The following is a 57,348-nucleotide window of genomic DNA, read 5'->3' as shown; positions in this document are numbered from 1 at the left end:
TCAGGTACCCGATTCGAGTATCTTTCTTGTTAAGTATGCTTTGACAAAATCTCCCACCAAGCAAACATTCAACAATTCATCGTGAGATAAACGTGAAATGACTGGTTTATGTACGTTACTCGCGATGTAAAACACGAAACATATATGTAGTTGTTGTAGTCTTGTCTATTTGCCATGTAAACATGTGGTGCGGTGTCAGGGCTAGCCATATAATTAAATAATAAACAACCACAGACATCTGTTGGGCCACCTTGGCACACTAACAAACTAAGTCCTCATTTGTGAGGTGTTTCCCCAACAGTTTCAAAGATCGTGACGGTCTCAGCAGGACAGCTAGTCTACCGACGAGTTGGTTTTGCCTAGTGGAACGCATTTGCTGTCTGAGATCTTATGTTTCTTTCTATCATAGTGTGTATCCATGTTATAAATGACTGCAGTGTAATGCACAAACACGGTCCGGTATCTTCCTTACGTTCAACAGAGCGTTCGAAGTAGTATAGAGTTCGTAAGCTATTTACGACAGTTTCAAGGTTGCGGAAAACTGTGGGTCGGGACCAAGGCTTATACAGTAAACTATACTTAATACAAACACGCTCATGACAAAATGATGGATGTTACAATTTTGATCCTGATATTTTAGAGAAACTGCTTATACCGAATAACGGTTATAAGGAACTAAATACCCATGAAGATCCGAGGCAACTAAAGGGGCCAGTTGGTCAGACTCACTGATGTGGTTTGACACATAAATTACCAATTGCATACAACGATGCTCATGATGTTGATCACTCGATTATCTGGTCTGGTCTGTCTGTTTACAAACCGCCGCCATTTAGCTGGAATATTGAGTTAAACGGCCTTAAACAACAAACAATAACAATAATAAAAAACAAAACAAAAACAAAGTAAAGCGGTGGCCTGTCTGTGTTCGTTATAATCTTTTGTATCATGTTTTACACCGGCCTTGCTTCAACATGTGGTGTCGTACTGGTCGTATGTAACTGATCGGTCTGCATCCGCTGTGACATTTTGCAGTTGAAAAGAAGCTGACATACAAATGGTCGATTTCCATTATGCTGTCATGACAGGCAGCTACAGAACAACCACACGCCCACACAACCGAAGCACCGCTGCGTTGTCCATTCTGATTTAGGGGCCGCTTTTGTGTAGCTGCTTCTCTAGAAAGAGAGAGTGAGTTCAATTTTACGCCGCACTCAGCAATATTCCATATATACTGGTCAAAAAAGAAACTTTTTGAAAATAATGAATAACTTTTCTCTGACGATACATCTGTGTATTCGAAATTTGCACGTGTTTGCATTGGCCTCAAGAATTGAAAAGAACCCTTTTAAACCACAGTTCTAACTGTACTTTAAATGCCACGATTGTCAAATTGCAATTTGAACGTGCCGTTGACATGTTGCAAGCGGGAAGATCAGTTACTGACGTCGCAAGAACAGCCGTCGTACTGTGTATGGCTTCTGATCGCCCAAGGTGGGGTCGTCCACGTGTGGTGTCACGAGCAGAAGACCGTCAAATCGTCTACGTCCCCTACGTGACTGATATCTGCCGGCTACACGAACCAGGACTGAGATGTTTAGAGGTCGACTGTCCTCACAGACCATTCGAAATCGGTTGCGGGCTGACAATCTCCATTCTCGGCGTCCATATCGTGGGCCAATATTTACGCCGTTTCATCAACGTCAACGTCTGCTGTTGGCCCAGAGAGAGTGGAATCGAGTCGTCTTTAGCGGTGAATCCAGGTTTAACCTCAGATTCGTGGACGGCAGGCACAGAATCTGGACACGACGTGAACGGTATGCCCAATGTGTACAGGAAGTCGACAAATTCGGGGGCGGAAGTTGCATGGTATGGGGTGCTTACTGTGGGAACAACCGTTCCCGACTTCTGGTCATCCGTGAAAACCCCACAGCTGCTGCTCACCGCGACCAGGTGCTCACCCCTGAACTCGTTCCTTTCATGGCGGCTCATGGCCCAGGTCTACAGTTTCAGCATGATAATGCTAGGCCGCACACCTCGATGTTGACACGAAATTTCCTTCAAACGCTGGAATCAGCGTCGTGGACTGGCCATCGAGGTCTCATGACCTTAATCTAATAGAGCACGTTTGTGATGCACTTGGGAGAAGGTTACGTAAGAACCTCAGAATTTTCAGGAACTTGCCTTGCAAGAGCAATGGTACAGAATCCCGCACCCCGTGTTCACAAGCATCTGACAGTCGACGAGGAGACGGTGTTTGTCAGTGGTGAATGAGCGGGGCGGCCATATGCAATATTGAACTGAGAAATTTCGAATTTTTATTCTTGTGACTTGACAATCTGTATACCCATGTTATCGAACGGCGGTGTATCCTAATGGAACTGATAGTGGCACTGTCAGTGTATCGAGTACATCACACAGATCTCAGCAATGAAATAACAACAATTTAACCATCTTACCATATCTTGTTCTTTCATAGTGCCCTGAAGAAAGAATGCGAAGTTTCCTTTTTGACTCAGTAGTTGAAACATTGCTGAATGCAGTGTTAAACAATAAACAAATATATATTTCACCAGCAACCTATGCTTGCTATTAAAGGCGACTATGCTTGTCGTAAGAGGTGACAAACTGGATCGGGTGGTCAGACTCGCTGACTTGGTTGACACATGTTATCGGTTCCCAATTGCACAGATCGATCGATGCTCATGCAGTTGATCACAAGATTGTATGGTCCAGACTCGATTATTTGCAGATCGCCGCCATAGAGCTCTAATATTTCTGAGGGGGACGTAAAACTAAACTCACTCATTCACAAGCAACTCGCTCGATACTCGAATTACCGAGTATTTGGTGTATGTTAGTTTCAAATCTGGAGGTTTGATTGGGGATGTAACATGTGTGGCAGTGAAAGTAAAAACAGACATCAGGCATGCCACATACCTCGACCCAATAACTGGAGCGAGCCACTCAAACTGCCGTGGCGCTTCCCGTAATTACTGCTATCACAGCTACGTTAGCAATCAAATCAGACTGCTCTTTCCAGTGCAGAGCTAACTGCTTTGGAGGGTTAAAAGTAATCCCCACAGGGACACATCATAAACACATTACGACTGGAGAAAACATCACGTTTCAGAAGATATTTGTAGTTCCCATATTTACCATCCACAGGGAGCTGGGCAATGTTGTGTTCATTCAGGAAACGGGACCGTCTGAGTTTCATGTTTGAATCTCCCCCCCCCCCCCCCCCCCCACACACACACACACATACACACACTCCTTCCCCCACCGTGACATTAGTGAGTGATACTGCAGACCAGAGGCTTTCCGTCACTATTCGTGAACTTCATGAAACAGTTTACTCAATGTGGATCGTTGTCGACAGTTCCTATACCTTGGTTGCTTACTGCCATAGGAAATACACGATGTTTTCTCCCTTGGCAAATATCAGTGGTTTGTTTGAATGTTGTACATGGTTTAAAAAGTTGAACCAATAATGGTAAATACGTTCACAACGCTCTTAACGACCAGCATATTTAGGTGATGTCTGACATGCTGCGATTGTAACTGTAAGTAAAACGAGCGGTCCACGTTATAAGTTGTTCACTGGTCACGAGGGGTGCACGGGGTAATGTACCCTGGATGTTTGTTTATGTTACATAAACATAAACAAACATCCAGGGTACATCAACCCATGGGCCCCTCAATGTTATTTTTTAACTGTTTGAAGCGTGGGAATCGGATCGTACACCCAGCTAAAATGTGTGAATAAAATAATTCGAATCTTGCATCTGACTGTTTTTGTCAGGTATTGTCTTGGTAATGTTGCCATACTGTAATAACCTTTCTTAATGTTCCCAGGGACTACATATTGAACGTTTTGTCAAAATTTATTTCTTGGAATGCAAGGCAAATGTTTTCATGGCCATTGCTAGATTTGGCAGACGGCAGAAGAAAAACAAATTTAGGGTTCCCTTCCATATCAATTTGCATTCGCACAAAATCGGTAATTTCCGTGCATCATGCGTCATTCAATGTTATTCGACATAAAGAAGTACTACCACGAAGTACCGAATGAGTTGCCATTGGCAGCGGGGTGCATTGCAATGTACCTCGCTTGTAAGTGGGGTGTATTGCAATGTACCTCGCTTGTAAGTGGGGTGTATTGCAATGTACCTCGCTTGTAAGTGGGGTGTATTGCAAATAATAGAGGAACGCTTAGCCTGTCAGAAATTTGTATGTGAGATAAGACAATACTGTATGAACCTTGTTGTTTGACAAAAAGAAGAAAGGTTATCAACGTAATGTGGCGAAACCTAAAATAGTCACTGCATTTAATATAATGCTCTAATTAATGTGAATATATATCTTTATCGAATCATATTTTAATGTACACAATGCTTAACCGTCCGTTTTTCGCCTCTTACGAGAAGCATAGATGGCTGAAACCAATTCTAATTTGGATCCCACTGCAACCATGTTGCATGGCACCGATATTCCGAAAGCACCATTTCGAAGAAATATTCAATTTTGTAAGAAATTTAAGGTACACACTATAAGGGGTGACAAAATATAATCCGTTTATAAAATCCCTGGAACACTGAGACTGACGTATACACACAGCTATTTATGTGCACAATTCAAGGATCTACTAACTATTTCGCAGTCAGTTATATGCCTCTCGAAGTAGATTATTTCGGAAAGATGGTTCTTTCTGTAAATTCATTTAGTTTTTGTCTGATTCTTTCTGGCAGCAATTGTGAAGATTTCCGCAGAAACTATACCCGCCGTCAGGACAAACTGATGAACAACATCTTCACTGAGGTGGTGTGACGCTTCGATACAGATTCATGTATCAATGTCAAGCAAACGAATCCGTATTGAATCGCATCACCTGAATGAAGAAGATGTTCATTCATAAGTTTCATCCCTTTTTGACGCTCCAACTTCTGACAATGTCACCACCAAAGACGTAATGTGTCGTCGTAAAACAACTGCAATCGAAACCTCGCCATCTGTACAGGTGACCTTCCTCTGTGTGTTGTTGACGCAGGGTTAGACGGAATGTATCTTTTTTTACCTGCTGCGTATCGCCATAATCAAGCACTCCAGTATCACAAGCATTAATGGCAATTACTTGCATGGTTTCAAAGGAAACTGGAACATTTCTTCTTGCAGTGTGGCGGCATGTTCATATATATTGTTGTAGATCAATATCCCCCTCATAGAAGCAGGGAAAATTGACATCGTGATTAATAGTGATTGAGATGTGTCACCTGGTCAAATACTGTCCCTAACACCCAGCTATCTTAGCGTTAAGATAGTCGTATGTTAATTAATAATATGAACATTTGGGCCCAGGTCTGTCCGAATATAATCTGGTAATATTCACGAATGACATGTTGATATTTAAGTAGTGAGGTAACATCAGTCGGAAAGGTGACATGACATTTCCATGTGTTTAGTTTGAACCCTTTATGTACAGTGAGTAACTGATGTCATTGATTAAACACTCTGAACGAGTGAGTGAGATTTTTTACTTTTACATTGTTTTTAACAATATTGCTGTAATATCACGGCTGTGGACAACACAAATGGACTTTACACATTGTATCCATGTAGGGAATAGATCATGCGTCTTCAGCATGACGAGCTGACGCTTTAACCACTAGGCTACCCCACCAGTCTCGTAATGTTTGAACCATATTTGTTATATCGCCGCATGCCAACTTGATGTGGGAGAAGGGCGACATGGGTCAGAGAAAGTTTATGATTAAACATTAATGTTTGCTCTGAAAGGTGTCCTATAAGTACAAACAAGAATATATAGTTACAAAACGAAATAGTGTAATCCACCTCTAAATCCGCCATATTGCAAACTACCGGTGACCAACTAAGCGATTATTCAAACCGGGTCGCTGGAGGAAATTACAGTAAGTAACTATATAATTTCCAAAACGATCAGTGACATCTCATAAAGATGAAGGCCTCCGCCATCCTTGTCACAAGCAAAGCGAACGTCATGGTCACCGACGCAAGAAACATCACCTCTGCCAAAAACACCACGATAATCAGTTTCACGTCACCAGTGGCTGTAATTGTTTGAGACACATAATTTGTTTCCAAACATGGAAAATGTAACCACAGTCAAGGTATTTCTGAAAATAATAATCAATAATCAATATGCAAAATGTTTGCCCTTAAGTTCAAGTGATTACACGGATTTAGTTCCTCTTAATAAGCGTTTGGACAAAACGAAAGATTTTAACTTTGGCTCATATTGCTGAAAGTGGAATCGGCCGTGCTACTGGGTCCTTATTTCCAGTCAGTCTGCCCTTCGTGGCATTTTATGGGGAGAAGGACATATTGCTGCAAAATCTATTTGTCAAATCGACATTTCACATCTGCAGTCACCTGGAAGTAGACGGTTTCACGTGAAAGGCTAACTATGTCTAGGTCCAGGCGTTTTGGGTTTGGTTGTTGACACTCTCAGAACTATATGGTCTGAAAATCGAGTCTGGACCAGACAATCCAGTGATCAACACGTGCATGAGCATCGATCAGCGCAATTGGGAACCGATGGCACGTGTCAACCAAGTCAGCGAGCCTGACCACCCGATCCCGTTACTGGATTCTTACGACAAGGGTGGTTTACTGAAGGCCAGTTCTAACTCGGCTCTTCGTGGGTTAGGGTCCTGTAATGTTTACAGTTTACACTTTTGCGGCGATGTAACGTGACATAACGTGCTGTTCTCATGTTTTCTCTCTATAATTCTTGATTGAAGATGGTCATCAATTCAATTCAGTTTATTGTATTCACGGCATCAGGCCCATATGCAAATGAGTGAGTGAGTTAATATTTAACGTCACATCGGCAATATCTCAGCCAAATGGTGACGTGCATAAGCAAATGAACATAATGTCGTACATATATACATTGGTAATTCAAATTCAACATGTTTGGCATGTACGGTTTACATTTTTCATCCATCTTTTCGTATCTAATAGAAATGGCGTTTTCAAAACTTACAGACGTTTCACACAGTTTCGGTATTACTGTCAGACATATGTTTGCAAAACATTACAGGATTACAATTCTTAATGTATTTCTGTGGAATATATTCTCTAATTTCATTATACATTGTACATTTTAAAATAACACAGAATTCATCTTCTTTAACATTTAAGTTGCGAAATTTGCAAATCCTGTCTTGTTTAGCTATATTATTTCCACGTCCGGTATCTACCTGTAATTGTTATGTATGGCCATCGAAATCGGAAATGTTAGGCATGTTCATCTGATGGACAAGATTACATCGTCCACGGTTACGAACATCAAAGTAAACACTCGCAGACTACTCGGACCAATTCCTTTAAGGAACACAACTGTTTCTACATGGATGAAGACATCACATGGGACAATGCCTATCAATAACCCCTCGATCACACTCGGATCTGACACGTGATCGCGTTGTGATGGAGTCTCTGTACATGGCCTCACAAAGAGGAACACATGTGTTGTATCAGGCCTGGCTTGACGTGGAGACCAATACTCTTATCGATGAGTTAGGGGTTAACATAATTACACGGCGATAGTAAATCAAACGGAAGAAGATAACCGGGTTACACAACGCCAGTGAAGGGTCGATTCCATCTGGCATAGAGAGTACGTGATACTCTCGCACCCATGATCACCAATGTTCTTTCTACACAGATAATCAGTTCCCCTTCCGATAGCAGATACCAGATCTGTTGGTAATAGCGTTATCCGGCATTATCGTGCGGAACACCATCGGCGGCGAGTCATAGTAAATCCAATGGCACTTGCAAATAACTGTACGTGTACGACTTGAATGAAGTGCCATTTGTACAGGGATCACTTCAGTTCTGAGCATGTTCTGTTTGGTACTGGAAGTCTGTCTGCTTAAGCTGTATTTTAATAACTGTACACGTGACGACAAAAACACCACTAACAAAACATGGAGGTTAATTGTCAGTTTTCACAAGACAAAAGTTTAGTATAAAGGACTCGTGGTGTGGGAAGTAGAGAAAATTGGATGTATGGAAATGAAATATTTGATGTCATGGAGAGGACTTGTTGGTGTGATGGTGACGCTCATCCATGAATCAAACACAGCCAAATTTTCGTTAAACAGTGACACAAGATGTTGATAAAAGCGACGAAATCATTTCCACATCGGAACGAAATGTCTGCTAAAAAAAGAGTCGGCTATAAGGTGAGCATGTGGTTCTTTGTTTAATGCCGCACTTAGCAATATTACTGCTCATAACGGCGGTCTGTAAATGACAGAGTCTGGAGTGACCGACATCATGAGATTCGTTCTTTCATCTGTTTGTGAATCACTATAAATAGTGATAACATCAGGTGAGTGTATCTCGCTCAGAAAAGTGTGCCCATGGGGATATCTAATTGTTGTGTAAATGTTTTACGCGAAAATATGACAGAAACTTGTGATCAAACCGATACATAGCAAACTATTCCATAAAAATTCACAAAAATATCTGAAGTGGTAAACCTATACTGGGCCATGTCACACACGTACAGATTCATCTTTTCCGGGAGCCAACGGCGAAACAAGTTAATGATTCGCCTAAACGTCGCCCAAAACCCAGAAAACATTGTCTGACGTAACCCGAAATGCACGTGAAACGCAACTCGTGAGCAACACAGTGGTGAAAAGAAGATGCCACGTTTGAGGCAAATCGAAAGAGAAAAAGCTGTCAGAATGACCTAATTTTAACATGGGGTTAAGCAACTTTCGACTGCACCCGAACAATTGTCATCAGACAAACAGGCAATAGACCTTCGAGGGGTCGATTACGTGTGACAACACCCGGTGAGTGAGTGAGTGAGTGAGTTAATATTTAACGTCACAATGGCAATATTGCAGTCATATCGTGACAAGAACATACTTAAATATATGGATATTATGAAAAAACTGTGGACGAAGGACAGTAAAACAGCTAAAATATCACAGTAAGAATTTAAAACTAGCATGAGAAATTAATACTAATAGCACTATTTGGACAGTACAATATACAACCCGGCTGCAGATCGCCAACAACTGACAACGCCTGGTGATGATCGCCACATCCGAACAATTTATCTGAGAAATCGTTCCAGGCGAGCTCGACGTTGGCGATATGTAATTTTCATCGACGAGAGTGGGTTTTGCTTGTACAATAATGACGACTGAATGACGACACCGCCGTAGGGAGTTCAGGAAGTCCGACTGTTTGGAGCCAGTCACGTGATGGTGAAGGATGGGGGATCTGCGGCGATCTCTAAACGAGACTTGTGATTATGCATGACTACCAGAATGTTCGAATATACAGTGATGAAACTTTGCGGCCAGTTGTTTTGCCATTTAACCAGGAACAACCGCGGGGCATTGTCTACCAACAATATAACGCTAAGCCTAAAAAGCAAGAGTATTTGCATAACGCTAACATCGTCAGTATGTTCTCCCGACATGAATCCGATAGAAAACGTATTGGACAGGGAAGGTCTTCAGTAACCCATGCTTGTCGCAGAAAGGCGACTAACAAGATCGGGCTGTCAGACTCACTGACTTTTTTGGCACATGTCACTGTATCCCAGGCTCGTAGATCCATGTTCATGGTATTGATCACTTATTTGTCTGGTCCAGGTTCAGTTATTTACAGCCGTATAGCTGGAGTATTGCTGAGTGCGCCATGAAACGGAATTCACCCACTCCCTCGTGAACATACTCGTGACTATCATCAGAAGGTGAAAACTGACAATGACCGACTTGGGAAGAAAAGCGATCAAGCTGAAGACCGACGTGAATCCAATTTCTGGTATCTGCGTCTTGATATTGCTAGAATATTGCTAAGAGCGGGGCAAAACTAAAATAACATATTCACAGCAAATTAGTCGATTACCGGGTGGGATGATTTGGTTCCATTTTCTTAGTTTTGAAGATTTTCCTGAGAATACTACCGTCACGAACGGCTGGTGTTGAATAACATCACCAGCGGTTAGCGATTATGTAACAATCGGACAATCAAACTTGTCACGGATTAGGAACCCCGCCACAGATTAGAGACCCGCCAGAAAGAAAGCCCGCGAAATCGGAGTTCAAACGATTCACTGGTTTCTACAGCTGTGCTGCTCTGCGCTCATAACGTATGCGCAGTGAGTAGGTTCGCGGAGCTTGAAACGAGTATGAGGTCGTGAGCAGTAGTCTCATCTTAGTTGTGTACACAAACAAGTAAATAATCTACTCGTTACATAAACAAAGACATGTTGATTGTGATAAACGGACTCTGTCACAGATAAAACTCAGTATCTGGTTTATTGACACCTATATAACTGCCTGCCTGTCTGTTAATGACAATATATAATGGACAACTTCAATCACTGACCAAATGCATTTTGAAATTGACACATATCGGGGTTATAAGCCATAAACGAGAGCCGGCTAAGATTTCGTCACACTTGAGTGCACACCCACCGGCTCTGACTTGGTTCGGAATCGCGGCTGCTTCGTTTCGAGGGAGGTAAACCCACGTACAAAATATTGCACTTTTGATTGAATTTTGTACTTTGTTTTTTCTTAATCAGTAATGCATTTATGTATCATGAATAAGTGATAACTGTGTTTTAATTATGTTTATTTTTTTTGCTTGCATGTGACCTTTAAGTAAAAAAAATAAAAAAAGTCCTAGACGCCTTATGAATTCCGCCCCTGAGTCGTACATATTTATTCTAATATATTGAATGACAATGTGAATGAACTATGAAACGTCTGTGACACAGTGACATCAAGTTGTTGCTTGTACATCAGTTTTTGTGGCATGAGTCATCCGAAACTACCAGCCGCCATTTTGTTTTCAGTGCTCAACAACGTTAGAGTTTCAGTCGATGTCAATCTAAACAAAGACGTATATACGTCTTTGGTCTGTGTAAACTTTGTTGCAATATTATTCGTTACACTTCTATACTGAACCCCAGTGTCGTCAGGAAACCTTTCAGACAAACCAGTGATAACACAGCTTACCAAATCTCGAAAGTTGACATTCGTACTTACTTTTTGAACGTTTGCACCCGGACGATTCCCACTGCTATTTTCCGTGCGATCGCATCCACACATGGAGCTCGCCAGCACAGTAAGCAAAATGTCGATGGCAATGTGGTATTGGTAATATTCAAAGACGTCACCTTGCGGAAATATTGGCTAATGGTAACCATGTCGGCAGAAACCCAAAAGTGTATATATAGAAGGTCAAATGTCTGATGTTTATGTGAATTTTCGTTCGTTGAGAGATCAGTGTCAGTGATCAGGGAATTTTGTTACTCCCACCGAGCCCGTAACAGTAGCTGTTGTGTGATTGGTTAAATCCGCTCGGCGGTGTTGCATTTGAATGTACGGTCCTAGGTTACCTGACGCGACCTCCTAGTGGGGTTTGTAAGATTCAGTACAGGAGTGTAACGAATAATACTGAGAACATGTTTACTTAGACTGAGTCGATGTTTTCATTGCTGTATGTTGTAATTTATGGTTCAGTTGTTATGGCTGGCACAGCAAGAAAGAGCATAATTGCACCGATACATGTGACGATTGTCAATAATGAACCCAAGTTCAAACGAGCCGTAGTTGATTGAACGTGAAGAGCAGAGCTACCAATGCCATCACCCAAATGGGCCGGCTAATGGCCACACGTTAGTTGCCGTCTACGACAAGCATAGATACTTGAAGATCTATTCTAATTTGAATCCTGAAAAGCACCGAAAAGAATGCATCGTAATTATGCTTTTCCAGATTGGCAAAAATATTCATCATCATCCACAAACACATATACTGTGACGCATGCTTACACATACACTGTGACGCATGCTTACACATACACTGTGACGCATGCTTACACATACACTGTGACGCATGCTTACACATACACTGTGACGCATGCTTACACATACACTGTAACGCATGCTTACACATACACTGTGACGCATGCTTACACATACACTGTGACGCATGCTTACACATACACTGTGACGCATGCTTACACATACACTGTGACGCATGCTTACACATACACTGTGACGCATGCTTAAGCCAAAGGCAACTCACCCCTAAACCCAGACAAACAAGTGACTGAGAGCAAGAGCAACAACCCACTTCATTGGGAGACGATGACCAAAAACTGGTAATCGAACCTGACTGATTGTGAGTTGTGGACATGTGATCCTGTGGTTGACTCAGGCGGCTGAAAACTTCTATCCCCAAACAACCGTTCTTGGCTACTATTGGAATGAATGGTTGTATGTATGTTTATTTTACCAATGCGTACAAATGGAAATGTCGACTATGTCTAACCCTGTGTATATAAAGGTCATTCTAATGAGGTTAAGAAACAACAGCTTTTTGTCGTCGCACGATAGAGATACCCTGTAGTTAAAACAAGCAATGTAAGATTCAATATGCATTAAAATAAGATTTGTCATGGATATGATAAGCATACATCACACATTCTTCCAGACTAATGCCAAGCTCAACTGTCACATAGAGTGGATACACTACGGCTATAAGCTGTTTCTAACATTGAGTAACGAGAGGAGTGAGCTAGGAGACGCAGTTCAATTTCGAACATAGGTATAATATGGAAAGGCAATTCGCCCTCTCTCTTTTATTTTGTACTCTCTCACACTCCCTTGCTCAAGCACATTAAGAGATCAAACTCTTGGAATGGCTTTCATGACGAATGGTCTTGGAGAATACGACAAGCCCATGACACCATCCAACGAAGGCATCTGTCCATCCACAGGGACAAATTTGAACCTTTGGATCATGGTGGTCAGGAAGAGGAATAACTCCATCCGGGCCATCGACTCGCCCAGACACACCCTTCGACCTGAAACATTTCAAACATGAGAATTTAAATCTCCCACATGCTTTTTGTCAGGAAATACAAAACCTACTCCCGTTAGTATCTTTCATATATTCCTTTTACTCGACACTGTATGTATATATGTGTGTGTATTTGAAAACCAGATTTATTATGCATGAATGACATTTGGTTGTCATTTGTTGCTGTTTTTCCCCCAGCAACTTAACTCACCCAGAGAGAAGGGAATGAACTCATCCTTCTTTACAATCTTGCCACTGTCGTCAAGGAAACGGTCAGGTCGGAAGTTGTCTGGGTCACCCCACACATCCGGGTCTTGTAGGACGGAGTCAAGCATCACGATGACTTGAACACCTTTTGGAAAGGTGAAGCCCCTGAACTGGATATCGTGGGGAACGGTGTGAGGAAGAGCTGTAGGTGCGATATCAGCTCTTCTCAACACTTCCATAATGGTTGCCTCCATGTAGGGCAGGTTGACCTTGTCCTTCATGGAGGGACGCCTACTCTGGCCGACGTTTTCCTGGATCTCTCGGAAACACCTTTCCTGTATTTCCGGGTTGTGGAGTAAGTAGACCATGGTCCATCGAATTGTAGTAGCCGTGGTTTCTGTCCCGGCCACGAATAGGTCTGCTATAACCCTTTGCAGGTTCTCCACTGAAACAAGTAATCTGTTCGATAATATTTCGACTCCCAACGTGTGTACGAGATGAAATATTGCTAAAAGCGGCAAAACAAAAAACTCACTCACTCACCCTCCCACCAACAGACGGCACCAGGGATAAATTTAATTTCACCCCTTTGATCCAGAAATAAACATAACGAACGTTATCAAATAAAGGTTCTCTAATCTATGTGAAGTGTCTTTTCCCCATCGTTGCACATGGAAACACCATGAGAGATGTGCATGAAGTTGGTGTCTTTCTTTCCTCTGTTACCTCTATAACTACTTACACTCACTCTGTAAAGACATCACCAGTTATACGCGAACTGCATATATACGGTTTGTCTTCCAAGAGCATAACGGATGTCAAAAGGGAGTGACAAAATCGGTATGCTTACAGTCTAAGGTCGTATCTTCTTTGTGTTTTCGAAGTCTCATTTCCTTGACGTAAGCGTGGATGAAGTCGTCCACGTTGTCATCGTCGTGATTCTTCACGTGTTCCTCTACCATAGGGTCCAGTAGCAGTGATTCGACTTTCTTGACATTCGCCATTGTTTTCTTAAACTTGAATAGATCCCCTGGCAGAAAGCGCACAATAGGCAGCACATTCAGCACTGCAGCCGCTCCGACGTTGGCAAAAGTGTCCTCCATGCCCTTTAAAAAAGTAATAAAAAGAGGGTCACTATATTCAAATCGTTTTCCGAAAACAATAGAAGAGATGACATTGGACATGACATCCCACAAGCCTCCCTTGCACGTTTTATAGGCTGCGTTCTCGATGCACTGCTGTTCTCAATGCCGATGGTGGACATACCCGTTATTGAGCTTGTGACATGGTCGTTTGACCCTTGACAGGCTTGTGGACTCGTGACGTCATTGTGATTGACTTTTCAAATGAAATTCTCCCGACTTGTTATGGTCTCATGATCGATCTATTAAAGTTTATATGTACCTTTGACATTGTTATCGTACTTATCAATTGAGATAATACTTTGACAATGCAGTTTCTTCATGGGGAAAAAGTATAATATATTCACACAGAAATAACGCAAGTCAAGTATAAAGAACATATGTATGTAATTTGCAATATTAAATAAAAGAAATACGAACAGGGTCAGACAGACAAAAAACTGAGTCAAGGCATTTCACTGGCTACCAGGACTGATGACATTATTAAGTTTTCGAAAGGTAAAGGGGTTGACAAGAACGGATCTCGCTTGTGTTGACGGGAAATGTGCTGACCCTTGGACGACCGCTCCGAGGAAGGTCATCTATGGTCTGTGTATCAATGTATCGATGCTGGAGACGGTAAATCGTGGTTACGTGCAATATAAATAAATAAATATATAATAAATAAATAACGGGCAACATTTTGGACAGACATCCCTGCTTCCAACCGTCAGATAGCCTGATTTCTTTCAATTTGAGTTAAACGTTAATGAACAACGAGTGACAGACCCAACTTTTGTGCAGTCTTATAACCAGCAGTGGTTACAACAATACGTGCATGCATGATAAACCAGGGTGGGGGTGGGGTTACGGATGGGGGTTTGGGGTTGGGGCTGGGGACGTCTGTGAGGCTGATTTCAATAGCACCACGATGACCATACTTCCGTCTATTAGAGCTGTTTCTATTAGTGATCGGTATTGGCATCGCAAATCTGGACAGGTACTCTTATCTCTAGTACATGACATTTCTTATCAAAGGTCTTTCTCATGCCGGGTACGCGGTGGGTGAGCTGTCAAAGGCGCCAGGCTACTAATCCAGTGAGTTTGAAGTGTCGGGATCGAGTCCACCTGTGACCGGGTGTAGAAACCTTGGAGTCAGCTTTGTGTGCGGTACACAACCCTGTGCACTTAAAAGAACCCACGATTCCGTTGGTAGATAATCAGATGGTGGTCACACAAATACGTGCAAACACCTAGTTGCGGGTATAACAACGTGCAGTAAAGTACCGCGACTATCTGTCCCAAGTCCACCCATCTGTGAATGGGTACCTCGTAAGGATGGGAAAGCCACATTAACTCGGTGCGCATGGTAGGCTGCAAGAGTTGTATGATTCCCAGGAAGTTGAGATTGAAAATTCTTTGCGTCGTTGTGATGGTCATTTAATGATCGAGGGAGGATATCGGCGCTATACAAATATCTAGTAGTGTGTATAGTATAGTATGTCTTAGCTAAGATACATGACGCTCGCTCGCAGGTAAGAATTCCGTCCGTAACCCCGCTTGAAAAGTAGAAATGTAATTCGTTATTAAGATTATTTCAAGGGTTTTAGCGTAAGGTTTAAGGGTTAGGTTTAGTGTTAGGGTTACTTTCATATATTGGGCAATGATAATAAGACGGGAGTTACGGGCCAAAATCTTTCACGCTCACGTACACAAATGCTGTGAACCACCCCTGTCTGCCAAAGGAAATCATTTAAAGCACTTTGTCGATTATTGCGGACGAAAAACGTATATGAATGACTTCTTTGTGTTTATACCTACAAGTGCGTCCTGTTTTCGTTATAAATATCGAGAGGTAAATATTTGCAAGCCATCAAACATCTCTGTCGAACTCTCGCTAAGTGTATATGTTGAGAGACATTTCATCTGAGTGAATATTTAGGACGATTATAAGACTGTAAACCAGCACGGGGGGGGGGGGGGGGGGGGGGGGGGGGGTCCAATGTGGAGCAACTCACATGCAGATGTGTGAAGCAAAACACGTGCTGATATAATAAACGGAAACACTATCGACATGCGACATGGTGCAACGCACGTGGTCAGGTGGTGTGTGAAAATTCAGATCAGAATGCAGTGTGGGGCAACGCACGAGCACGTAATCATGTGGTGTGTGGAAATACAGTGAAAGCTGTCTAAACCGGCACTCATCGGGACTGAAGAAATAGACCGGTTTAGACAGCATGCTGGGTTGTGGAGCTGGTGATAAATGTACAAGCTACGGGTGGAACTGAGACTTTATCCTGATGTTGACAACATGTCGGATTGGACAGATGCCGGTTTTGGCAGCTTCCACTTTACTGGTGAAAATGTGATATGGGGCAGCGGACGTACTCCTAACGATGTTGGAATTACAGGTGGGGATGTGATTTGGAAATGATATTTTTATCGTTTGACGGACGAATGAAATTGAAATTACTTTCTCCTAGCGTAGGGGAATGCAACAAAGGGTGTAATTCAAGCGTAGATGGCGCCTAATAAGAGTATATATAAGGCGTATGGTATTTGAATTATCATCCTCGCTTGTTTTCTAAATGTTTCAGGCCCGTCGTCAGATGATCAGTTCGTTGCTGTGGCAGAGGCTCGTCGCAGCCGGCCATGATTAGTGCCGAAGAGGCTTGTCGCCATTTGAGAGGATTGTCGCCTGTTTGAGAGGTTTGTCGCCATTTTGAAAGGGTTGTCGATGTCTGCCATGCTTGGTGCAGACTGAGAGGCTTGTCGCTGTTTGCTTGGCATATACAGCGCTGCGTGAGAGGCTTGTCGTCAGTGTTTGAAAAGCTTGCAGAACACAGGTGAAGATCCCAGAAGATCATATGGTCATGCTGTACTGTAGGAAATCATGACACCTACCTTTTCCTCTAGCCATGAAGTCATTTAGTGTAGTGTGAGGCCTGTCAGAAAAGACGTCGGCATTCTTGACAATGGCTTCTCTCAGAGTGCTGTAGCCGTTGAGGACGATGACTGGTTTGTTGAACAGGTACACACTGAAGATGTCTCCATATTGTTGCCTGAGTTTCCTGAACGTGACCCTGGGATCAGAGCCCATGGAGAGGGCATTCCCAAAAAACGGGAGGAGAGTGGGTCCTGGAGGGAGTCCTGTGGGTCGCCTTGTCAGCAGCCATAACAAAATTAGCACAGCCACACACAGAAACACAGTTGTAGGACTGAAGGCGAATATATCCACCATTGTTGTCTGCTGCCCTCTTCTCGAAACGTATGTATTCCTAATGATGTGAGCCCACGATATGTTTATAATTGTATACTGTAATATACTGCCTGATGCAACCACATGCAGTAATTCAGCCGTTACATCGAATCAGCCGAATAACATGACAAGGAGGGAACACGTATAGGCAGTTTTACACAGTCCAGTATTTGAATCACCTTATTGGTATTCCTGTATTGCGCGATCTCAGTCTGTTTTGAACTTTGTATTCAGATACATCGGCAAACCATTAGATTGAATCAGCGTAAATACGCAGTCTTGCTAAGTGCAGTATATGGGTCACCTCCGTGCGAGAGCAACTACCAAAGGCGGGTGTCCCATATATTGCGCAATCTCAGCCTGTTTTGTCCTTCACTATTGATCAAGGTATTTAGATAAGCCTGACGACTGCTCTAGGGGCTAAACAGGCCCACTTGTTACAAATCAGCTGAGGAAATAATTTAAAGAATTATTCCCTGAAACGTCTCTCTTGGATTTTTGGGTGAACGAATTCTAAACTCCTGTTAGTGTTTTCTAGGCAATTGTCGACATAACGTGATATAACTAAATATCCCTGCTCAGTTGTTCATCTCTAAATTTATGTCTACTAATGTGTGTTTGTTTTCAGACATCCCACCCCATCACCCATTCCACCCACCCCATCCCACCTCATCCCATCACCGATTCGTGTGGGTCCGATGAAGCAGACTGGCTCTAGGCTCATTGTAAACAACTGAATGGAGGCGATTTTACAATAAACAATCCACATATTTCATATAAATATGTAACACTGAGCCTCGTGAACTGCCTAAGGAAAAGAAATGCTTCTTATAGAAAAGCATTCTTTATTGAATCACAAAAGACATAGGAAAATCTAAATCTAAACATAAGAAACATTGTGTCATCAGTACAACCATTGTATACCCAGTGTGATCATTGCAGACACGTTTACACGAAAAACAATGCTTTTCAAGATCATGCGAGAGAAATTACAGTTTGGTCAGCTTGACCTGAACTTCTCTACATATGCATGATCCGGGAGGTCAAAGGGCACAAAGGGTCGAGTTACCTTCATTAAATAGGCGAGCAGACAATGTTATCAGTGTTGCGTTCCTGCGAAAAATAGATACAGAATAGGTACAGAATAGGTACAGATGGATCAGAACCTGTCCCGGACAACAATACTTGTAAAAATCAATCATTTCATGTTTTAATTGAATTGTTTATACAGTCATATGCTATCTAGTTTGGTTTTCTAACGTTACAACGTACAGACATCAGTTACTCTCACAGCCCGATTCACTTTCGCTGTCACTCCCTACATCCAGTTCAGGTATCACTGGAATTACCAGTTCCTACTGCTGCCCGCTGCCTAAAAGCCCGAAACGGAAACATTAAACCATCTGTAGGTTCTTGTTTAAAGAAAGTTAGGATATTGCTGACGATTTCTTGACAGATGTCAAAAGGCGACCTTGTCTCGGCTGCTCGGACATGGTGACTATCAACTGACAAAGGTTCATCCTTCACAATAACAGAACAAGCTGTAACAGCGGCAATAAAAAATGTTTTCACTATAACTGCTGAGGCGGCTATACTTAATATCAGATTCGAACCTCTGAAAAGTATAGTATCATCAGTGATGGGAACAAGTGTGTCAAGTTCCTGTTTCACTGGCCGTCTGGTTTCTTAGAATTATACGACAGATCCGGTCAGTCCAGATGGTGAAATCTTTGGGCTTTCAGAGGCATGACTTGACAAACACTTTCTTCCACTCTGGATTATTATACGTGTTGGGATCATATATTGGTAAAAAGCAGACGACACCTCGCTGTTATCTAAACACTACCCACTGACTCACATAAAGTGACTAAACTCTTGGAATGGCTTTCATGACGAATGGTTTTGGAAAATGGGTTAAGCCCACGATTCCATCCAACGACGGCATCTGACCATCCACGGGGATAAACTTGAACCTCTGGATCATGGTGGTCAAGAATAGAAATAACTCCATCCGAGCCATGGACTCACCTAGACACACCCTTCGACCTGAAATATTTCAAATGTTCGGTATTAAAGTGAGTGAGTATGTGAGTGAGTTTAGTTTTACGACGTACTCAGCATTTTTTTGTTAAAAGTGGATGCTTACAAATGAAGTTTTTAATAGAAAGAGAGTCATAAAAGATTGCATATTGTTTATGTAATAAGGGGACATTATTGGTAAATCTTTCATTTAATGTCAAAGATGAGCTATGCTGTAGTCGACGAACTGCTTTGATTGTTTGGGTTGTTCCTTGACGCCGCACAATATTCCAGTTATATGGCGGCGGTCTGTAAATAATTGAGTCTGGACCAGACAATACAGTGATCAACAGTATAGGCATCGATATACGTAATTGGGAACCGATGACATGTGTCAACCAAGTCAGGGAGTCTGATCACCCGATCCCGTTAGTCGCCTCTTACGACAAGCACACTCGCCTTTTGTGGCAAGCATGAGTTGCTGAAGACCTATTTTACACCGTACCTTCACGGGTCTCGGTTTTAGACATCCTACATAATTTTTGTCAGGCAATACAAGCCTTACGTGTATCAATATCATTAGTAAATATAATATGGGTGTAGTTCGGTTCCGAGAATGTGTTTACTTAAAAATATGTATTGATGGCTGTAATAATATATAATTCTTTCATACATGAATAACATTTGGTGTTGTTTGTATGTCTTAAGCCAAAGTTGATTAGCGTTCTAAATAGATATATTTGCATAAACACAAATTCGGACTAACGAGTTACTGATATGTGATATGTTTGGAAACGTCCTTATTCAGCAGGTAGAACGATCAAGTTTAAAATACAACCATATGTAATCGTTTGTAAAGAAAACACTACAATGTGGAATTCGGTTTGAAAGATTAGCCATTTATTGCTGGTTCTCCCAGCGACTTAACTCACCCAGGGAGAAGGGAATGAACTCATCCTTCTTTACAATCTTGCCACTGTCGTCAAGGAAACGCTCAGGCCGGAAGTTTTCTGGGTCACCCCACACATCCGGGTCTTGTAGGACGGAATCAAGCATCGCAATGACTTGACCACCTTTCGGGAAGGTGAAGCCCCTGAACTGGACATCGTGGGGAACAGTGTGAGGAAAACCTGTTGGTGCGATATCAGCTCGTCTCAGCACTTCCATAATGGTTGCCTCCACGTAGGGCAAGTTGACCTTGTCCTTCATGGAGGGACGTCTACTATGGCCGATGTTTTCCTGGATCTCTCGGAAACACCTTTCCTGTATATCCGGATTGTGGAGGAAGTAGACCATGGTCCATCGAATTGTAGTAGCCGTGGTTTCTGTCCCGGCCACGAATAGGTCTGTTATAACCTGTTTTAGGTTCTCCACTGAAACAAGTTCCAAGATAAGCCTTTTGTTGAAATATAACGACTCTGAAACACTGCATGAAGTTAAACTGCAATGAAACTGAACTTGAAACATTTGACACATAAAGTATAATTAGAAGAGATAAGGCGCAAATGCAAGATTATGTATTCACAGTGCAATCATTGTGCAAATGCATGTGCATACGAAAGTAAGGTCTTTCAAACAATTTCTTCTCTCCTCTATAACGGCAGAAGTATATCCTCAGAATTAGCTACTTTGTGAATACCATCTTACTGACCTTGATACAAACCCTAAGGCTGAATCAGTGAGTGAGTTGAAATTTAAAGTCAGTATATCAGCCATACTGTGAGTGAGTTAAGTTTAGCGCCGTACAACATGAGCATCGATTTGCGTTATTGGAAACGGTGTCAAGCAAGCCAGCGAGCCTGACCATGCGACCCCATTAGTCGCCTCTTACGACAAGCATAGTCGCCATTTATAGCACGCATGGGTTGCTGAAGGCCTACTTTACCCCGGGCCTTCACGGGTCTTCAACCATACTGAACCAAATAGGGATATGTCAATACTCTATATGATCTGCTGTCCTCCTTACATGTACATGGATACAATGAACGCAGGGATCGAGACTGGTGGGATTGGTGAAATGCACCATTTTTGTTTATCTTTCCACTACATGCTGACACACAGTGGTATCATTGAACTCATATCAACATCCACTCCCTAAACATATTATCCGTAGCACATGGACTACATATACCATTTCTCACCCAAACGGAGAAACGAAAGGAAAAAGCGAGTTGAAATCAAATTAGTCTTAACTTGGTTCAGTATGCTTACAGTCTAAGGTCGTGTTCTCCTGTTTTTCATTGCGAAGTCTCATTTCCTTGATGTAGGCGTGGATGAAGTCGTCAACGTTGTCACCGTCATGTTTCTTCATGTGTTCCTTTGTCATAGGGTCAATGAGCAGTGATTCGATTTTCTTGAAATTCTGCATTGTCTTCTTAAACTTGAATAGATCCCCTGGCAGAAAACGCACAATGGGCAGCACATTCAACACTGCAGCCGCTCCGACGTTGGCAAAAGTGTCCTCCATGCCCTTTAAAAAAGTAATAAAAAGAGGGTCACTATATTCAAATCGTTTTCCGAAAACAATAGAAGAGATGACATTGGACACTGCGTTGTGAACCAGGCGTCTGCAGTCAAACCCTTGTCCTCGTTCTGCTTCCAAGGCCTCCATAAACTGTGAGATTTCTTCGTGTATTTTGTCCTCCATTATGTTCCTGCCTGCACCGAACTCTCTGAGAGTGTTGAGGGTGAATCGTCTTTGTTCGCGCCAGAGGTCTCCAGACGTGCCACCAACACCTGGACAAGAAATGATATAAAAAGTATTTCAGCTTAAGTTTCTAAAGGAAAACACGACTGAATCACAAATCCACCAAGGTTGGCCTTTGAAAAGGGAGAGTTTTGTTTTCAAGCGAGTGATTTAATATTTAATGCTCTATCGGCAATATTTCAGTCATTTCGTGGCGAGAACATATTTGACATTGAAAGGGAAGATGTGTATAATATAGGCACATAAAAAAACTGCATTTTAAAAATATTATCCCAGTTGATAAGTACGATAACAATGTCAAAGGTACATGTAAACTTTGTTCGCGTCAGAGATCTCCGGAGGTGCCAACAACACCTGTACAAAAACTTCATCAACTGACATAGTTATTTCAAAACACGTTACAATAGGAAAACACGACAGAAACACAGAAACACAAAGGCTGACCACTGAAAAGAGTCTTGTTTTCAGGAATATATTCATAATAATATCGTAATCAATTGTTAATTCTGTTTTATCGTTCTTTACCAAGCTATATGACTAATCACTAATTTTTGGGAAAGTATGGTAAGGTGATATCTTATGGTATGTGCGGATGTATGTTTTGATAAGTGGTGTCTACATTTATATCTTGACCAGTATAGCGGGTGCAGATCGACTTGTCTTTAAGTTAGCAGTGTATAAAATAGTGTTAAATGTGGCCTGTCCACGGATAGGCTATCCCAAAAAAACCTATTTCAAATATTTTCTAAGACCAAAGGACATTTATTTTACAGCCCGTCCTTCACGAAAATAGAACGTCAAGGATGTCATGATGGGCAATATTTTATACACTGAATATAGGGATTCAGTAACAAATTATATCTCGTTAAGAAACTAAACCGATGTACAAAACATAGCATACATCTGATGTTTGGGCATTATCTTAAAGATGCCTTTGAGGAGCGGATCAAAGAATGCTGCATAATGGGGCTTCGAACAGACATAACGCCAGAACGCTCCGATGTGCAAGGCTGGCCAACATCGACTAAACTCAACGCGTCAGTCAGAGTGGCTTGACATCTGACCGTCCTGAGGTAGGGGACCGAGAATGACCACCCAGCAACAGCACCATGTGATATGGAACAAAGCAGGATTGCTGATTATGTGATATGAAGCAACAACTATGAGAATGTTACCTGGGTCAACGTTGATATGGTGCATGGAAAATACAGGATGTGATGCGGAACTACATGTCGTACTGTAGGAAATCATGACACCCACCTCGTCCTTTTGTAATGATGTCATTTATTGTGTTGTGAGGCCTTTCAGAAAAGACGTCGGCATTCTTGACAATGGCTTCTCTCAGAGTGCTGTAGCCGTTGAGGACGATGACTGGTTTGTTGAACAGGTACACACTGAAGATGTCTCCATATTGTTGCCTGAGTTTCTTAAAAGAGATCCGGGGATCGGAGTCCATGGAGAGGATATTGCCAAAAAAAGGGAGTAGAGGGGGACCTGGAGGGAGCCCTGAGGGTCGCCTTGTCAGCAGCCATAAGAAAACTACCACGGCTACACACAGCAACACAGTTGTAGGACTGAAGGCGAATATGTCTATCATTGTCCTCTTCTCGGAACGTATGTATTCCTAATGATGTGGGCCCACGATGTGTTTGTAAGTGTGTACTGCGATATACTGCCTGATAAAGCTCCTGGAGAAACTCGTTAAACTGACTGTGCCGCTGGCATAAGTGCAGTATGTGGGTCACCCCCGTATAAGTTGACTAGCAACTATCATGGACGGTTGTCCGATAGATTACGCAATAAGGGCCTTTTTTTTATTGCCCCGTTGTAAAATTACATCTGTGACGGTATTCCATTGTCTGCTAGCTCCAATACTTTTCAGGAATGGAACGATGTGTACGAGTTTCAAATTAAAGAATTCAGAAAGATTCCCAATACTTTGAATCCAGTATAAGTAGGGTTTTATTCAGGGGGGCCGAGACTCATTGCTTTAAGGAATGGAGAGTTACTCGAACATTACCCTATGCGTACTGATTGAAAACGTCGTTGGTGTTAATTCGTTCCTGCTCTTTGACCATTGTCGAAAGCGGAACTCTGGCCAATTGTGGCATGGATAAGTACGTCAAACTGAAGATATCACTATGTGTTTGAGTTTCCTCTGTATGTAGACTGCATAATGAGTGACAGCAGATTGGGCTCGGTAACTCTCTTATGACGTGACAATTCACACTCGTCAGTGTGGACAAGGGGCAGAATTGGTCTTCAGCACCCGACTGCTGATGTGTAAGAGTTCCTTACTGTGTGTTGCGCCACTATGCCGCTACGAGATTCTGTTAATTGAGAGCAAAGGAGCCTGGATCCGTATTCCTTTGGCAAAGCATACCACTTGGACCCTGACTTTGTGGCATGGGCCTGGTTCTATCATTAGCTGGCCACGCCTGGGAGACATTTGACGACAGACTTTTCTTAGCTTTCCAATTACAGTTATTGATGAGGTTAAATTACGCTCACATGGCAGAAGTCGAGCCATGATAATATTTGTCTCCAATTTCTTTTCATTTCTTGAATCAGACTGACGTTAAATTAGTAGATAAGTACTGTTATTTGTGTCGTGTTCTCTGGAGTATAACACTCTTATATATCTGGTGTCAGGAAGTTGGATACCCGTACTATTTAACATCGTTCATGTTGACACTCTGTGGTGTGGTCAAAACGTTTGTGTCGGATCACTGGATTGTCTGGTTCAGAATCGATTATTTACAGATCGTCGCCATATAGCTGAAATATTGTTGGGTGCCGCGTAAAACAAAACTCACTCACTCACATAAGATGCCAGATTGATTTAAATATTCTTATCTAATACTTTATGCATAACATAACTTTGGTAGGAGTTTAAACTTGCATTCGTTCGAAATAGCTTAATTCAGTTCATAACTGCTCTTCTTTACGTACTTATATACATGCCCAGTTTCACCAAGAATAGTTTTCTGGGACGTTTTAAATAGATGTTTAAAAAATATTCTTGTATCGTTTCATTTGTGATCATATCTAGTATCCAGAGGATTTACTGTCCAAAATGGTGCAAACAGCTTAACAAGAGACCATGTTAACTGTGAGAAAACAATATAAAACATACACATCTAAACTTTAATTAAGAACCACCCATTTTTCAGAAAAGTTAAACATTCAAATCATTACAAGTGTAATCTCCTTTCTGACTCAATGTAAAAGAGGAATGATTTTGCTGAAGGGATGGCCTGCACTATCACTGCATAAATAACGAAGCCGATGGTTATCTTTGAGACCAATTTATTGGAGTTATGGGAATAAGCGTCAAAACGACCATTTCATTAAGTCTTAAAAGTATCATTGTCCAGTCCATACTGGTATTTCCAATGTCAAACGTTCAAGTTGAATATGCTTGTTGTCATGAGGGCAATCTCTGGAAACTGTTTAGTCAGTATCGGGAGTATCCACCCCTCATATGAATCACATTTTCAACACACCTTCTCATGCTTGAAATGAGACGTGTGATCGTAATCGTCGGGAGTCTCTGCCACTCCTCGTGAAGAGCCTGTTGCAGTTCATCCACATTCTCCACAAGAGGAGCTCTAGCTCTCACTTGGTGCCCGAGGTAATCCCATGAATGTTCTATGTGATTAAGATCCGGGCTTTTTGCTGGCCATGTAATAGTGTCAGTAGCATTGATCCTCAAATGATCGACTACTGATCTGGCATCATCCATGAATAGGGGACGACTGGCAAGTGTGTGATTGTCAAAATGGGGTATTACGGCACCATCCAAGATGTGACGTTGATAACGTTGGCCGCTTAACGTTCCCGGTATTGTGATTAGTCGTAGGACGCACATTTCCCACACCATCACTGAGCCACCACCAGAGTGGACTCTGCGCCAGTACCTAAGATTTTGGTTTTGGCTTAACCTGCACCACGCCAGGCGTTTTTGTATGTGTCTGTCCGTTCTATAGAATCACTGAATGCACAATAAATTTTGCCTTTTGGCTTACAGAAATATTTTGAACGTAATGTCTCTAACACAAAGATATGCTTAATGTTGGAATATTGAGAACTGAAACCTTCTAGAGAACCTTTCCCAAAATATTCGTCTGAAATGAACTTTAAAACTTTTCTCCTCTCAGGCGCCAAACTGGAACATAAGAAGTACATGGACAATATATCCATTCATACAACTCACAAATGGTATGATAGGTGCAATGTAAATCAAGCAAGATACGTATTACGTTGCGCAACATTATTTCTTCAATAAAGTAATAATTATTTAACAAAATCATTGAGAGCTTTCCTAAAGTTCCTAGGTAATTGGTATTAAATAAGATATGCACTTTATACATATTTGGGTCTAGTATAAAAATGTTTGTGAAAATATTTTTTCTCTTCAAAACTGACATGGCCATGGAACTATTAGCGTCCTTATGTACAATGTTAATCTCAAGAATCCGCCGGGTAAAACCCCGCAATCAAGAACTTTGTTAAATGGCAAAATTAAAATAAGTAAACGTAAAAATGTCTTCGAACCACAGACATTCTTAAGTCGGACAAGCTGACACGGTAATACTTGACAGTGGTTCCTGGAAGAAGTCCCATTCGCTGTCTGGGCTACGTGGGGCAAGGGCCCTGAGCTGATGATGAGTTTTACCTGTCTGAGCTCTCTCTGCTGCATTTCTATCTTAATCTGTAAATAATAATAGTAAGGATCTGGTGATGTACTCCGTGATGGGCCTAGATAGGGGAATTTTATTCTGTGAACTGAACGTACATCACCCAGTTAGTGCTGACCCCTCCCCGAAGCTGGTTATCTTATGATGAAACATCTGCTGTACCTTGAGAAAAACTGAGGTCACTGAAACAAACAAGTGTATCTTTTCCAAAAAAAAAAAAAAAAAAAAAATGAAACTGAGTTGTTAAATGACATTATTTCTTTGAAACTTTCTGTGTACTGTTCATGACATGTTGTGTCTATGCTGTCAGTTGATCAAGGTATTTAGATAAACCTGCAAACAGCCCTAGTGGCTAAACAGGTCCACTGGTTACAAATCAGCTGAGAAAATAATTAAAACAATTTTAAACTTCTGTCTGGGGATTTCTGAGTGAACGAATACGAAACGCCTGTTAGTGTTTTCTAGGCAATTGTTGATGTAATATGATGTTGTGTCAACACAATCCAAATATCCCTGCTCAGTTGTTCATCTCTTAATTTATGTTTACTAATCTATGTTTGTTTTAAGACATACCCCCAATCACTCACCCCACCCCATCACCCATTCTTGTGGGCCCGATGAAGCAGAATGGCTCTAGGCTCATTGTGAAGAACTGGATAAATTTGTAACACCGAGCCTCGTGAACCGTCTAAAAAACAAAACGTTTCCAGTAGCAGACCATTATTTTATTGACTCACAAAAGACATAGTAAAATGCAACTGATACACATAAGAACATGGTGTCATTAGCACAATCATTGTATACCCAATCTGATCATTGCAGGGATATTTACACAAAAAATAATGTATTTCGAGGTCATGGAAGAGAAGTTACAGCTTGTTCACCTTGACCTGAACTTTTCTACATATGCATGACCCGGGAGGTCAAAGGGCACAACCGGTCGAGTTAACTCCATGAAATAGGGGAGCAGAGAATGTTATGAATGTTGCGTTCGTACGAAAAATAGATACATGGATCAGAGCCTGTCCCGGAAAACAATACTTCTGAAAACCCCCAATCATTTCATGTTTTAACTGAATTATCTATACGGCCGTAGTTTGGTCTACAACACACAGACGTCAGTTTCTTTCACAATCCGATTCACTCTCAATATCACTCCCTACATCCAGTTCAGGTATCACTGGAAATACAAGTTTCTACGGCTGCTCGCTGCATAAAAACCCGAAACGGAAACATTAAACCATCTGTAGGTTCTTGTTTCAAGAAAGTTAGGATATTGCTGACGATTTCTTGACAGAGATGTCAAAAGGCGACTTTGTCTTGGCTACTCGGACAAGTCGACTATCAATTCACAAAGGTGCACCCCTTCACAATAACAGACCCACGAATCCTTTGGTATTCACGTGATCAGGTCAAGCTGCACAAGCTGCAACAGCGGCAATAAAAATTGTTTTCACTATAACTGCTGAGGCGGCTATACGTAATATCAGATTCGAACCTCTGAAAAGTATAGTATCATCAGTGATGGGAACAAGTGAGTCAAGTTCCTGTTTCATTGTCCATCTGGTTTCTTAGAATTACATGACAGACGCGGACAGTCCAGATGGTGAAATCTTTGGGCTTTCAGAGACTTGACAAACACTTTCTTTCACTCTGGGTTACTGTACGTGTTGGGATCATGTATTGTTAAAAAGCAGACGACACCTAGCTGTTATCTAAACACTACCCACTGACTAACATAAAGTGACTAAACTCTTGGAATGGCTTTCATGACGAATGGTTTTGGGAAATGGGTTAAGCCCATGATTCCATCCAATGACGGCATCTGACCATCGACGGGGACAAACTTGAACCTCTGGATCATGGTGGTCAAGAATAGAAATAACTCCATCCGAGCCATGGACTCACCTAGACACACCCTTCGACCTGAAATATTTCAAATGTTCGGTATTAAAGTGAGTGAGTGTGTGAGTGAGTTTAGTTTTACGCCGTACTCAGCAATTTTCAAAAACTTTTGTTAAAAGTGGATGCTTACAAATGAAGTTTTTAATAGAAAGAGAGTCAGATAAGATTGCATATAGTTTATGTAATCAGGGATAGAACATTATGGGTAAATCTTTTATTTGACGTCAAAGATAACTGGTAGCTATGCTGCAATCGACGAACTCCTTTGATTGTTTGGGTTGTTCCTTGACGCTGAACAATATTCCAGCTATATGGCGGCGGTCTGTAAATAATTGAGTCTGGACCAGACAATACAGTGATCAACAGCATGGGTTTCGATCTACGTAATTGGGAACAGAGCGACTTAACTCACCCAGGGAGAAGGGAATGAACTCATCCTTCTTTGCAATCTTGCCACTGTCGTCAAGGAAACGGTCAGGCCGGAAGTTGTCTGGGTCACCCCACACATCCGGGTCTTGTAGGACGGAATCAAGCATCGCAATGACTTGACCCCCTTTTGGGAAGGTGAAGCCCCTGAACTGGACATCGTGGGGAACGGTGTGAGGAAGAGCTGTAGGTGCGATATCAACTCGTCTCAACACTTCCATAATGGTTGCCTCCACGTAGGGCAAGTTGACCTTGTCCTTCATGGAGGGACGTCTACTATGGCCGATGTTTTCCTGGATCTCTCGGAAACACCTTTCCTGTATATCCGGGTTGTGGAGGAAGTAGACCATGGTCCATCGAACTGTAGTAGCCGTGGTTTCTGTCCCGGCCACGAATAGGTCTGCTATAACCTGTTTTAGGTTCTCCACTGAAACAAGTTCCAAGATAAGCCTTTTGTTGAAATATAATGACTCTGAAACACTGCATGAACTTAAACTAGAATGAAACTGAACTTGAAACATTTGACACATAAACTATAATGAGAAGAGATAAGGCCCAAATGCAAGATTACGAATTCACAGAGCAATCATTGTGCAAATGTACCATTAAATGAATAAGCATACGAAAGTAAGGTCTTTGAAACAATTTCTTGTCTCTTCTATCCCGACAGACGTACTTTGTGAATACCATCTTACTGACCTTGATACAAACCCTAAGGCTGAAACAGTGAGTGAGTTAAAATTTAAAGTCAGTATATCAGCCATACTGTGAGTGAGTGAGTTAATTAAGTTTAGCGCCGCACAACATGAGCATCGATTTGCGTTATTGGGAACGGTGTCAACCAAGTCAGTGAGCCTGACCACCCTATCCCATTAGTCGGCTCTTACGACAAGCATAGTCGCCATTTGGGTTGCTGAAGGCCTACTCTACCCCGGGCCTTCACGGGTCTTCAACCATACTGAATCAAATAGGGATATGTTAATAATCTATATGATCTGCTGTTCTCCTTACTTGTACATGGATACAATGAACACAGGGATCGAGACTGGTGGGATTAGTGAAATGCACCAGTTTTGTATATCTTTCCACTACATGCTGACACACAGTGGTGTCATTGAACTCATATCAACATCCACTCCCTAAACATATTATCCGTAGCACATGGACTACATATACCATTTCTTACCCAAACGGAGAAATGAAAGGAAAAAAGCGAGTTGAAATCAAATTAGTCTTAACTTGGCTCAGTATGCTTACAATCTAAGGTCGTGTCCTCCTGTTTTTCATTGCGAAGTCTCATTTCCTTGATGTAGGCGTGGATGAGGTCGTCCACGTTGTCATCGTCGTGATTTTTCATGTGTTCATCTGTCATAGGGTCAATGAGCAGTGATTCGATTTTCTGGACATTCTGCATTGTCTTCTTAAACTTGAATAGATCCCCTGGCAGAAAGCGCACAATAGGCAGCACATTCAACACTGCAGCCGCTCCAATATTGGCAAAATTTTCCTCGATGGCTTTTAAAAATGTAATAAAAAGCGGGTCACTATATTCAAATCGTTTCCCGAAAACAACAGAGCAGATGACATTGGACACTGCGTTGTGCACCAGACGTTTGCAGTCAAACCCTTGTCCTCGTTCTGCCTCGAAGGCCTCGATAAACTGTGAGATTTCTTCGTGTATTTTGTCCTCCATTATGTTCCTGCCTGCACCGAACTCTCTGAGAGTGTTGAGGGTGAATCGTCTTTGTTCGCGCCAGAGGTCTCCAGAGGTGGCAACAACACCTGTACACAAAAGATAAAAATGTTATTCCAGCTTTCGTTACAAAAGGAAAACACGACGGAAACACAATTTCACAAAGGTTGGAGTTCTGCTGTCAAGCGGGCGAATTAATATTTAATACCACATCGGCAACATTCCAGCCATTTCGTGACATATTTGACACTGGAATGGAAGATATGTATAATATAGGCACATAAAGAAATTGTGCATTGTTAAAATATTATCCCAGTTGATAAGTACGATAACAATGTCAAAGGTACATGTAAACTTTGTTCGCGTCAGAGGTCTCCGGAGGTGGGAACAACACCTGTACAAAATTCATAAACTGACATAGTGGCTGACCACTGAAAAGAGTCTTGTTTTCAGGAATATATTCATAATAATATCGTAATCAATTGTTAATTTTATTTTACGTTCTTTACCAAGCTATATGATTAATCACTAATATTTTGGATAGTATGGTAAGGTGATATCTTATGGTATGTGCGGATGTATGTTTTGATAAGTGGTGTCTACATTTATATATTGACCAGTATAGCGGGTGCAGATTGACTTGACTTGATGTATGGTAGTGTATAAAATAGTTTTAAATGTGGCCTGTGAACGGACTAGCTTTCAATATAACCATTTCAAATACTTCTTAAGACTAAAGCAAATTTATTTTACAGCCCGTCTTTCACGAACATAGACCTTCAGGGATGTCATGATGGGCAATATTTTATACACTGAGTACTGAGAATTCAGTAACAACTCGAAGCTCGTTAAGAAACTAAACCGATGTATAAAATATAGCATACACCTGATATTTGGACATTATTATGAACGGCCTTTGAGGAGCGGGTCAAGGAATGATGTATAATGGGACTTCGAACAGACATAACGCCAGAACGTTCCCATGTACAAGGCTCGTCAACAACGTCTACAGACGACGCGTCAGTCATTCTGGCTTGACATCTGACCGTCCTGAGGTCGGAGACCGAGAATGACCACCCAGCAACAGCACCATGTGATGTGGAACAAAGCAAGTGATCATGTGATGTGAAGCAACAAATGTGAGAATGTTACCTGGGTCAACGCTGATATGGTGTATGGAAAATACGGGTAGGGGTGTGATGTGGGACTACATGTTGTACTGTAGGAAATCATGACACCCACCTCTTCCTTTTGCAATGAAGTCATTTATTGCGGTGTGGGGCCTGTCAGAAAAGACGTCGGCATTCTTGACAATGGCTTCTCTCAGAGTGCTGTATCCGTTGAGGACGATGACTGGTTTGTTGAACAGGTACACACTGAAGATGTCTCCATATTGTTGCCTGAGTTTCTTAAAAGAGATCCGGGGATCGGAGTCCATGGAGAGGATATTGCCAAAAAACGGAAGTAGAGGGGGACCTGGAGGGAGCCCTGAGGGTCGCCTTGTCAGCAGCCATAACAAAACTACCACGGCTACACACAGAAACACAGTTGTAGGACTGAAGGCGAATATGTCTATCATTGTCCTCTTCTCGGAACGTATGTATTCCTAATGATGTGGGCCCACGATGTGTTTGTAAGTGTGTACTGCGATATACTGCCTGATAAAGCTCCTGGAGAAACTCGTTAAACTGACTGTGCCGCTGGCATAAGTGCAGTATGTGGGTCACCCCCGTATAAGTTGACTAGCAACTATCATGGACGGTTGTCCGATAGATTACGCAATAAGGGCCTTTTTTTTTTTTGCCCCGTTGTAAAATTACATCTGTGACGGTATTGCATTGTCTGCTAGCTCCAATACTTTTCAGGAATGGAACGATGTGTACGAGTTTCAAATTAAAGAATTCAGAAAGATTCCCAATACTTTGAATCCAGTATAAGTAGGGTTTTATTCAGGGGGGCCGAGACTCATTGCTTTAAGGAATGGAGAGTTACTCGAACATTACCCTATGCGTACTGATTGAAAACGTCGTTGGTGTTAATTCGTTCCTGCTCTTTGACCATTCTCGAAAGCGGAACTCTGGCCAGTTGTGGCATGGATAAGTACGTCAAACTGAAGATATCACTATGTGTTTGAGTTTCCTCTGTATGTAGACTGCATAATGAGTGACAGCAGATTGGGCTCGGTAACTCTCTTATGACGTGACAATTCACACTCGTCAGTGTGGACAAGGGGCAGAATTGGTCTTCAGCACCCGACTGCTGATGTGTAAGAGTTCCTTACTGTGTGTTGCGCCACTATGCCGCTACGAGATTCTGTTAATTGAGAGCAAAGGAGCCTGGATCCGTGTTCCTTTGGCAAAGCATACCACTTGGACCCTGACTTTGTGGCATGGGCCTGGTTCTATCATTAGCTGGCCACGCCTGGGAGACATTTGACGACAGACTTTTCTTAGCTTTCCAATTACAGTTATTGATGAGGTTAAATTACGCTTACATGGCAGAAGTCGAGCCATGATAATATTTGTCTCCAATTTCTTTTCATTTCTTGAATCAGTCTGACGTTAAATTAGTAGATAAGTACTGTTATTTGTGTCGTGTTCTCTGGAGTATAACACTCTTATATATCTGGTGTCAGGAAGTTGGATACCCGTACTATTTAACATCGTTCATGTTGTCACTCTGTGGTGTGGTCAAAACGTTTGTGTCGGATCACTGGATTGTCTGGTTCAGAATCGATTATTTACAGATCGTCGCCATATAGCTGAAATATTGTTGGGTGCCGCGTAAAACAAAACTCACTCACTCACATAAGATGCCAGATTGATTTATATATTCTTATCTAATACTTTATGCATAACATAACTTTGGTAGGAGTTTAAACTTGCATTCGTTCGAAATAGCTTAATTCAGTTCATAACTGCTCTTCTTTACGTACTTATATACATGCCCAGTTTCACCAAGAATAGTTTTCTGGGACGTTTTAAATAGATGTTTAAAAAATATTCTTGTATCGTTTCATTTGTGATCATATCTAGTATCCAGAGGATTTACTGTCCAAAATGGTGCAAACAGCTTAACAAGAGACCATGTTAACTGTGAGAAAACAATATAAAACATACACATCTAAACTTTAATTAAGAACCACCCATTTTTCAGAAAAGTTAAACATTCAAATCATTACAAGTGTAATCTCCTTTCTGACTCAATGTAAAAGAGGAATGATTTTGCTGAAGGGATGGCCTGCACTATCACTGCATAAATAACGAAGCCGATGGTTATCTTTGAGACCAATTTATTGGAGTTATGGGAATAAGCGTCAAAACGACCATTTCATTAAGTCTTAAAAGTATCATTGTCCAGTCCATACTGGTATTTCCAATGTCAAACGTTCAAGTTGAATATGCTTGTTGTCATGAGGGCAATCTCTGGAAACTGTTTAGTCAGTATCGGGAGTATCCACCCCTCATATGAATCACATTTTCAACACACCTTCTCATGCTTGAAATGAGACGTGTGATCGTAATCGTCGGGAGTCTCTGCCACTCCTCGTGAAGAGCCTGTTGCAGTTCATCCACATTCTCCACAAGAGGAGCTCTAGCTCTCACTTGGTGCCCGAGGTAATCCCATGAATGTTCTATGTGATTAAGATCCGGGCTTTTTGCTGTCCATGGAATAGTGTCAATAGCATTGATCCTCAAATGATCGACTACTGCTCTGGCATCATCCATGAATAGGGGACGACTGGCAAGTGTGTGATTGTCAAAATGGGGTATTACGGCACCATCCAAGATGTGACGTTGATAACGTTGGCCGCTTAACGTTCCCGGTATTGTGATTAGTCGTAGGACGCACATTTCCCACACCATCACTGAGCCACTACCAGAGTGGACTCTGCGCCAGTACCTAAGATTTTGGTTTTGGCTTAACCTGCACCACGCCAGGCGTTTTTGTATGTGTCTGTCCGTTCTATAGAATCAATGAATGCACAATAAATGTTGCCTTTTGGCTTACAGAAATATTTTGAACGTAATGTCTCTAACATAAAGATATGCTTAATGTTAGAATATTGAGAACTGAAACCTTGTAGAGAATCTTTCCCAAAATATTCGTCTGAAATGAACTTTTGCACTTTATACATATTTGGGTCTAGTATAAAAATGCTTGTGAATGTATCTTTTGTCCTCAAAACGGACATGGCCATGGAACTATTAGCGTCTTTATGTACGATGTTAATCTCAAGAATGAGCCAGGTAAAACCCCGCAATCAAGAACTTTGTTAAATGGCAAACTTAAAATATGTAAACATACAAATGTCTTCGAACCACAGACATTCTTAAGTCGGACAAGCTGACAAGGTAAGACTTGACAGTGGTTCCTGGAAGAAGTCCCATTCGCTATCTGGGCTACATGTAGAGGGGGCAAGGGCCCTGACTTGATGATGAGCCTTACCAGTCTGAGCTCTCTCTGCTGCATTTCTATCTTAATCTTATTAATAATAATAAGGACCTGGTGATGTACTCCATGGTGGGCCTAGATAGGGGAATTTTATTCCCTGAACTGAACGTACATCACTCAGTTAGGGATGACCCCCCGAAGCTGGTTATCTTACTGGGTTACTGACAGACGTCCGGCACTCTTCGTCTTCTTCAGTTGATGATCTTACTGAAAACCCTATGCACATATTGGTTCCTGTATTTATGATGAAACAACTGCTATACCTTGAGAAAAACGGAGGCCACTTAAACAAACAAGTGTATGTTTTCCCAAAAAATGAAATTGAGATGTTAAATGACATTATTTCTACGAAACTTTCTGTATATTGTTCATTACATGTTGTGTCTATGCTGTCACTTGATCAAGGCATTTAGATAAACCTGCAAACAGCCCTAGTGGCTAAACACTCGTTACAAATCAGCTGAGAAAATAATTTAAACAATTTTAAACTTCTGTATGGAGATTTCTGGGTGAACAAATACGAAAGTGTTTTCTAGGCAATTATTGATGTAATATGTTGTGTCAACTCGATCCAAATATCCCTGCTCAGTTGTTCATCTCTCAATTTATGTTTACTTATATATGTTTGTTTATAGACATACCCCCAATCACTCACCCCACCCCATCACCCATTCTTGTGAGTTCGATGAAGCAGAATGGCTCTAGGCTCATTGTGAAGAACTAGATAGGGGCGATTTTACAACAAACAACCACTTATTTCATATAAATTTGTAACACCGAGCCTCGTGAACTCTCTTAAAAACAAAACGCTTCCAGTAGCAGACCATTATTTTATTGACTCACAAAAGACATAGTAAAATGCAACTGATGCACATAAGAACATGGTGTCATTAGCACAATCATTGTATACCCAATCTGATCATTGCAGAGATATTTACACAAAAAATAATGCATTTCGAGATCATGCAAGAGAAGTTACAGCTTAGTCACCTTGACCTGAATTTTTCTACATATGCATGACCCGGCAGGTCAAAGGGCACAACCGGTCGAGTTAACTCCATGAAATAGGGGAGCAGAGAATGTTATGAATGTTGCGTTCGTACGAAAAATAGATACATGGATCAGAGCCTGTCCCGGAAAACAATACTTCTGAAAAAACCCAACCATTTCATGTTTTAACTGAATTATTTATACGGCCATAGTTTTGCCTACAACACACAGACGTCAGTTTCTTTCACAGTCCGATTCACTCTCGATATCACTCCCTACATCCAGTTCAGGTATCACTGGAATTACTAGTTTCTACGGCTGCCCGCTGCCTAAAAGCCCGAAACGGAAACATTAAACCATCTGTAGGTTCTTGTTTCAAGAAAGTTAGGATATTGCTGACGATTTCTTGACAGAGATGTCAAAAGGCAACATTGTCTTGGCTGCTCGGACATGTTGACTATCAACTGACAAAGGTGCACCCCTTCACAATAATAGACTCAACCAATTGTAACACGGTCACGCAATGCATTGGTATTCACGTGATCAGGTCAAGCTGAACAAGCTGTAACAGCGGCAATAAAATTGTTCTCACTATAAGTGCTGAGGCGGCCATACGTAATCTCAGATTCGATTCTCTGAAAAGTATAGTATCATCAGTGATGGGAACAAGTGTGTCAAGTTCCTGTTTCATTGGCCATCTGGTTTCTTAGGATTATACGACAGACGCGGACAGTCCAGATGGTGAAATCGTTGGGCTTTCAGAGACATGACTTGACAAACATTTTCTTCCACTCTGGATTACTGTACGTGTTGGGATCATATATTGTTAAAAAGCAGACGACATCTAGCTGGATAATTGCACAATGCTATCTAAACACTACCCACCCAGTCACATAAAGTGACTAAACTCTTGGAATGGCTTTCATGATGAATGGTTTTGGAAAATGGGTTAAGCCCATGATTCCATCCAACGACGGCATCTGACCATCGACGGGGACAAACTTGAACCTCTGGATCATGGTGGTTAAGAATAGAAATAACTCCATCCGAGCCATGGACTCACCTAGACACACCCTTCGACCTGAAATATTTCAAATGTTCGGTATTAAAGTGAGTGAGTGTGTGAGTGAGTTTAGTTTTACGACGTACTCAGCATTTTTTTGTTAAAAGTGGATGCTTACAAATAAAGTTTTTAATAGAAAGAGAGTCATAAAAGATTGCATATTGTTTATGTAATAAGGGAACATTATTGGTAAATCTTTCATTTAATGTCAAAGATGACTGGTAACTATGCTGTAGTCGACGAACTGCTTTGATTGTTTGGGTTGTTCCTTGACGCTGAACAATATTCCAGCTATATGGCGGCGGTCTGTAAATAATTGAGTCTGGACCAGACAATACAGTGATCAAAAGCATGGGTATCGATATACGTAATTGGGAACCGATGACATGTGTCAACCAAGTCAGGGAGTCTGATCACCCGATCCCGTTAGTCGCCTCTTACGACAAGCACACTCGCCTTTTGTGGCAAGCATGAGTTGCTGAAGACCTATTCTACACCGTACCTTCACGGGTCTCAGTTTTAGATATCCTACATAATTTTTGTCAGGCAATACAAGCCTTACGTGTATCAATATCATTAGTAAATATAATATTGGTGTAGTTCGGTTCCGAGAATGTGTTTACTTAAAAATATGTATTGATGGCTGTAATAATATATAATTCTTTCATACATGAATAACATTTGGTGTTGTTTGTATGTCTTAGGCCAAAGTTGATTAGCGTTCTAAATAGATATATTTGGATAAACACAAATTCGGACAAACGAGTTACTGATATGTGATATGTTTGGAAACGTCCTTATTCAGCAGGTTGAACGATCAAGTTTAAAATACAACCATATGTAATCGTTTGTAAAGAAAACACTACAATGTGGAATTCGGTTTGAAAGATTAGCCATTTATTGCTGGTTCTCCCAGCGACTTAACTCACCCAGGGAGAAGGGAATGAACTCATCCTTCTTTGCAATCTTGCCACTGTCGTCAAGGAAACGGTCAGGTCGGAAGTTGTCTGGGTCACCCCACACATCCGGGTCTTGTAGGACGGAATCAAGCATCGGAATGACTTGACCACCTTTCGGGAAGGTGAAGCCCCTGAACTGGACATCGTGGGGAACAGTGTGAGGAAGACCTGTTGGTGCGATATCAGCTCGTCGCAGCACTTCCATAATGGTTGCCTCCACGTAGGGCAGGTTGACCTTGTCCTTCATGGAGGGACGTCTACTATGGCCGATGTTTTCCTGGATCTCTCGGAAACACCTTTCCTGTATATCCGGATTGTGGAGGAAGTAGACCATGGTCCATCGAATTGTAGTAGCCGTGGTTTCTGTCCCGGCCACGAATAGGTCTGTTATAACCTGTTTTAGGTTCTCCACTGAAACAAGTTCCAAGATAAGCCTTTTGTTGAAATATAACGACTCTGAAACACTGCATGAAGTTAAACTGCAATGAAACTGAACTTGAAACATTTGACATATAAATTATAATTAGAAGAGATAAGGCCCAAATGCAAGATTATGTATTCACAGTGCAATCATTGTGCAAACGCATGTACATACGAAAGTAAGGTCTTTCAAACAATTTCTTCTCTTCCCTATAACGGCAGACGTATATCCTCAGAATTAGCTACTTTGTGAATACCATCTTACTGACCTTGATACAAACCCTAAGGCTGAATCAGTGAGTGAGTTAAAATTTAAAGTCAGTATAACAGCCATACTGTGAGTGAGTTAAGTTTAGCGCCGTACAACATGAGCATCGATTTGCGTTATTGGGAACGGTGTCAAGCAAGTCAGCGAGCCTGACCATCCGATCCCATTAGTCGGCTCTTACGACAAGCATAGTCGCCATTTATAGCCAGCATGGGTTGCTGAAGGCCTACTCTATCCCGGGCCTTCACGGGTCTTAAGCCATACTGAAGCAAATAGGGATATGTTAATAATCTATATGATCTGCTGTCCTCCTTACTTGTACATGGATACAATGAACACAGGGATCGAGACTGGTGGGATTGGTGAAATGCATCATTTTTGTTTATCTTTCCACTACATGCTGACACACAGTGGTATCATTGAACTCATATCAACATCCACTCCCTAAACATATTATCCGTAGCACATGGACTACATATACCATTTCTCACCCAAACGGAGAAACGAAAGGAAAAAGCGAGTTGAAATCAAATTAGTCTTAACTTGGTTCAGTATGCTTACAGTCTAAGGTCGTGTCCTCCTGTTTTTCATTGCGAAGTCTCATTTCCTTGATGTAGGCGTGGATGAAGTCGTCAACGTTGTCACCGTCATGTTTCTTCATGTGTTCCTTTGTCATAGGGTCAATGAGCAGTGATTCGATTTTCTTGAAATTCTGCATTGTCTTCTTAAACTTGAATAGATCCCCTGGCAGAAAGCGCACAATGGGCAGCACATTCAACACTGCAGCCGCTCCGACGTTGGCAAAAGTGTCCTCCATGCCCTTTAAGAATGTAATAAAAAGCGGGTCACTATATTCAAATCGTTTTCCGAAAACAATAGAGGAGATGACATTGGACACTGCGTTGTGAACCAGGCGTCTGCAGTCAAACCCCTGTCCTCGTTCTGCTTCCAAGGCCTCCATAAACTGTGAGATTTCTTCGTGTATTTTGTCCTCCATTATGTTCCTGCCTGCACCGAACTCTCTGAGAGTGTTGAGGGTGAATCGTCTTTGTTCACGCCAGAGGTCTCCAGACGTGCCACCAACACCTGGACAAGAAATGATATAAAAAATATTTCAGCTTAAGTTTCTAAAGGAAAGCACGACTGAATCACAAATCCACCAAGGTTGGCCTTTGAAAAGGGAGAGTTTTGTTTTCAAGCGAGTGATTTAATATTTAATGCTCTATCGGCAATATTTCAGCCATTTCGTGGCGAGAACATATTTGACATTGAAATGGAAGATGTTTATAACGTAGGCACATAAAGAAACTGCATTTTAAAAATATTATCCCAGTTGATAAGTACGATAACAATGTCAAAGGTACATGTAAACTTTGTTTGCGTCAGAGGTCTCCGGAGGTGGCAACAACACCTGTACAAAAAATTCATCAACTGACATAGTTATTTCAAAACACGTTACAATAGGAAAACACGACAGAAACGCAGAACCACAAAGGCTGACCACTGAAAAGAGTCTTGTTTTCAGGAATATATTCATAATAATATCGTAATCAATTGTTAATTCTATTTTATCGTTCTTTACCAAGCTATATGACTAATCACTAATTTTTGGGAAAGTATGGTAAGGTGATATCTTATGGTATGTGCGGATGTATGTTTTGATAAGTGGTGTCTACATTTATATCTTGACCAGTATAGCGGGTGCAGATTGACTTGACTTTAAGTTAGCAGTGTATAAAATAGTGTTAAATGTGGCCTGTCCACGGATAGGCTATCCCAAAAAAACCTATTTCAAATATTTTCTAAGACCAAAGGATATTTATTTTACAGCCCGTCCTTCACGAAAATAGAACGTCAAGGATGTCATGATGGGCAATATTTTATACACTGAATATAGGGATTCAGTAACAAATTATATCTCGTTAAGAAACTAAACCGATGTACAAAATATAACATACTTTTGACGTTTGGGCATTATCTTAAAGAGGCCTCTGAGGAGGAGATCAAAGAATGCTGCATAATGGGGCTTCGAACAGACATAACGCCAGAACGCTCCGATGTGCAAGGCTGGCCAACATCGACTAAACTCAACGCGTCAGTCAGACTGGCCTGACATCTGACCGTCCTGAGGTAGGGGACCGAGAATGACCACCCAGCAACAGCACCATGTGATATGGAACAAAGCAGGATTGCTGATTATGTGATATGAAGCAACAACTATGAGAATGTTACCTGGGTCAACGCTGATATGGTGTATGGAAAATACGGGTGGGGGTGTGATGTGGAACTACATGTCGTACTGTAGGAAATCATGACACCCACCTCGTCCTTTTGTAATGAAGTCATTTAGTGTGTTGTGAGGCCTGTCAGAAAAGACGTCGGCATTCTTGACAATGGCTTCTCTCAGAGTGCTGTAGCCGTTGAGGACGATGACTGGTTTGTTGAACAGGTACACACTGAAGATGTCTCCATATTGTTGCCTGAGTTTCCTGAACGTGACCCTGGGATCAGAGCCCATGGAGAGGGCATTCCCAAAAAACGGGAGGAGAGTGGGTCCTGGAGGGAGTCCTGTGGGTCGCCTTGTCAGCAGCCATAACAAAATTAGCACAGCCACACACAGAAACACAGTTGTAGGACTGAAGGCTAATATGTCTGTCATTGTCCTCTTCTCGAAAGCTACGTATTCCAAATGATGTGGGTCCACGATGTGTTTGTAAGTGTGCACTGCGATATACTGCCTGATGCAACCATCAGCAGAAATTCAGTCGTGACTGTGCAGCTTGGGTAAGTGCAGTATATGGGTCACCCCCGTATGAGTTGAAAAGCTAATATCAAGGACGGTTGTTCTACATATTGCGCTATCTGTGTCTTTTTTGCCCGTTGTAAAAATACGTCCAAGATGTGACGTTTGTAATATTCTTATCTGATACTTTATGCATAATATAACTTTGGAAGAAGAGTAGAATTGCATTCGTTCGTAAAAGCTTAATTCAGTTCATAATTGCTCTTATTTTGCATACTTATATACATACGGCCATGCCCAGTTTCACCAAGAATAGCTTTCTGGGACGTTTAAGATAAATGTTTAAAAAACATTCTTGTATCTTTTCATTTGTGATCATATCTAGTATCCAATGGATTTACTGTCCAACATGGTGCAAAGAGCTTAACAAGAGACCATGTTAGCTGTGAGAAAAAAATCCAAACATACACATCTAAACTTTAATTAAGAACCACCCATTTTTCAGAAAAGTTAAACATTCAAATCATTACAAGTGCAATCTCCTGTCTGACTCAATGTAAAAGAGGAATGATTTTGCTGAAGGGATGTCCTGCACTATCACTGCACAAATAACGAAGCCGATGGTTATCTTTGATACCAATTTATTGGAGTTATGGGAATAAGCGTCAAAACGACTATTTCATTAAGTCTTAAAAGTATCATTGTCCAGTCCATACTGGTATCTCCAATGTCAAACGTTCAACTTAAATATGCTTGTTGTCATGAGGGCAATCACTGGAAATTGTTTAGTGTCTCTGTCACTCCTCATGAAGAGCCTGTTGCAATTCATCCACATTCTACACAGGAGGATCTCTAGCTCTCACTTGGCGCCCAAGGTAATCCCATGAATGTTCTATGTGATTAAGATCCGGGCTTTTTGCTGTCCATGGAATAGTGTCAATAGCATTGATCCTCAAATGATCGACTACTGATCTGGCATCATCAATGAATAGGGGACGACTGGCAAGTGTGTGATTGTCAAAATGGGGTATTAGGCACCATCCAAGATGTGACGTTGATAACGTTGGCCGCTTAACGTTCCCGGTATTGTGATTAGTCGTAGGACGCACAACCCCATGCCATCACTGAGCCACCACCAGAGTGGACTCTGCACCAATACCTAAGATTTTGGTTTTGGCTTAACCTGCACCACGCCAGGCGTTTTTGTATGTGTCTGTCCGTTCTATAGAATCACTGAATGCACCACAAAGTTTGGCTTACAGAAATATTTTGAACGTTATGTCTCTAACATAAAGATATGCTTAATGTTAGAATATTGAGAACTGAAACCTTCTAGAGAACCTTTCCCAACATATTCGTCTGAAATGAACTTTTAAACGGTTCTCCACTCAGGCGGCAAACTGGAACATAAGAAGTACATGGACAATATATCCGTTCATAGAACTCACAAATGGTATTATAGGTGCAATGTAAATCGAGCAAGATACGTATTACGTTGCGCACATTATTTCTTCAATAAAGTCATAATTATTTAACAAAATCATTGAGAGCTTTCCTAAAGTTCCTAGGTAATTGGTATTAAATAAGATATGCACTTTATACATATTTGGGTCTAGTATAAAAATGTTTGTGAAAATATTTTTTCTCTTCAAACCGGACATGGACATGGAACTATTAGCGTCTTTATGTACGATGTTAATCTCAAGAATCCGCCGGGTAAAACCCCGCAATCAAGAACTTTGTTAAATGGCAAACTTAAAATAAGTAAACGTAAAAATGTCTTCGAACCACAGACATTCTTAAGTCGGACAAGCTGACAAGGTAATACTTGACAGTGGTTCCTGGAAGAAGTCCCATTCGCTGTCTGGGCTACGTGGGGCAAGGACCCTGAGCTGATGATGAGTTTTACCTGTTTGAGCTCTCTCTGCTGCATTTCTATCTTAATCTGTAAATAATAATAGTAAGGATCTGGTGATGTACTCCGTGGTGGGCCTAGATAGGGGAATTTTATTCCCTGAACTGAACGTACATCACCCAGTTAGTGCTGACCCCTCCCCGAAGCTGGTTATCTTATGATGAAACATCTGCTGTACCTTGAGAAAAACTGAGGTCACTTAAACAAACAAGTGTATCTTTTCCAAAAATAAAAATGAAACTGAGTTGTTAAATGACATTATTTCTTTGAAACTTTCTGTGTACTGTTCATTACATGTTGTGTCTATGCTGTCAGTTGAACAAGGTATTTAGATAAACCTGCAAACAGCCCTAGTGGCTAAACAGGTCCACTGGTTACAAATCAGCCGAGAAAATGATTTAAACAATTTTAAACTTCTCTTTGGGGATTTCTGAGTGAACGAATACGAAACGCCTGTTAGTGTTTTCTAGGCAATTGTTGATATAATGTGATGTTGTGTCAACTCGATCCAAATAACCCTCCTCAGTTGTTCATCTCTAAATTTATGTTTACTAATATATGTTTGTTTTAAGACATACCCCCAATCACTCACCCCACCCCATCACCCATTCTTGTGAGTTCGATGAAGCAGAATGGCTCTAGGCTCATTGTGAAGAACTGGATAGGGGCGTTACAACAAACAACCACTTATTTCATATAAATTTGTAACACCGAGCCTCGTGAACTCTCTTAAAAACAAAACGTTTCCAGTAGCAGACCATTATTTTATTGACTCACAAAAGACATAGTAAAATGCAACTGATACACATAAGAACATGGTGTCATTAGCACAATCATTGTATACCCAATCTGATCATTGCAGAGATATTTACACCAAAAATAATGCATTTCGAGGTCATGGAAGAGAAGTTACAGCTTGGTCACCTTGACCTGAACTTCTCTACATATGCATGACCCGGCAGATCAAAGGGCACAACCGGTCGAGTTAACTCCATGAAATTGGGGGGCAGAGAATGTTATTAATTTTACGTTTGTGCGAAAAATAGATACATGGATCAGAGCCTGTCCGGGAAAACAATACTTCTGAAAAAAACCCAATCATTTCATGTTTTAACGGAATTTATCATGCGGCCATAGTTTTGCCTACAACAGACAGAGGTCAGTTTCTTTCACAGCCCGATTCACTCTCGATATTACTCCCTACATCCAGTTCAGGTATCACTGGAAATACAAGTTTCTACGTCTACTCGCTGCATAAAAACCCGAAACATTACACCATCTGTAGGTTCTTGTTTAAAGAAAGTTAGGATATTGCTGACGATTTCTTGACAGAGATGTCAAAAGGCGACCTTGTCTCGGCTGCTCGGACAAGTCCACTATCAACTGACAAAGGTGCACCCCTTCATAATAATAGATCCACGAATCCTTTGGTATTCACGTGATCAGGTCAAGCTGAAGAAGCTGCAACAGCGGCAATAAAAATTGTTTTCACTATAAGTGCTGAGGCGGCCATACGTAATCTCAGAGTCGAAACTCTGAAAAGTATAGTATCATCAGTGATGGGAACAAGTGTGTCAAGTTCCTGTTTCATTGGCCATCTGGTTTCTTAGAATTATACGACAGTCCAGATGGTGAAATCCTTGGGCTTTCAGAGACATGACTTGACAAACACTTTCTTTCACTCTGGATTACTGTACGTATTGGGATCATATACAGTCAGGCCACGTTAATCCGGACACTTCTGTTTTTCATCAAAAACGTTCTGATAGTGAAACGTACGGACTACTGAAACGAACTTTTATGAACACAACTACAGTAGAGTTACTTCCCTTTGACATGGCAATACAAAAACATACGCACGTATACAAGTTTCAACAGATTTGATTACAGTTTGTAGACATGATAACTTGAATATTCATATAATAACCAATGTTTACAATCATGTCTGGATAGATTATACATATATACACGAAACAAAAGTCACTTGTGAAAGAAATGTACAAGACGGTAACAGTTCTGAATGGTGGAGCTTTTTACTTCGGATCAGGCAGTTTTCTCAGTTCTTCTTGGAGATTAAGCTTCTGTGGTCGGTCGGCACGCTGGATGAAATGCTTGACGAGATATTTCTTGTAGTGGGCCTTGAAAGTTCTCATGATGCCAACATCCATTGGCTGAATGTGTGACGTGGTGTTTGGGGGCAAGAAATTTACGTTCACGGTGGTCAGTTTGACACTAGCACACTTGTGACTGGCAGTGCCAGCATTGTCACAAAGTAAGATCACGTGTCAACCACGTGATTGCATCTGTCTGTCAAATGATCATAGCCAATCACAAAACATATCCGATGTCCGAAATTGTTCTCTTGCCGACAGAATGTCCGAATTCTTGACCAAAATGTTTACACATAAGATCAAAACTGACTTTAGGGTTTTCTCTTTGTATCCACAAATTTCTCTTTTTTGTGCGGCAGTAATTTCACTTCTTTTACGCCTAGGGGTGGGGGTGGGGTGGGGTGTGTGTGTTGGGGGTTGGGAGGGAGAGACTTGCCATTATGAGTGACAAACATCTGATCCCATTTTGACACGATCAGTGTTTTACACAGCAAGTAAGCATGACAAGTATTACTCCAGCTAACCAAATGTGAGACCTACTAATTGATCAAAATCACAAACTACCGACATGTTCAACTCGGAAGTGTCACTTAACAATTACCACTGAATGGGGCTCATGGTGTGAAGGGATTATCCGTACCTCTTTGATGTACCGCCGGATTAATGAAGCACAACTATGTGTAATTAGTTAATCTGTTACCGCTGATTAACGTCCGGATACGGAGACTGAAGCACCGGATTACTGAATCAACAGGTAATGAGTTTCCATAGTAAACAAGATTGGTTACAGCTAGCTATTGTTCGGATGTGCCAGACCCACGAATCCTTTGGTATTCACTTGATCAGGTCAAGCTGCACAAGCTGCAACAGCGGCAATAAAAATTGTTCTCACTATAAGTGCTGAGGCGGCTATATGTAATCTCAGATTCGAACCTCTGAAAAGTATAGTATCATCAGTGATGGGAACAAGTGTGTCAAGTTCCTGTTTCATTGGTCATCTGGTTTCTTAGGATTATACGACAGACGCGGACAATCCAGATGGTGAAATCTTTGGGCTTTAAGAGACATGACTTGACAAACACTTTCTTCCACTCTGGATTACTGTACGTGTTGGGATCATATATTGTTAAAAAGCAGACGACACCTAGCTGGATAGTTGCACAATGCTATCTAAACACTACCCACTGACTCACATAAAGTGACTAAACTCTTGGAATGGCTTTCATGATGAATGGTTTTGGAAAATGGGTTAAGCCCATGATTCCATCCAATGACGGCATCTGACCATCCACGGGGACAAACTTGAACCTCTGGATCATGGTGGTCAAGAATAGAAATAACTCCATCCGAGCCATGGACTCACCTAGACACACCCTTCGTCCTGAAATATTTCAAATGTTCGGTATTAAAGTGAGTGAGTGTGTGAGTGAGTTTAGTTTTACGCCGTACTCAGCAATTTTCAATAACTTTTGTTAAAAGTGGATGCTCACAAATGAAGTTTTTAATAGAAAGAGAGTCAGAAAAGATTGCATATTGTTTATGTAATCAGGGATAGAACATTATGGGTAAATCTTTTATTTGACGTCAAAGATAACTGGTAGCTTTGCTGCTATCGACGAACTCCTTTGATTGTTTGGGTTGTTCCTTGACGCTGAACAATATTCCAGCTATATGGCGGCGGTCTGTAAATAATTGAGTCTGGACCAGACAATACAGTGATCAACAGCATGGGTTTCGATCTACGCAATTGGGAACAGAGCGACGTAACTCACCCAGGGAGAAGGGAATGAACTCATCCTTCTTTGCAATCTTGCCACTGTCGTCAAGGAAACGGTCAGGCCGGAAGTTGTCTGGGTCACCCCACACATCCGGGTCTTGTAGGACGGAATCAAGCATCGCAATGACTTGACCACCTTTTGGGAAGGTGAAGCCCCTGAACTGGACATCGTGGGGAACGGTGTGAGGAAGAGCTGTAGGTGCGATATCAGCTCGTCTCAACACTTCCATAATGGTTGCCTCCACGTAGGGCAAGTTGACCTTGTCCTTCATGGAGGGACGCCTACTCACTCCGATACTTTCCTGGATCTCTCGGAAACACCTTTCCTGTATATCCGGATTGTAGAGGAAGTAGACCATGGTCCATCGAATTGTAGTAGCCGTGGTTTCTGTCCCGGCCACGAATAGATCTGCTATAACCTGTTTTAGGTTCTCCACTGAAACAAGTTCCAAGATAAGCCTTTTGTTGAAATATAATGACTCTGAAACACTGCATGTACTTAAACTAGAATGAAACTGAACTTGAAACATTTGACACATAAACTATAATGAGAAGAGGTAAGGCCCAAATGCAAGAATACGAATTCACAGAGCAATCATTGTGCAAATGTACCATTAAATGAATAAGCATACGAAAGTAAGGTCTTTGAAACAATTTCTTGTCTCTTCTATCCCGGCAGACGTATATCCTCAGAATTAACTACTTTGTGAATACCATCTTATTGACCTTGATACAAACCCTAAGGCTGAATCAGTGAGTGAGCTAAAATTTAAAGTCAGTATATCAGCCATACTGTGAGTGAGTTAAGTTTAGCGCCGCACAACATGAGCATCGATTTGCGTTTTTGGGAACGGTGTCAACCAAGTCAGCGGGCCTGACCATCCGACCCCATTAGTCGGCTCTTACGACAAGCATAGTCGCCATTTATAGCACGCATGGGTTGCTGAAGGCCTACTCTACCCCGGGTCTTCACGGGTCTTCAACCATACTGAATCAAAAAGGGATATGTTAATAATCTATATGATCTGCTGTTCTCCTTACTTGTACATGGATACAATGAACACAGGGATCGAGACTGGTGGGATTAGTGAAATGCACCAGTTTTGTATATCTTTCCACTACATGCTGACACACAGTGGTGTCATTGAACTCATATCAACATCCACTCCCTAAACATATTATCCGTAGCACATGGACTACATATACCATTTCTTACCCAAACGGAGAAATGAAAGGAAAAAAGCGAGTTGAAATCAAATTAGTCTTAACTTGGCTCAGTATGCTTACAGTCTAAGGTCGTGTCCTCCTGTTTTTCATTGCGAAGTCTCATTGCCTTGATGTAGGCGTGGATGAGGTCGTCCACGTTGTCATCGTTGTGATTTTTCAAGTGTTCATCTGTCATAGGGTCAATGAGCAGTGATTCGATTTTCTGGACATTCTGCATTGTCTTCTTAAACTTGAATAGATCCCCTGGCAGAAAGCGCACAATAGGCAGCACATTCAACACTGCAGCCGCTCCAATATTGGCAAAATTTTCCTCGATGGCTTTTAAAAATGTAATAAAAAGCGGGTCACTATATTCAAATCGTTTCCCGAAAACAACAGAGCAGATGACATTGGACACTGCGTTGTGCACCAGACGTTTGCAGTCAAACCCTTGTCCTCGTTCTGCTTCCAAGGCCTCCATAAACTGTGAGATTTCTTCGTGTATTTTGTCCTCCATTATGTTCCTGCCTGCTCCGAACTCTCTGAGAGTGTTGAGGGTGAACCGTCTTTGTTCGCGCCAGAGGTCTCCAGAGGTGGCAACAACACCTGTACACAAAAGATAAAAATGTTATTCCAGCTTACGTTACAAAAGGAAAACACGACGGAAACACAATTTCACAAAGGTTGGAGTTCTGCTGTCAAAGCGAGCGAATTAATATTTAATACCACATCGGCAACATTCCAGCCATTTCGTGACATATTTGACACTGGAATGGAAGATATGTATAATATAGGCACATAAAGAAATTGTGCATTGTCAAAATATTATCCCAGTTGATAAGTACGATAACAATGTCAAAGGTACATAGAAACTTTGTTCGCACCAGAGGTCTCCGGAGGTGGCAACAACACCTGTACAAAATTCATAAACTGACATAGTGGCTGACCACTGAAAAGAGTCTTGTTTTCAGGAATATATTCATAATAATATCGTAATCAATTGTTAATTCTATTTTACGTTCTTTACCAAGCTATATGATTAATCACTAATATTTTGGATAGTATGGTAAGGTGATATCTTATGGTATGTGCGGATGTATGTTTTGATAAGTGGTGTCTACATTTACATCTTGACCAGTATAGCGGGTGCAGATTGACTTGACTTGATGTATGGTAGTGTATAAAATAGTTTTAAATGTGGCCTGTGAACGGACTAGCTTTCAATATAACCATTTCAAATATTTCTTAAAACTAGAGCAAATTTATTTTACAGCCCGTCTTTCACGAACATAGACCGTCAGGGATGTCATGATGGGCAATATTTTATACACTGAGTACTGGGAATTCAGTAACAACTCGATGCTCGTTAAGAAACTAAACCTATGTATAAAATATAGCATACACCTGATGTTTGGACATTATTATGAAAAGCCTTTGAGGAGCGGGTCAAGGAATGCTGTATAATGGGACTTCGAACAGACATAACGCCAGAACGTTCCCATGTACAAGGCTCGTCAACAACGTCTACAGACGACACGTCAGTCATTCTGGCTTGACATCTGACCGTCCTGAGGTCGGAGACCGAGAATGACCACCCAGCAACAGCACCATGTGATATGGAACAAAGCAGGTGATCATGTGATGTGAAGCAACAAATGTGAGAATGTTACCTGGGTCAACGCTGATATGGTGTATGGAAAATACGGGTGGGGGTGTGATGTGGGACTACATGTTGTACTGTAGGAAATCATGACACCCACCTCTTCCTTTTGCAATGAAGTCATTTATTGCGGTGTGGGGCCTGTCAGAAAAGACGTCGGCATTCTTGACAATGGCTTCTCTCAGAGTGCTGTATCCGTTGAGGACGATGACTGGTTTGTTGAACAGGTACACACTGAAGATGTCTCCATATTGTTGCCTGAGTTTCTTAAAAGAGATCCGGGGATCGGAGTCCATGGAGAGGATATTGCCAAAAAACGGGAGTAGAGGGGGACCTGGAGGGAGCCCTGAGGGTCGCCTTGTCAGCAGCCATAACAAAACTACCACGGCTACACACAGAAACACAGTTGTAGGACTGAAGGCGAATATGTCTATCATTGTCCTCTTCTCGGAACGTATGTATTCCTAATGATGTGAGCCCACGATGTGTTTGTAAGTGTGTACTGCGATATACTGCCTGATAAAGCTCCTGGAGAAACTCAGTCGTTAAACTGACTGTGCCGCTTGCATAAGTGCAGTATGTGGGTCACCCCCGTATAAGTTGACTAGCAACTATCATGGACGGTTGTCCGATAGATTACGCAATAAGGGCCTTTTTTTTTGCCCCGTTGTAAAATTACATCTGTGACGGTATTGCATTGTCTGCTAGCTCCAATACTTTTCAGGAATGGAACGATGTGTACGAGTTTCAAATTAAAGAATTCAGAAAGATTCCCATTACTTTGAATCCAGTATAAGTAGGGTTTTATTCAGGGGGGCCGAGACTCATTGCTTTAAGGAATGGAGAGTTACTCGAACATTACCCTATGCGTACTGATTGAAAACGTCGTTGGTGTTAATTCGTTCCTGCTCTTTGACCATTCTCGAAAGCGGAACTCTGGCCAATTGTGGCATGAATAAGTACGTCAAACTGAAGATATCACTATGTGTTTGAATTTCATCTGTATGTAGACTGCAGAATGAGTGACAGCAGATTGGGCTCGGTAACTCTCTTATGACGTGACAATTCACACTCGTCAGTGTGGACAAGGGGCAGAATTGGCCTTCAGCACCCGACTGCTGATGTGTAAGAGTTCCTTACTGTGTGTTGCGCCACTATGCCGCTACGAGATTCTGTTAATTGATAGCAAAGGAGCCTGGATCCGTGTTCCTTTGGCAAACCATACCACTTGGACCCTGACTTTGTGGCATGGGCCTGGTTCTATCATTAGCTGGCCACGCCAGGGAGACATTTGACGACAGACTTTCCAATTACAGTTATTGATGATGTTAAATTACGCTCACATGGCAGAAGTCGAGCCATGATAATATTTGTCTCCAATTTCTTTTCATTTCTTGATTCAGTCTGACGTTAAATTAGTAGATAAGTACTGTTATTTGTGTCGAGTTCTCTGGAGTATAACACCCTTATATATCTGGTGTCAGGAAGTTGGATACCCGTACTATTTAACATCGTTCATGTTGACACTCTGTGGTGTGGTCAAAACGTTTGTGTCGGATCACTGGATTGTCTGGTTCAGAATCGATTATTTACAGATCGTCGCCACATAGCTGAAATATTGCTGGGTGCCGCGTAAAACAAAACTCACTCACTCACATAAGATGCCAGATTGATTTAAATATTCTTATGTAATACTTTATGCATAACATAACTTTGGTAGGAGTTTAAACTTGCATTCGTTCGAAATAGCTTAATTCAGTTCATAACTGCTCTTCTTTACGTACTTATATACATGCCCAGTTTCACCAAGAATAGTTTTCTGGGACGTTTAAGATAGATGTTTAAAAAATATTCTTGTATCGTTTCATTTGTGATCATATCTAGTGTCCAGTGGATTTACTGTCCAACATGGTACAAACAGCTTAACAAGAGACCATGTTAACTGTGAGAAAACAATATAAAACATACACATCTAAACTTTAATTAAGAACCACCCATTTTTCAGAAAAGTTAAACATTCAAATCATGACAAGTGCAATCTCCTGTCTGACTCAATGTAAAAGAGGAATGATTTTGCTGAAGGGATGTCGTGCACTATCACTGCACAAATAACGAAACCGATGGTTATCTTTGATACCAATTTATTGGAGTTATGGGAATAAGCGTCAAAACGACTATTTCATTAAGTCTTAAAAGTATCATTGTCCAGTCCATACTGGTATCTCCAATGTCAAACGTTCAACTTAAATATGCTTGTTGTCATGAGGGCAATCACTGGAAATTGTTTAGAGTCTCTGCCACTCCTCATGAAGAGCCTGTTGCAGTTCATCCACATTCTGCAAAGGAGGATCTCTAGCTCTCACTTGGCGCCCAAGGTAATCCCATGAATGTTCTATGGGGTTAAGATCAGGGTTTTTTGCTGGCCATGTAATAGTGTCAGTAGCATTGATCCTCAAATGATCGACTACTGCTCTGGCATCATCCATGAATAGGGGACGACTGGCAAGTGTGTGATTGTCAAAATGGGGTATTACGGCACCATCCAAGATGTGACACTGATAACGTTGGCCGCTTAACGTTTCCGGTATTGTGATTAGTCGTAGGACGCACAACCCCACACCATCACTGAGCCACCACCAGAGTGGACTCTGCGCCAGTACCTAAGATTTTGGTTTTGCCTTAACCTGCACCACGGCAGGCGTTTTTGCATGTGTCTGTCTGTGAGAAGTGGACGTCTGACTGGTCTACGTGCACGCAATCCTGCAGCTCTTAACCTCTTTCGGACGGAGGGTATTCGTGGATAGTGTGACACCCAAACGCCATTGTCTACGGAGGTCTTCAGCATTGGTCATTGGATTGTGTCTGGCTAAGCGAATTAAGGCCCGGTCGTCACGAGCACTGGGTTTTCTTGGACGTCCAGGTCTCGGTCGGTCTTTGACGTCTCCAGTTTGCACGTGCTTCTGTACCAGTCGGTTAACAATGGTGTTATTGAGATCCAAACTGATACCAATTTGACGGCATGATAAACCGGTGTCATGCATGGGCAATGTAAGTTATTGGATAGCCTACGTATCGGCATGTCGTTTTGGAGCAGTACAATAAGATCTGTTGCTTCAACGTTCAAATTTCAGCCACCAAGTATCACACAACAACACTGTGTTTTCAGTCGAAAGACCCCCGTGCATGTGTATGGAGCACGCTCACCTTCTGTATGTCGCATTTTATGTCTGTGATGCATGGGATTCACGGACCAAACAGGCATATAGGATACTGTGAAAATTTATTCCTTGCTTGACAGACCCGTGAAGGTCCCGGAGTAGAACAGGCCTTCAGGAACTCATGCTTGCCACAAAAGGCGACTATGCGTGTCGTAAGATGCGTCTAACTGGATCGGGTGGTCAGGCTCTCTGACTTGGTTGACACTTCATCGGTTCCCAATTGCGCAGATCGATGCTCATGTTCTTGATCACTGGATAGTCTGGTCCAGACTCGATTATTTACAGACCGCCGCCATATAGCTGTAATATTGCTGAGTGCGGTGTAAAACTAAACTCGCTCACTCACTCACTCCCCTTACTTGACACTAATTGAGAATATATACTTTTAAATTTGGTGGTGCTTAATTAACGTTTCCTTGTATATTTATAGTAACGCACCGTCTTTGTCCAGTGTCCATAAATCATACTGAGATATTATTCCTCCATTCTAAATGCAATAGCATTTGTTTTGTCAAACTTTTGTTCATCTAGTTGCTCCGACAAGTCCCGGGTGGGTGAGTGAGTGAGTGTGTCACATCGGCAATATTCCAGCCATATCGTGACGAGAACGATAAATTACAAAACTACATATTAATTAATGACACATTATAAAACCCTGTCAACGAAGGACAGTAAAACCAACTAGAATATCACAGAGAATGTAAGGCTAGTAATTAGATCTATAGAGGACAATACAGTATGAAAATGGGCTATAGATTGTCAACAACTGAAGGTAGATCACCACAATTCCAGAACTGTATACGAAAAAAGCAAAATATCATTGACAAATAACAGTAACATGACATCTTCAATAGTTTGCTTAATACACCATGATCACAAGCAGCACACACGCTCGTTGGTAAAGAAAATAAATAAGACAAAGGTGCATCCTTGACATACCCAACTTGAGGTTTTGAAGCAACCAACCCTTGCAGATTCATACACTTTTTAACAGATTGTACGTTTTACCAAGACATCATTTTGTGAGAGTGAATATAACGGCTTTTTCCTGCAAACATAATCAAAGGCCTTTATAGAATCACTGAATGCACAATAAATTTTGCCTTTTGGCTTACAGAAATATTTTAAAAGTAATGTCTCTAACGTAAAGATATGCTTAATGTTAGAATATTAGAACTGAAACCTTCTAGAGAACCTTTCCCAAAATAGTCGTCTGAAATGAACTTTAAAACTGTTCTCCCTTCAGGACCCAAACTACAACATAAGAGGTACGTGGACAATATATCCATTCATACAACTCGCAAATGGTATGATAGGTGCAATGTACATCGAGGAAGATACATATTACGTTGTGCTCATTATTTTGTCAATAAAGTCATAATTGTTTAACAAAATCATTGAGAACTTTCCTAATGTTCCTAGCTAATTGGTGTTCAATAAAATATGCACTTTATACATATTTGGGTCTCGTATAAAAATGTTTGTGAATATATGTTTTCTCTTCAAAACGGACATGACCATGGAACTATTAGCGTCCTTATGTACGATGTTAATCTCAAGAATCCGCCAGGTAAAACCCCGCAATCAAGAACTTTGTTAAATGGCAAAATTAAAATAAGTAAACATAAAAATGTCTTCGAACCACAGACATTCTTAAGTCGGACAAGCTGACAAGGTAAGACTTGACAGTAGTTCCTGGAAGAAGTCCCATTCGCTGTCTGGGCTGCGTGGGGTAAGGGCCCTGAGCTGATGATGAGCCTTACCAGTCTGAGCTCTCTCTGCTGCATTTCGATCTTAATCTGTAAATCATAATGATAATAAAGACCTGGTGATGTACTCCGTGGTGGGCCTAGATAGGGGAATTTTATTCCCTGAACTGAACGTACATCACCCAGTTAGGGATGACCCTTCCCCGAAGCTGGTTATCTTACTGGGTTACTGACAGACGTCCGGCACTGAGCCACTTGGCCCTCCAATTTTGTACCCTCACTCTTCGTCTTCTTCAGTGGATGATCTTTCTGAAAACCCTATGCACATATTGGTTCACGTATTTATGATGAAACATCTGCTATACCTTGAGAAAAACGGAGGTCAATTAAACAAATAAGTGTATCTTTTCCCCAAAAAATGAAATTGAGATGCTAAATGGCATTATTTCTATGAAACTTTCTGCGTACTGTTCATTACATGTTGTGTCTATGCTGTCACTTGATCAAGGTATTTAGATAAACCTGCAAACAGCCCTAGTGGCTAAACAGGCCCACTCGTTACAAATCAGCCGAGAAAATAATTTAAACAATTTTAAACTTCTGCGTGGGGATTTCTGAGTGAACGAATACGAAACGCCTGTTAGTGTTTTCTAGGCAATTGTTGATATAATGTGATGCTGTGTCAACTCGATCCAAATATCTCTGCTCAGTTGTTCATCTCTCAATTTATCTTTACGAATATATGTTTGTTTTAAGACATACCCCCAATCACTCACCCCACCCCATCACCCATTCTTGTGGGTCCGATGAAGCAGAATGGCTCTAGGCTCATTGTAAACAACTGGATAGGGGCGATTTTACAACAACCACTTATTTCATATAAATTTGTAACACCCAGCCTCTCGAGCCGTCTAAAAAACAAAACGCTTCCAGTAGCAGACCATTATTTTATTGACTCACAAAAGACATAGTAAAATGCAACTGATACACATAAGAACATGGTGTCATTAGCACAATCATTGTATACCCAATCTGATTGTTGCGGGGATATTTACACTAAAAATAATGCATTTCGAGGTCAGGCTAGAGAAGTTACAGCTTGTTCTCCTTGACCTGAACTTTTCTACATATGCATGACCCAGGAGTTCAAAGGGCACAACCGGTCGAGTTAACTCCATGAAATTGGGGAGCAGAGAATGTTATGAATGTTGAGTTCGTGCGAAAAATAGATACATGGATCAGAGCCTGTCCCGGAAAACAATACTTCTGAAAACCCCCAGCCATTTCATGTTTTAACTGAATTATTTATACGGCCATAGGTTGGTCTACAACACACAGACGTCAGTTTCTTTCACAGTCCGATTCACTCTCAATATCACTCACTACACCGAGTTCAGGTATCACTGGAAATACAAGTTTCTACGGCTGCTCGCTGCCTAAAAGCCCGAAATGGAAACATTAAACCATCTGTAGGTTCTTGTTTAAAAACTGTTAGGATATTGCTGACGATTTCTTGACAGAGATGTCAAAAGGCGACCTTGTCTCGGCTGCTCGGACATGTTGACTATCAACTGACAAAGGTGCACCCCTTCACAATAATAGACTCAACCAGTTGTGACACGGTCACGCAATGCATTGGTATTCACGTGATCAGGTCAAGCTGAACAAGCTGCAACAGCGGCAATAAAAATTGTTTTCACTATAACTGCTGAGGCGGCTGTACTTAATATCAGATTCGAACCTCTGAAAAGAATAGTATCATCAGTGATGGGAACAAGTGTGCCAAGTTCCTGTTTCATTGGCCATCTGGTTTCTTAGAATTATACGACAGTCCAGATGGTGAAATCTTTGGGCTTTCAGTGACATGACTTGACAAACACTTCTTCCACTCTGGATTACTGTACGTATTGGGATCATATAC

General features: G+C 41.5%; 3 protein-coding genes and 1 pseudogene across 3 annotated transcripts; all 4 read right to left on the bottom strand.

Moving 5' to 3' along the window:
• Positions 1-12,635: 12,635 nt before the first annotated feature.
• Positions 12,636-23,806, bottom strand: LOC137257484 (vitamin D(3) 25-hydroxylase-like; annotated as a pseudogene).
• A 4,850-nt stretch (positions 23,807-28,656) lies between these two features.
• On the bottom strand, positions 28,657-32,512 carry LOC137258431 (cytochrome P450 2D26-like). Its single transcript, XM_067796109.1, has 4 exons — positions 32,176-32,512; positions 30,498-31,022; positions 29,227-29,667; positions 28,657-28,835 (listed from the first exon to the last, which is right to left on the bottom strand). The coding sequence occupies exons 1-4, from the start codon at positions 32,510-32,512 to the stop codon at positions 28,657-28,659; spliced, it is 1,482 nt and encodes a 493-aa protein (XP_067652210.1).
• A 3,692-nt stretch (positions 32,513-36,204) lies between these two features.
• On the bottom strand, positions 36,205-41,921 carry LOC137258179 (cytochrome P450 2U1-like). Its single transcript, XM_067795757.1, has 4 exons — positions 41,411-41,921; positions 39,650-40,174; positions 38,371-38,811; positions 36,205-37,459 (listed from the first exon to the last, which is right to left on the bottom strand). Exons 1-4 carry the CDS (start codon positions 41,745-41,747, stop codon positions 37,281-37,283), a joined length of 1,482 nt encoding a protein of 493 aa, XP_067651858.1. The 5' UTR covers positions 41,748-41,921; the 3' UTR covers positions 36,205-37,280.
• A 5,138-nt stretch (positions 41,922-47,059) lies between these two features.
• On the bottom strand, positions 47,060-50,937 carry LOC137258434 (cytochrome P450 2D26-like). Its single transcript, XM_067796113.1, has 4 exons — positions 50,601-50,937; positions 48,922-49,446; positions 47,630-48,070; positions 47,060-47,238 (listed from the first exon to the last, which is right to left on the bottom strand). Exons 1-4 carry the CDS (start codon positions 50,935-50,937, stop codon positions 47,060-47,062), a joined length of 1,482 nt encoding a protein of 493 aa, XP_067652214.1.
• Between the last annotated feature and the right edge of the window lie 6,411 nt (positions 50,938-57,348).

Source organism: Haliotis asinina, chromosome 12 (genome assembly GCF_037392515.1).
Source record: "Haliotis asinina isolate JCU_RB_2024 chromosome 12, JCU_Hal_asi_v2, whole genome shotgun sequence".
Lineage (NCBI taxonomy): Eukaryota > Metazoa > Mollusca > Gastropoda > Lepetellida > Haliotidae > Haliotis > Haliotis asinina.
The sequence above is the reverse complement of the archived record's forward strand: the minus strand, read 5'-3'. Positions and strand labels throughout refer to the sequence as shown.

What these genes read in the sequence shown, in the direction of transcription:
- LOC137258431 (XM_067796109.1), bottom strand. Translation starts at nt 32,512, where the DNA reads ATGATAGACATATTCGCCTTCAGTCCTACAACTGTGTTTCTGTGTGTA. An exon ending in CTTCATTGCAAAAGGAAGAG is followed by an intron (nt 31,023 to 32,175) that starts GTGGGTGTCATG and finishes TTTTGTGTACAG; the next exon opens with GTGTTGTTGCCACCTCTGGA. An exon ending in GGAGGACACGACCTTAGATT is followed by an intron (nt 29,668 to 30,497) that starts GTAAGCATACTG and finishes AACTTGTTTCAG; the next exon opens with TGGAGAACCTAAAACAGGTT.
- LOC137258179 (XM_067795757.1), bottom strand. Translation starts at nt 41,747, where the DNA reads ATGACAGACATATTAGCCTTCAGTCCTACAACTGTGTTTCTGTGTGTG. An exon ending in CTTCATTACAAAAGGACGAG is followed by an intron (nt 40,175 to 41,410) that starts GTGGGTGTCATG and finishes TTTCTTGTCCAG; the next exon opens with GTGTTGGTGGCACGTCTGGA. An exon ending in GTTCATTCCCTTCTCCCTGG is followed by an intron (nt 37,460 to 38,370) that starts GTGAGTTAAGTC and finishes GAAATATTTCAG; the next exon opens with GTCGAAGGGTGTGTCTAGGT.
- LOC137258434 (XM_067796113.1), bottom strand. Translation starts at nt 50,937, where the DNA reads ATGATAGACATATTCGCCTTCAGTCCTACAACTGTGTTTCTGTGTGTA. An exon ending in GGAGGACACGACCTTAGACT is followed by an intron (nt 48,071 to 48,921) that starts GTAAGCATACTG and finishes AACTTGTTTCAG; the next exon opens with TGGAGAACCTAAAACAGGTT. An exon ending in GTTCATTCCCTTCTCCCTGG is followed by an intron (nt 47,239 to 47,629) that starts GTGAGTTACGTC and finishes GAAATATTTCAG; the next exon opens with GACGAAGGGTGTGTCTAGGT.